The 72,089-nt window shown below is 36.9% G+C and overlaps 4 protein-coding genes and 1 long non-coding RNA gene across 5 annotated transcripts; 4 read left to right on the top strand and 1 right to left on the bottom strand.

Moving 5' to 3' along the window:
* Nucleotides 1-4,965: 4,965 nt before the first annotated feature.
* LOC149682684 (uncharacterized) lies at nt 4,966-6,393 on the top strand. Its single transcript, XM_089834350.1, has one exon. It carries the CDS (start codon nt 4,966-4,968, stop codon nt 6,391-6,393), a length of 1,428 nt encoding a protein of 475 aa, XP_089690476.1.
* Nucleotides 6,394-6,998: 605 nt separating this feature from the next.
* Nucleotides 6,999-7,847, top strand: LOC149682683 (uncharacterized). The gene has a single exon (XM_089834349.1). It carries the CDS (start codon nt 6,999-7,001, stop codon nt 7,845-7,847), a length of 849 nt encoding a protein of 282 aa, XP_089690475.1.
* A 14,633-nt stretch (nt 7,848-22,480) lies between these two features.
* LOC149682682 (uncharacterized) lies at nt 22,481-23,871 on the top strand. Its single transcript, XR_016365512.1, has 2 exons — nt 22,481-23,527; nt 23,721-23,871. It is a non-coding gene; the product is annotated as an uncharacterized LOC149682682 (long non-coding RNA).
* Nucleotides 23,872-34,390: 10,519 nt separating this feature from the next.
* Nucleotides 34,391-35,709, top strand: LOC149682681 (uncharacterized). The gene is made up of 2 exons (XM_089834418.1): nt 34,391-34,642; nt 34,730-35,709. Exons 1-2 carry the CDS (start codon nt 34,574-34,576, stop codon nt 35,003-35,005), a joined length of 345 nt encoding a protein of 114 aa, XP_089690544.1. The 5' UTR covers nt 34,391-34,573; the 3' UTR covers nt 35,006-35,709.
* Nucleotides 35,710-37,714: 2,005 nt separating this feature from the next.
* On the bottom strand, nt 37,715-43,066 carry LOC149682680 (uncharacterized). The gene has a single exon (XM_089834348.1). The coding sequence runs from the start codon at nt 43,064-43,066 to the stop codon at nt 37,715-37,717; it is 5,352 nt and encodes a 1,783-aa protein (XP_089690474.1).
* Between the last annotated feature and the right edge of the window lie 29,023 nt (nt 43,067-72,089).

Raw genomic sequence — 72,089 nt, 5'->3', positions numbered from 1 at the left:
ATTAGCGATAAATAGAAGAAACGAACGGACAAACAAACGGATTAATAAGTACAAACGGATTTATAACTTAAACTTTCGGTAAGAAAATTAAACAAAATCGGAACCTTGAAAATCAACTATAAAAAAAACAAAAAACAAAAATGGATGAACCAACTCGGGCAGCTGAACTAAAAAAGTTAAAAGCTCTAAGAACTCAGGTTCGTACAAATACTACGACAACAATTAGTGCATTAGATAAATTACTAAAAGCGGCGGAAATAAAAGTGGATGATGTTGAGGATCAACTGGAACTTTTGGCTCTAAAAGAGAGCAGCTTAGAAAATTTGGATATGAGAATTCTGGACGTAATGGACCCCAACGATCCGGAACTGGAAAAAGATTGCCTTTCAGTGGAAAAATATAAACAGGACATCGCACAGATTAGAACCAAGGCTAAACGGAAACTACGAGAAGCGGGCGTCTCGAGCGGAGGGTCAAGCGGACAATCAACGGCAAGCGAAGCGGCATCATTGAGCCAACTGGCGGCGAGCATACACCAGGCTTCGCAAGAGGCAAAACTACCTCCCTTGATTCTAGCGAAATACAATGGCGAGGCTGCTGAATTCACCGGCTTCTGGAGCCAATTCGAATCGACAGTGGATTCAAAAACCAACTTATCAAAGGTACAAAAATTCACGTACTTAAAATCGTACTTAGAAGGACCCGCCCTCAGGGCTTTAGAAGGTATGAAGCCCTCTGATGAAAATTATAAAGAGGCGATTAGGATATTACATAATAAGTTTGGTAGAGAAGATTTAATTGTTAATGTTCACATGCGAAACCTTTTGAACCTTGAATCAGTTAAGAGCGCTAGTGATTTAGTAGGTTTAAGAAAACTGTATGACGCGTGCGAAATGAATATCCGTAGTTTAAGATCTTTGGGTCACGATACCGCCGTAAACGGATCTTTTTTGTGTCCGAAAGTGATAGGAAAGGAAATAAGGTTAGAGTATACTAAGTCTCTGGGGTCAAAACCAGCTATGGATGTAAATGCTGTAGTCAGGGTTGTTTGATTTAAATCAGTTTGATTTAAATCACTGATTTAAATCATGATTTAAATCAACAGATTTTTTTAAAAAAATCATTTGATTAAAATCAAGAATATATTTTTACTTTTAAAAAATGTTTTCTAAGATTCCAAGAAGCAGTTTAAGAAACTCGAGAAGAAACTTAACTAGAAAAGACCTAAAATTTAAAATAATCATGGTTTTGGTATATTTCAATGTAAGTTTTTCCCAGTACTCCAGTTTGTCTTGCTGGAAAGGCTAGGAAATGAGATAGCAGTCAAGCTAGTCTTTTTATACAAGCATATGAATTGTAATAATATCCAATAGCTGCTTAAATGTCATGATTATTTTGCTTTTGGTTAATTTTGACTGAAAAGTTTTCATGTTGGTAATTTACTACCTATTAGTTCAATAAAAATCAAAAAAATCAAATAAATCAATTAAAATCAAAAAAATCCGATTTAAATAAAAAAAATCGATTTTTTTGATTTTTTTGAAAAAATCAAAAAAATCAACAACCCTGGCTGTAGTTGAATTTCCAGGTGGAAATAGAGAAACCTGTGAATTATTAGGGGAAATGCATGGTCAAGGACCATCAAAATCGGAATTCGGGTCACAAGACAAATTTAAACCAAGGCTTTCAAATAAATTTGAAAGTCATAAACCTAGACAACACTCGGCCAGTGTATTCGCTACTCAAATCGGACATATAACCTTTTACTGCATATTCTGTGGAGAAGAAGGTTACACTACCACTAACTGCACTAACTTTACGCTCGAAGAAAAAAAGAAAATGGTTTTGGAGAGTAACAGGTGTTACGTATGTCTCCAATACGGTCACTCAGCTAGAAAATGCACGTCGCGCTTCAATTCGTGTAAAATCTGTCAAAATAATCATAACGCTGCGGTCTGTGCAAAAAATGAGGTAAATAAACCTAAAATATCAAAAAATTCGGCAACCACAGTCGTGACGGTCCAAAAATCAGAACCCTCGGAAGAAAATTTAGAAATACGCGCGAATTAGGTCACGTGTGGAGTTGGGAAAACGGTGTTACTCCAAACGGCGCGCGCCTTAGCGAAACATCCAGCCGACGGCAGAGGAGAAATAGTACGCTGTTTGTTAGATTCGGGAAGCCAAGCCAGCTTCGTTCTGGAAGACTTATCAAAAAGGTTAAACCTGCCTGTAGTCGGAAAATGTCCTGTAACCATAAGTAACTTCGGAAATGAAACTCCTTCTACAATCGAAAGAAGATTAGTTAGAATCAGTCTTGAAAACACGGAAATCCCAAGCGAAATAATTGAAATCACAGCCGCGTGGAGGTTCCATTTATCTGTGAAACGGATCCCAGCTCAGATTGAGAAAAAATCAAACGCCATATGAAGAAAAAAGGGCTTCAACTAGCCGATAATTCAAGCTCGGGTACCAACATAGACTTTCTCATCGGAGGTGATTGTTATTGGGAATTCGCCACTGGGCGAGCGGAACACACAAAAAAAATTGAGTGTTTCTTTGGAGTGAAAATGGTGTACTTTTTAAATACACCTATATAACACCTAACATTTTCACATGAATAACAAAAACAGTGTTATATTGGTATTTTAAAGGTGACCATTATCTACGAAAAAACGCTAAGTTAATATAGGTGCAAAATGTATCTGGAATTACTCCTTTTTTTCAAAAAGGGTGTTATAAGGGTAGATCTCAGACTTTAAATTTTATAAACTGGGATTTTTTAGCACAATTCTCTAAATTTTTAATTTCTACTGTATGTAGTTAAACTGTCTCATACAGTACCATACAATAACGCGAGAGAGGCGAGAGACCAATTTCGCATTTTTTCACTGATTTATGATTACTATTAATATTAATATGAAATAGTTTTGTGGACAATTAATATTTAGCGAAATGGAAGTTTCAAAAGAGTGTAATTCAAGAAAACACTTTTTTACAAATTAAAAACACCCAAAATAGAGTTTCGTCACTTTGAGTTTTCCGGACAATTTAAGGTGTAAATTCGGTAATAAAAAATTGTAAAACACCGTTTGAAATTAAACACGGAAATTAAATAATAATACTGCGGGATAGAAAATCAATAACTTGTTTCTTAAATGAAGTCTTCCGTTTCTATAAATTTTTTAATCATGAAGTCAATCCAAAGATTATAAAGTCAAGGAAAATACTTAATTGTTCGTATTTAATTAAATATAACAGCATTTTTTAAAGATGATATTTTCTTAAGAAAATATTTTTATCCCTGAGTAAAACGTAGCTAAGGAATTTGTCATCAGGTGGTATGGTAGCTTTATAAAACCTGCTAAAAGTGTTATGTGACACTTTTAAAAGCGTTACGCGACACTCTTAAAGGCGTTACGCGACACTCTTAAAGGCGTTACGCGACACTCTTAAAGGCGTTACGCGACACTCTTAAAGGCGTTATGCGACACGCTTAAAAGTGTTATTTTAAGCTCGCAAAAGTGCTGAGACACATAAGGAATTGCACAACACACATAAAAGAGTAACAATTATCTTTTAGTACGAAAGACGAGTTGAAAAGGTGTTAAACTACACCTCTGTTGAACAATTTCCATTCTTATTTTCGACACCCATTGTTCAAATAAGTGTGTTTAAATCCTTTCAGCTTAATATCTAAAGAACAGTTTCGAAGTGTACCATATTTGACATTACCCATAAAGTTTTATAATCATTGTTTTGACACATTGCGTCCCGGGTTTAACATTTTTAGTCCCATCAAACAAGGTTTATTTATCGTTAAGTGCTCACGACGCCCACACTCTGCGTACACGGCCCAAAGTATCGGTTATCGGTTGAATTAATAGTTTAGAAAACCCATATAATAACAAAATTTCTTCTGCACTAAAATTTCGTGATTCTGCGGATGTAAATTTGAACTACAGACAAACCTTTCATTAAAAATCCATAAATATCTCAACAATTTACTGGAACATGTTTATTTACCATAATTTAAATATCAATCTATCTTTTTATGCATCATCTTACAATAATAACAAGGGATATGTCATGGATTATGGCTTATTTCACCTTTCCCTTATATTTAGATAAGCCTTCAAATCTTTAGACAATCTTGCAACTCTGTTATTATCAGAGAAATATTTGCAACGAACACTTAAGTGTAGTTATTTTAGGCTATTTACCACTGTTCGAAAACCGCCTAAATTGCGGGAGTTTGGTCAAATGGGACCTTCGAATTATGGTTTCGGTCTGTGTGAAATGTGAACCAATAAAAACGACTTTTAAAGGTGTTAAAACACACTAAATATTTTTGAGTGTACAGTGAAAAGTATAGGTAGCACCTTTATTGAGTGTAACACGATGTGGTAAAGGTGGCAAACTGTATTAAAATCACGCTGTGTAATACAGCCTTCCTACAATATTTCACGCCTTTTCTGCAGTATTTTCCACTTCAGTAGTTCAAATTCACGCCATTTGAAGAATATTGGAAGAACATACAAACACTTAAAGAACACCTTTTAAAAATATTATTTTTAAAAGGTGTAAGAAATAGCTCAATGAGGTGTAATAAATGTGCCAGTGGGAAATATTTTTAAGATGCAGTGTTAAAAATGGTCTATTTAACCCTTTCAGAGGTGTTGTTTAACATCTTTAAATTAAAACGAAAGGTGCTAAATCCCACCTTTTAAGAGTGTAATATTCCTTTTCTGCACTATTTGACACTTCAAGCCAAAATTGACGCCTTTTGAAGAATATTAGAAGAATATAGAGACACTTTGAGAACACGTTTTAAATATATGGTTTTGAAAAGGTGTAAGATAAAGCTTTATAAGGTGTAATAAATGTGTCGGGGGAAAATATTTTTAAGACGCAAAGTGTTGAAAATGGGCCATTTAAAACCTTCAGAGGCGTTATTTAACCACTTTAATGGTGCTGTTTTTGGACCCGTCAAAATTAAGACAAAAGGTGCTAAATCAAACCTTTGATTTTAAGAGTGAACGAATCTCGAAGGCACTCGTAGCGGTGGAAACCACCCTAGGATGGGCGGTTCAAGGACCGGCAAAATTTACAAGTTTTACGGTTGGAAGCTACGCGGTCAACGTGTTAAAGATCGGGATAGACGAAAAAACTATCGCCCGAACTCTGGAATCTTTCTGGACACTCGAGGGCATGGGAATTAACGAAGAAGCAAATGAACCCACGGAAAGTGCAACATTTGTCAAATTTCAAGACGAAATAAAAATAGAAGAAGGTCGCTACAGCGTGACCTTTCCTTGGAATCGGAAGAAAACAGAGCTAGCGGATAATTTAACCATAGCCACAAAGAGGATGGACGGTCTCGTCCGGAAATTTCAGAAAGACCCAGAACTTTACAACGAATACAAAGCTGTAATTGAAGATCAATTAAACCAAGGGATCACAGAAAAAGTGGAAGAGGAAGTCTCCGCCCCAATCGGAACTTATTACGTCCCTCACCAGCCCGTCACGCAAAAGGACAGAGCTACTACGAAATTAAGGGTAGTCCTGGATGCGTCATCTCTTAACGACTGCATGACGTCCGGACCAAATCTGAATCCTGATTTGCTACAATTATTATTAAAATTTCGCTGGCACAAAGTAGCAGTCAGAGCTGATATCGAAAAAGCATTTCTCCAGGTGGCGCTGCAAACTAAAGAAAGAGACTCTGTGAGATTTCTCTGGACAAAAGAAAACGGAAGCGGGACAATCATCGAAAATGATTACCAGATCCTAAGGATGGCTCGCGTCCCCTTTGGAGTGACCGCCAGCCCTTTCCTGCTGGCCGCCACTATTAAAACCCACCTGGGAAAGTACCAAGAAGACCTACCGGAAATATTCGAAGCGTTGAACGAAGGTCTCTACATAGACGATCTAGTCAGCGGCGGAACTGATGTCGAAACAGCTCACGAATTGGCCATCAAAGCCACGAAAATCCTTAAAGATGGAAAAATGAATCTGCGAAAATGGCAGACAAATTCCTTGGAATTGAGAAAAACTTGGATGAAAGAAGCGGAACTACAAGAAAATGTAATCAAATATGACGGCAAAATTGAACCGGAAGAAGAAAAAATACTCGGGTTGATCTGGAACCCAACCACGGACATTTTATCGGTTGACTTATCAAAACTATGCTCGGCGCCAAAGACCATAGCGATTACAAAACGGTCTTTCTTAAGTATGGTCGCACAGATTTTCGACCCCGTGGGCATCCTATCCCCCTTCGTAATACGCGCCAAAGTATTGTTCCAAATTCTTTGGGAGAAAAAATTAGCGTGGGACGAGAAGCTTCCCGAAGATGTAACGCCCCTTTTGGAAATTGGCGCGAAGAATTGGTAGAGCTCAGAAATTTAACAATAGCTCGATGCTATTTTTCTAATATCGAAAACAAAATCGAAAAATTGGAATTACACTGCTTTACGGACGCCAGTCAAAGGGCCTATGCGGCAGTAGTTTATTTACGTTGCGTCACGAAAAATAAAATCGTCACAACGTCCTTCGTTACTTCAAAAACGAGGGTAGCTCCACTGAAAGAAATAACAGTTCCCAAACTGGAACTCATGGCTTGCCTCCTCGGAGTAAGGTTGGTAAACAATGTAAAAACCACCTACAAAGGGGAAAATTTCGAGCTGAAATGTTGGACCGATTCAACGATTGCCTTAAGCTGGCTAAGAAGTCCCTCAAAAACATGCAGACCATTTGTTCAAAATAGAACCATGGAAATACAAAAACTCGAAATTGGTCATGGTGCCCCGGAAGTCAAAATCCGGACGATATTCCTTCACGCGGAGCTACTGCGAAGGAGTTGATGGAAAAACAGGAGTGGTGGGAAGCCCCCCCCCCCATGGCTAAAAGAAGAGCAAACAAAATGGCCTGACAATAAAGAAGGGGAAACTGAGAAACATAATCTCGAAGAGATAGAAAAGGAAAGAAGAAAATTAGTCATGGTTATTGAAGTAAACAAACCATTCGGTATTCACAATATAGTGGATCTTAATGGACACAACTCTATCAACAAAAGCTTTCGGATCGCAGCCTATGTCTATCGATTCATTTCGAATTTAAAACAAGAAAGAAAAATTACGGGACCCATATCGTCGGAAGAATTAACAAGGGTCGAAATTAAATTCATTCAAGACATTCAAAAACAAGACTACGGATTGGAAATTACAACCTTAAAAGAAAACAAAGCGATTCCTAAAACTTCAAAAATAGCCACGCTTGACCCTAAACTAAACGATCAAGGACTTCTTTGCCTCGGCGGACGACTAGAGGAAAGCTCATTTAGCTACGCTACGAAACATCCGATCATAATTAACCGGAACCAAAATTTAGCTAGATTGTTGATGATTCGTAGTCATGAAGAAGTCGCCCACGAAGGGATTCAAGCAACCGTCACTCAAGCTAGGGAGCGGTATTGGGTGATTGCGGGAAGACAGCTGGCCCGTAATGTCGTAAGACATTGTTTCAAATGCAAAAAATACCACGCAAAGCCATTGGACGCCCCTATGGGGTTATTACCCGGAAACCGAATCACGGAATCACCACCGTTTACCGTGATTGGCGTGGACTTCGGAGGACCTCTGATGGTCAAAGTCGGAAAGGACGTAGAAAAAAGTTACGTTTGCCTATTCACGTGTTGCGTAACGCGGGCCGTCCATTTAGAACTTGTGCCCACCCAAAGCACCTACGAGTTCTTAATGGCCTTTCGACGCATGATATCTCGGCGAGGTTCCCAACCTCGGTCTACTCGGACAATGGAAAACGTTTTAAACGGGCAAAAGATGATTTGAAAAAATTATTTGAAAACATTCAAAGCGATGAAGTGAGGCAATTTTTTTTTGCCACAAGAATATTGAATGGAGATTCATAGTGGAACACGCGCCCTGGTGGGGCGGACACTACGAACGTTTAATAAAATCTACCAAAGTGATTTTGCGAAAAATTCTCGGAAAGGCTCTTCTAACTTACGCGGAATTAGAGACAATTCTAACGGAATGCGAGGGAGTAATAAACTCGCGTCCCATCACGTACAAGCTAAACAACGGAAACGAACCAGAGCCCTTGACCCCCGCGCACCTGTTAATCGGCAAACGCGTAACATGTCTCCCGCCCCTAAATCCAAAATTCTTGACTACTCCAAAAAATAAAAATGAATTCGTGAAACGTCTACGTTATAGGATAAATCTAACGGATTGGTTATTCAAAAGATGGAGATTAGAATATTTGTTAGAACTCAGAACGGCACACCATATCAAGTTGGCAAAAACCTGTGCTAAAATAAAAGTAGGGGATGTAATGATAGTGCATGAGGACATGACTCCTAAACACATGTGGAAACTGGGCTTGGTTACAGAAATTATTGAAGGTAGGGATGGAAATGTTCGGGCCTGCATAGTTAAATTAGGTAACGGTAGTAAAATTAGACGGCCCGTTCAACTTTTGTACGCGTTAGAAGTAACTGACAATGATGTATAAAAAGAAAAGATTTTGTGTTATTGTAATTGTTGTCTGTAACATGACCATTTAAACAATTTTTTTTGTAATACTCTCGTATTCCAACGCGGGAGTGTGAAAACTTAATTGAAATTTTGTAAATTTATTGTCAAAAACCTTGTTAATTTTTATTTTTGTACTTTAAATAGTTTTTTAGCCATATCGTAGTATACGATAGGCTCTTAGTTTGACCCGAGCCGTAGTAGTAGTTGTGGCCGGAGTTTTCGCTTCGTTATCGTCAGATTTTGGCTTAAAAGGAACTTTATATTACCACAACCCACCCATAGGGGTTACTGGGCTCGGTTAGAGATTTAATTTCAATTAAAATTTTTTCAGGTCAGACCCGGGATTCGAACCCGGGCCGCTGGCGTGGTAGACGAACATTCTACCCACTCAACCATAGAGACATGATAGAAACCTCGAGTTTTTTATTATTTATTCTTATCTCTAAAATGTCGGGGTGATGTGGGGTGGGGTACCTCTTAATCTGTGGGGGTCGGAAACTTTTGAATTTTTATCTGTGGGGTCGGATACTTATGAATTTGTATGTTTGGGGTTTTTATATTTATTTTCTTTTTATGTATGTGCTAATTAAATAGATAACGATTTTCCCCGTTTCGTTCGGTAGCTATCGTCATTTATGTTATGTTTGACTGGAACGTTTTGGCGGTTAATTCAAATGTGGGTTTAGATAGAGCTAACATAGTGTTAAATGGGCGTTATGCGTTTGATCATTTTAGCATTGCTAAAGGTAATTCGAGGGGATAATCACTAAAATGCGTAATCACTATAACTAAACTTTCTCTTTCAAAAGTTTCTGGGCATAAGTCCTTGTTAGAAATTTATAAGATGCGATAAGTGTGCATCGGCATAAGTCTATGTTGTAAACTCATCGAGGGGATTATCACTAAAAACTATCTGTTCTTCGATTTGCCGGAATATTAGAATTACAGCATAAGTAAATTTATACGGTTATAATTTAATCACTGTTTAGAGTAGGGAATCGAGGGGCTATTCACTCTGATTTTATGCACGGTAAATCATTTAAGCATTGAAAAAGATAGCGCTATTCACTCATTAGGGTAAGGTATAGAGGGGTTATCCACTCATTAGGGTAGGGTATAGAGGGGCTATTCACTCGTACGATATGGCTACTATTACGAGCCCTTGGGCCGTCTTGTTTTTAGTTGTTTGAAAAAAAAGTAAAATCCCCACTTTAAAATACCTATGAGAAAAAGAAAATGTAAACCCCCTTCCCTTTTTTTTTGTTGGTCTACATAGAAGCGGGGAGTTGTATCTCACTGGAAATCTAGAATTTTCCTTGACGTACCGGGAAATGTAAAAGTACCCACTCCCTCTTTACAAAGAAAGTTTTTCGCGCAAAAAAAAGAGTAAAATAGACCGAGGAAGGGTAGATCTCTTTTAAAACGGTTCGGGAAGGTCGCAAAAAATAAGAGACCTTTTTAAATAATAAAATAAAATTGGAGATTCTCAAAACCAAAAAATTGCGTTTAGTTTGATTATTAAACCAAAACCTCGGATCTTAGAGAAATAAGTTTAGTAAAAAATCGGACACCTTAAGATTGATTTTTCAGTCGGTCAATCAGAGGAAAAAACCAAAGTTAAAATTTAAACAAAAAATCGGAAATTTAAGACTCTCCCAAAAGCGGGTTTCGTCACCGTCCAGTTAGTGTGTTATCATCGTTTTTAGCCACATCGTATGATGTACATCTACGCAAGCATTTTGAATTGTGTTTTACGATTGCTCGATATATATTTAAAGCGAGATAGAGTATTATGGTGTTACCTTAATTCGAGGGGAAAATAACTCCCTGAAAAGGTGTACACCAGATTAAATATTACAAAGTATTAAAAAAAAATTGGGATTATTCAACAAAAAGTGGGATTAATAATGACGAAGTAAACTCTTGGCGGTTAATTTAATAATTTGATATTAGGCAAGATTAAATGGGATTACACTTTTAATACGAAGATTCATTAGGATTAATAAGGTTTATGTAAGATTAAATCGGATTAAATTTTCAAGCTGGGATTCACTGGTATTACGCTTTTTGGGAGGGATTAAGGAGTTTATTACGTTTTTAAAGAGGGATTCACAGCGATTCACAGCGATTCACAGGTATCACGCTTTTTGGGAGGGATTCAGGAGTTTATTACGTTTTTAAAGAGGGATTCACAGCGATTCACAGGTATCACGTTTCTAAACAGGGGTTCACCGGTATTACGTTTCTAAACAGGGGTTCACCGGTATTACGTTTCTAAACAGGGGTTCACCGGTATTACGTTTCTAAACAGGGGTTCACCGGTATTACGTTTCTAAACAGGGGTTCACCGGTATTACGTTTTTTTGGGAGGGATTCACCGGTATTACGATTTTTGGGAGGGATTCACCGGTATTACGATTTTTGGGAGGGATTCACCGGTATTACGATTTTTGGGAGGGATTCACTGATATTACGTTTAAGGGGAGATATACGGTTGGTATTATATACCCCAGTTACTTTAATGACCGAAAGGCGAAATTGAAGAAATACATTATTAGTGAAACATAGGCGAGGCTTTATTATACGTTTCAAAATTGACTTAAACCACCTCGGTTTTAATTAAAATTTCGAATTTTTTTATATGACAAAATCGCACAAAATATTTTGTCACAAAACTGTAAAGTGAGAATGGAGTCTGACGAGTGATTTTTTTATCGATTCCTTATCCTTTAAATAGGTCTAATTCAATAGTAATTTTTTTTAAATTTTTGTCAAAGAGTCGCCGATCAATCAGCGAGCAAGCGCGCCACCTAATACCGAGTTCGCTGATTGACCGGCATAATAATTTAAATCCCCTGTGGATCTCCGCTAAGCCTAATTTCCGAGTAAGTTAAATTGAGATAATATTAGCTTGTAAATTTTTTCTACTGAATTAGACCTATTATGTTGTCAGACTTCATTCTCAATTTAAGTAAAAATAATTTTTCTCACTTGAATAACAAGAGGTTTATTTTTAATACTTAAAGTAATAACCTGCTTATTTTATCACAAAATATAGTTATTAGGCACTTCTATTCCAAAGGTTTTTTTTTTAAATTTGGGTACTTGGAGTTGAATCACGACTATTAAACAAAACATTTTTAATAGGACTAGTTCATATCACAAATAAACTTTTTTTACGCTTTGAAAAATAAGGTATACTTTTAAAGAACATATGTATAGGAATGATTTATATGGCAGCTAGGAATTATTTTAAAATCTGGAAACTGTAGCCATTAATGCCTTGGAAGCTGTAGCCATTAATGCCTTGGCTATTTCTTAACGAAATGTAATTTTTGGATTTAATTCCTTAATTTATTAAGATGTTTTAAAATTTCCTGGTTTAGAACTAAGCTGTTTTCTTTCGTGTCTGGATGGGGTATTGATCCCCTGTAGTTCTTTATATTACAAAAACCATGGGAACGAATTTGAGCAGGCTTCAATTTTCCTTCCTTATCCCAACTGTAATAGTTGCATAACACACCGATTCCTCGGCCGCCTCGCATTGGGGGTTTTATTGGTGCAGTGCTGCATGAATACTCTCTCGCTTTTCCTTTTCCAGTGAGGTACGAGAATCCTAAGAATAAACCCACTAGAAACCCCTTTCCTTCCATTCTCTTGAACACTGTCCATTCCCCAATCGTAACCAATTCATTCTTTAGAAATTTTTGGTTTTTATTTTCCTGAATTGGACCAGAGTCTTTGGTTTTCGGTGTGCCTTCACAAACTCTACGCGTACGGTCGTTACTTAGATGGTTATCTGTAGAGGTCAATAACAAACAAAGTGAGGATTTCCTGACAATAATATTTCGTCCGCTTTTTGTTGTTAGTGGGACAAATATACTTTTTCGACCTCGTCCTTCGTTATACTCAAAAGAGTAGTCTTTAAGGTTTGAGCCTCCCACAGCCGAGATTCTAGACAAATCCTCAGAAAGATCCCTGGTTTGTTCAACCTCTTCCTCTAAACCGAGTTCAAAACTTGAAATGGCGCCAGCTCCTGCTTCACTACTAGTAGGATTCTCAATATCAGATTCCGATTCACTTTCACTCTCCAGGTTATTAGTTAATTCAATCTGAGATAATGGAGGCAGTTGACAGTCAAATCGTTTATCTAAAGTCGAATCTAACCCAAGCCGCAAGGCATCGTTCAAAGCACATTCTCTGGCTCGTGCAACTGCGTCATTAATTTCATCTCTTGAAGGAAGCTCATTACCTGACTCCATTCGCTGCCTTTGATTATGTTGCGGAAATCTCAACTGTAGATTTTTGCTTTCGCCTTCACATTGACTTACGATATCGCTCTGTAGTTGGATTCGATTAAGTCTATTCAATAAATCTAACATGCTAAAATTAACGACAGTTGAATACGTGCTCGTTAATGAACTAGTTGCTCTAAAAAAGCTCTCGCACGTCTGACTACTGTACATCCACGGCAAAAAGTACTCTTCCTGGTTACTATCTTTCAGGTTCCCAATGATTCTAATTAACGAATGCGCGTTCATTTCAACACAAGCGTACGTGTTGTAAGTAATGAAGTGGTCTTTGACATTGTAGTCGGGATGATCAATAATCCACGCTCGCCACAGACGTAGAAAAAATACTACGTACCAAATATTAAATACTCTGTCAATCGCTAGCATATCTTTACTTAGAAAGGATTCAAGTAACTTTTTTAATAAAATCAGGTACTGTAGAGTTCCTTCGCTTTCAGGAACTTCTTCAAGAAGATTAAGAACTTTGCTGTCACAAATCTTCTCTACTGCTTTAAAATTCATTTTGTCACGCGGCTCCAAGTCTGATTTAGAGAGACTATGAACGTCTTTCGGGTAACGTTCTAAGATGATATTTAAGTGTGAGATTGAAACCAACTTTTGTCCAATGGGCAGTATACTAGAAAATTTCAATAATTTGAACAGTTACAAACGAGGTATTTGGTTCCGCTTGAAACCATGGTCTGTTGGAATCAGCCTGCAGAAGCTCTCGAGGAGGTAGATTTGAAACTAGACGCATGCTTATTAATAGCCTACTGTCCCCGTCGGATGATATGCCTAAAATTTCAATTCCAAGTTCTGAGGCTCTTTGTTGAATTCTATTCCATCGAGAGAGAACATGATGCGCTTTGAAGCGGTTATCCGTACCGTAAATACATAAACAAAATGATGGTGCACCAGATACCAATGGCTGTGCCATGATGACATAAGCCAGCGCCGCTGGGCAGTTGTTAGAAATATGGTCTTCCATTTCTTTAGCTGAATTGGCCGGAAATTCTAAGGGGATAGGAAATCCCGTTTTTTCATTGGTGCGCAAAACTAAACCAACTATTTGGTTGCTTTTTGGGTCGTACTGTACTCTCCCAGTAATTCTTGTCGTGTCTTCGCTAATCCATACTTTCAATAGAAGGTTTTTCTCAATGAAGAACTCCTTAAGTCCAGTCATTCGAAGCTCTCCCTCGGTAATTTCAGGGCCATTGTCTTTAAGGCACTTTAACACTTTAGTAACAGATGGCAAAGGTAAATTTGATTGAAGAGCCTCGTACAACAAACGACCCCTGATGATAAACACGTAGGTTGAAAACAACTTTAATGGATTGTCATAACGATGACCAGTTTTGCCTCTTTGACAATTTTTCTAGCAGTTTTCATAAGCCCTAAAAGAAAAGGGCCTACACTTTAATCAAGAGCCGATACAGAAGCGTCAATTTCTTTGGTCGGATCGTGAATTCTCGATAGTAGTGTTTCACTTAGTTTACGGTTTTCGTTAATTAAAATCTGAATTTTGTCTAAAATTCGGTAGTAGGATGTAATTCTGTATTTAATTTTCTTCTTCTTCTTTCGAGCCTACTGTATTTGACATGTTTCCACTTGCTCGTTGGAACCTTAATTACATTTTGAGCTAAAATGACGTGGTCGGCTCCGATTCCACGCCATTCCTGGCTTCCCCCGACAATTATATTTTCCCCTCGTGATCTATGTATTTTAGCATTTTTTGATTTTGGATCATCAGCCTCGGCATCATCAACGTCCGTGTTGTTAGCGTTATGTGTCCTTTTCCTGTTTGTATCCAATTCGGTGAATTTCTCCGTTTGCTTTACTTTAAGATGAGATAAAATTGATCCTTGCTTCAGGTCTTGCTTACCAGTTAAAGCGACGCTATTCAAAGATAAATCTGAGAAGGCTAAGTGACTTTTTAAATGTTTAGGAAAGTTAGATATGACCCATCGAAATTTTCCACTTTTATAGAAGTGTTGAGGGAGTTTAATGTTAGTATCGCAAATTAGACAAGTAACGTGAGCTGTAAATTGTATTTGCCCTTGACTGTCTACCGGAGCTAAAGCTTGGACAGTAATTTGAAATTGCGCTACCTTTTTCTTAATTTTCAGAATCATCTTTGAAATGGCCATTTATCCACTGCATAAGTAAGCCTTTAATTACTTCCTGTTGTTCCTGTCCATTATTTTTATCTACTCCCTGTTGCTCCTCTTCGTTCTCTTCATTGCCCGATATATTAATTACTAGGGGTATTTCTTTGCTTGACGATGACACACTCCCTGAACACCCAATAACTTTATTTTTCTTTGTTGAGCAGTTAGGCTTTTTTAATTTCTAAAATATGGAGCCGAATTGGGTAAAGTAGTTTTGTGGTTTAGTCTCAATTAACTGTTTAGCCCTCTCCAGCAACCTTTTATGGCCAGGCAAAATTTGGAATTTATCCTTTTTATTACCATAAAGTCCATAATATTCCTTTGGATCATAATTGTTAGGAGTGATTTAAAATTCCCGGACTGTATTGATCTGTAGAAGCCTAACATGTAGCGACATCTATGTACGATATACGATATTTTGTATTGTTTGTAAAAAGAACATTCCTCAGTGTTCAGAAAATGTTCACTCTTTTGTTTAATGAAATTTTCTGAACACTGAGGAATGTTCTTTTTACAAACAATACAAAATATCGTATATCGTACATAGATGTCGCTACATGTTAGGCTTCTACAGATCAATACAGTCCGGGAATTTTAAATCACTCCTAACACCCCTACTGGATCCCTGATCCCCATTGATTTCAAATGTAACTTCAATCTTGGGCTGGGAATGATCTTAGTCAATTGATCTGCTATGTTGTCTTCCGTTCTCACGTATGTTAGTTTGAGTTTCTCATCTTCTAGAAGTTCTCGTATATAAAACATTTTCAACTCAATATGTTTGGATCTGTCAGATGTTGTGGGATGTACGATATACGATATTTTGTATTGTTTGTAAAAACAACATTCCTCAGTGTTCAGAAAATTTCATTAAACAAAAGAGTGAACATTTTCTCACTCGTACTTTAACCCTTGCGTTATGATTTACTAAGTTAATAATAACAATAATTTGTGCCTAAAAAATCCGCCATTTCCTCTCTAGCAAATCTCTCCATTTCTAAAATATCTTCTGATGTTATGGATCCCATTGAAACAGGATTATCGAATCCCATCATTTTCAATAAGTTCTTTAAATATATATTTAAAATTGGTCTTCGGAAGTGTTGGAGGCCATCTATGAAAAACAACAATTCTTTAGAAACCATCCGCTTGAAGTGGGTTGAAGTCACTAATTCGCGAACATTGGAAATGTTGTAGAAGGAACGGCTTGTTTGTCAAATTTAAAACGAGTAATTTTAAACGAATTTTCCCTACTTTTGAGATAATTTGATAGTTTTCCCAGCTTAACACTATGCAAAAAAATTATAATTTCCCATCTAGTTCATCTCCCAGCCCTACGGCATACCTTCGGTGCCACCAACCGGGCACCAACATCTGTGCCGTACTTGGTAATGGAGGATGAAACCAAGGCTTAACAAATAGTGAATAACACTACGGATTTAAGTCATGGTTTCATTTACTGTTTACTACCAAAAACGGCTGGTAAATATATGCTCGTAAAATTATTATAAAGATGGTAAACATATTAATTAAAAGAATTTAATTTCAATTTACTTACATTCGGATATTATTTAGGTAGCGTAGGCACCGATCGGCACGCTGCTGGCTGGGCAGACTGGCAGCGTTTGCTAAACACCGATTCTTGCCCAATAAGATTTCGCGACTTTTTGAGGGATTCCCTATAGTGTATCTTGTTTTGTAGGTAGGTATTATACTAATTTTTGTGGATTACAGTATATCACTGGGATTATTCTATAAATTCCAAGATTAAATTATATCCGCTAGGATTCACGTTAAACATTGAGATTACGGAAGTATTTTGAGATTATTCGCTATTATTAAATAGTTATAAAAAAAATTATAAAAAAACCGTTTTTACAAACGGAAAAAACCTGATATATACTACATCGTTGATTTTGTGTCGCCACTCACTGTTCTTGTCACGGCTTCTAAGGGACAGATATTATTTATTCTAACCGTTTCATATAACACCACCATTTATTAAAGCGGTAACATTACGTCAAGACAATTAATATCACATGTCATGACAGCATCAACTATTAAAGCGCTAATATTACGTCATGACAATTAATTTCACATGTCACAGCTAAAAACTGTCGATTCTTATCAGGGGCGTCAACTTCATTATCTTAACATATTTTCTTTACTTTTTATTTCGGCTGACATTTTTTGAAGCTAAAAATAAATAATTTTTGCCATAACAACGAAGTTATGGTAAAAATGTCAGCCGAAATAAAAAGTAAAGAAAATGTGTTAAGATAATGAAGTTGACGCCCCTGATAAGAATCGACAGTTTTTAGCTGTGACATGTGAAATTAATTGTCATGACGTAATATTAGCGCTTTAATAGTTGATGCTGTCATGACCTGTGATATTATTTGTCTTGACGTAATGTTACCGCTTTAATAAATGGTGGTGTTATATGAAACGGTTAGAATAAATAATATCTGTCCCTTAGAAGCCGTGACAAGAACAGTGAGTGGCGACACAAAATCAACGATGTAGTATATATCAGGTTTTTTCCGTTTGTAAAAACGGTTTTTTTATAATATGTGTCCCTTCCATGAAAGGCTTGGTCTTACTGATAATAAAACGAATCGGAGAACGACGGAGATACGAGCATTTTAACTCAAAGCAGGCCCGTAGCCACGGGGGGGCACCAGGGGGCAATGCCCCCTCAAAAATATATCCTGCCCCCTCAAATAAGATTTCGGTTTGCCCCTAAATGCCCCCTCAAAATTTTCCAATGCCCCCTTATCAAATTAGGTTTTCATTTTGGTACACAAATATTAAAACTATTTAGAATGTATATCAACATATTTTAGACTTTATTGTCTTTATCTGTGTATATTCCTGATACCGTACTGGAATTTTTTTACTTGATATATCCCTGATTCATTTGTATGTTTTAAATTCACTTTTGATTTGTATCCCTGATGCACTGGAATTTTTAGCCTTTTGTCATTATCCTTGATATATATCGCCGGTTTTGTCATCTAGGACCAAAATATTATGTCGGGGTACAGCGAGGGGTCGGGCGTTTTGGAAAAAGTGTTCGGGATTTCGAAATCCAATTTGATTTCTTCGGATTCCGTTTGATTTCGTCGGATTTCGTTTGATTTCGTCGGATTTCGTTTGATTTCAGAATTCGATAAAATCCAATGAATTTCATCGAATTTTTAGATTTTTCCCATGATTTCTTTGGATTTTGGATTTCGTGAATTTTGTAATGGATTTCACGATTTCTTTACTGATTTTGTTTCTGATATTGTGATTTCGCTTCTGATTTCGTGACTTTTATGTTGATTTCGTGATTTCTTAGTTGATTTTGTGTTTTTTTCCTGATTTTATGATTTCTTTAATGATTTTGTGATTTCGTTGCTGATTTCGGATTTTTTATTTGATTTCAAAATCAGCATTGATTTCGGATTTCTTAAGTTGGATTTCACGCGTAGCGTACGGGAGTTAATGAATGACCGACCCCTCGGGGTACAGACTTACATTTGACGCCTCAACAGCGACTTGCGAAGTTGCGAGGCAAGCTTTTCTTGTCCTACTCGCGTATTTTCACTTTAACGACGAGCTATGTCACTTGAAAGAAAGTGAAACTTAACTTCCCTAGCCTATGAAAAAGATCTGACTAGAAATTAAGATTTAGAATTGTTTATTAACAATTTATTTTTTTAAAACTTTTTTTTAAACTTTTTAAAAAAAGTTTGATTTTCAAATGTTAAAAAAGTGTCAATAATGAAATACCTGTGGAAATAGTTATTGTCTGACATTTTGATATTTATGTTATGTTATTCTACAAAAAAAAAACTCCATTTGCCATGCCCCCTCACAGAAAGATACTGCCCCCTCTGCGTAACTTTTCTGGCTACGGGCCTGACTCAAAGAGAGTCCAAGTCTCAATAAACGAATCGGAGATACGTGCATTTTAACCTCAATGCCTTGGAGTTACGAGAATTTTGAACTCGAGCAAGTCGATAAAAGAGATACGTGCATTCTAACCTCAGTGCCTTGGAGTTACGAGAATTTTGAACTCTAGTACGTCGTTAAAAGATCCCCCACCATGATAAGAGCTAGATAGAGACCACCCTCGAGAAAAACCTACGCTCGAGAATGACCTACGCTCGTGGCTACTTTTAGCAGCACAAGGGTTAAAAACGAATTGTAGTTTATTCGCATGAAGCCGAAGGGTTGCCAATTCTGCACCTCAGAAATACTTACGCTAAGGGGGCTGTTTGCGACACAATGGTTAAAAATGAATTGGCGTTTATTCGCTTGAAGCCATAGGCCTGCCATTTCTGGCGTCAAAATTATCTACTCTCCCGTTCCAAAAATTTGCCCGTAGAAAGGCAGGAAACTCGAACGACCCGTATATATCAGCCAGTCTGTCGACTGACTTAAATAAGCATCCTTCAAATATTTTAAGTTTTATTTGGGATTAACGACATTTTTCATGGATTAAGGGGGATTATTTGCTATTAATTTATGATTATAAAAATAGTAAGTATTCTCAAAATTTTTCTAGGATTCACGAAATATTGTGGTTTTTCTTGGGATTAAAGGCAATTTTCAAGTATTAAGGGAGATTAATACGGTATTAACCTAAATTTTTTGTAATAAGGAGATTATTTTGAAATTGCAGATTTTTCTTGAGATTATTAAAATTATCTTGGATTACTGAATTTTATTCGGAATTACTCAACGAGTGTACACCAGATTAAACAAGTAATTACCCCCTCGCCTTAATTAGAATGGAAGGTTTAATACTCCCTTTAAAATTCCTGTCACCCGTCGACAATAAGGGTTTCACGCTTTCAATTGCGCTCCCTTATTTCGAAATTCAACGAAATCGAGGGAATTTTTAAAAAGCAAAAGAAAGTATATTCCGACGTTATATTTAGAATTGTCTTAAGGAGATGTTTATTATTAGAAATTACGTGTATTTTTCCACAAATAGAGAAGAATTTTAAAAGAAAATACTAACTTGTGGCCCGGGATATTACAATTATAACGTAGGTAAATTTATTGAAGTAAGGATTAAGGGTTAAAATATTTTTAGGGCATCGAGGGCTATTCACTCACATTTTCTGTACTTCTTTTAATGTGCATTTACGGGTATTTCGTTTGACCATTGTTGAAGGATGCTCATCGTGGGAGTACTCACGTTTTCCTGTGTTTGTGTCACACTATTTTAATTATAACAGAATTAAGTAAAAAATTGAAGTAATCATTTTAAAACAGTTAAGGTAGCGCCTCAAATTTTCTGTACGCCTGTCAAGTATGGTACGATGTGGCTACTATTAAAGGGGCTGTCCGACCCCCTCTCCTTTTTTACCCACCCGCTATGTTAAGCTCTATGAGGAAGATCGTCGTTTGTCCCACTGTCCGAACAGCCCCTTTAAGAGCCCAACCCTTGAGTCGCCTTGTTCTTTCCTGCGCCTCCATCAAAGAACCGTTTGCGTATTTTTTTCCCTTTCTTCGTTACTTTTGTAAATTATCTCTTTTGTGAGCTGAGCCATTATTTAAAATTTTTCAAATTATCACGAACGCCCTGAATAAAGCTTATCAATGAATCATACAATGCAACCCCAGTGTTTAATGACGGTCAGTAGCAACAAGAATTCGAAATGAAGTTTCTTTCTCCGAGGACTGCGACTTCTGAAGATGCATTTCCATTGAATTTTCAAGTTTCTTTCCGTCTTTTTCTTTCTTCCTTTATAAAGTTGAGAGTAGACGTCGTCGGGTGCAGTCGCAACAAACTGCACCTCCAAAGTTTTCTGCTTCGATAAGCCTAGGCCTAGGTAGTTCTTTTAAAGTTTTAAACCTTTTAACTTATTTGACCAAGTTTTTACGTATGGATATACCTTAAAACAATCTAAATTTTTTATTGAACAATTGATTTTACATCATGAAGCATTGCCTAACCACCTGCGAATTTAGAGGTGGTGGTGAAAAGCACGGTACCATGATGTTTTGTGGATTCTGTCAGACCTGGCTCTACTTAAGTTGCGTTAAATTAAAAACTGTTGTGGCAAATTCGTTCTGGATTTGTCCCCCGTGCCTTAAAGACCTAATAAAGTTAAAATATATACCAAACCAATAACCAAATTCCAAGAAGACACAAATGCTTGGAAAAGAACCACCGACAACGAAATCAAAACTATACTAGGGGACCTTGCACAAATCAAACAACAATTACAGGAAACGAACCAAGATCTGAAGGAACAGGCGGAAAACCAAAAAACCCTAGCATCTTTGGGAAACCTCGACACGGAAGTTGAAAAGCTAAAGTTGCACATCCTATCAGTAAATATCTCTATGACCGAAAGCATTTCAGCTTTGGAAAACGAAATTAGCCCTGCTAAAGACAAGACCCCAGGAGCGGTTCCTCTTCAATTTAAAGATCTCTTTGGAGATGAGAGTACCCATCCTGTAAGCAGACCTGACGACTGTACAAACCGTGACCAAAATACGCATCAGCACCGAATCCTAGGCGGTCCCAAAGCCCAAGCCTTCCGACCTAGGGGCTAGGGCTTATACTAACCTGGCAAATTCCAAAACACATCAGATGGGAACGCTACCTCAAAACCCAGTACCAGTTAGACCAGTCACAAAAAAACTAACAAGATGACCCCGGCCAGATTACACTTTTCGCGCCCTCTAGTGACTAGAATTAGTATTACTATATTCATTGACCCCGACAAATTTAAAATTTTCAGGTTTTTTTCCATTGTTTATAAAATAGCATTCCGATTATGAATAAAACCAATCTAGTAAGAATTTGGTTTACAGTTTAATTAAATAAGTAATTAACTGTAGTGTTCAAGTCTTGGTGGATTAATTAGGCGAGATATACTAATCAATATCCAAGATTTATTCTACCATATGATTATGGTCATTCGTTACATAAGGTGGCAAGGATGCCGCTTGAGTGCGGATAAAGAAGTGAGGAATGTTCTCTCCCATATCTCATGCTTAGAAAATGGGGGTTACAATCAATCGATATCTGACGATGGGGCGCCATCTAGGTTGTGTTTGGAATAGGCGGGAATTACGAATATAGCAATACTCTCCCGTGAGATTAAAACCCAGTGACTGTATGAGTCTTAAGATAATGTGATATGTGAGGGTTTAACAATAAAATTCGAAGATCATTGGGAACTTGCAATATTGCGCTATGCATTTGTAACAGTTTGGTTGAGCTTAATGAGGTAGATTGTAATTCAGATTTAACTTCGTTTAAGTCACTATTTTATACTGTCCGACTCCTTTATGTGGTTATTCTTATTGTGGTGAAAAGTTTGTTTAAAGTCATTATTTATACTGTCCTTTATGAGGTTATTGTTATTATGGTGAAAAGTTTGTTTAAACTCATTATTTATACTGTCCTTCATGAGGTTATTGTTATTATGGTGAAAACTTGGTTTAGTGCTGTCTCATAGGTTGAGCCTTTCAGGCGCTCGTCTGTTTCGGAGTGGGCGGCGGCGAATTGGTGTCGCGGATGTGGTGGTGGTCCTTGGGACCAGTGACCCTCGCATTAATTATTATTTTACCGGTCCCACTATAAATGAAATTCCTAAAATGGTGAGAATAAAAAGCACGTAAAGACACAAAAGTAAAGAAGCTGAAAATTCTAATTGAATTTGAATTTTTTACTGTAGGAAAAAGTAGCATATAACAATCTATAACAGTTAACTTTTATTTCTTATCACAATTTTTCAACTAGTTGCCACTAAATATCAATCAACATGTCTAATGATATTTGAAGTTCTTAATCCTTTTCTGAACTATCCTTATTCCTTATTGCATTTTACATAAATTCGGTGGCAATATCTTCTCTCGCTATCAGTAAGCCAGATCAAAATCTTGTAATGTGACCATACACTACTGAGAAATACGACTTCTGACAACTAGTACTGGCTATGGTCTAGACTGTCGACTACAAGAGACTCATTCTAGAGTATAGACGCTAGACAAGATCAATAGTCAATAAAATACAAAACTTTTGTAGGGAAGTTGTAGCCAAGGAGTACTAACTACCTAGGAGTAGAATTGGTAGAAAATGTGTTGAGCTAGAAAAATTCTGATAAGGAACCCCGAATTTATAAACTGGTCCCACCGTCTATTTTTTCCAAAAACCATAATTAATAAAGTGCTCCCTGATACCACTGACCCCAACTTTTGGAATAAATAAACTGGTCCGAGCAATTAATAAACTGGTTTGGGACTTGTAAACCTGTCTTATTTCCTACCCTGTAGTGACGAGCCAATGTAAACAATAAAGATGGCCGCGAGCTACACGACGCTCAGGAGGTTTAAGCCTCGGTCTTTAAAGTATCGGGGAGTCGGGGACTCGGGGTCCGAGTAACGGGAGTTTCTGAAGCGTTTGCAAATCTTATTTAAATTTATATTTTTATTATTATGTAACCGATTTATATTACTGAACGAATTGTACCTTATACTGTAGCAGACCACCCTAAAAGTTAGGCCAAGGTTTTTCAACTGTTGCTGATATTTAACTAGTTATGCCACCGCATGGATATTTTAAAATCCTTTCCTAACATTAGAATTAAAGCTTCAATACCTTGATTTAACTTTTCATTTATAGTCCTTATTTAATTTAAGGATGATGTCAGTTTGTAAGTCTCGTTAATTTAATTCCCCCTTTCCCACAGAGAGGGTCTGAAAATTTAAATCACTTGGCAGAGACTGGAGATCTTCAACATTCAGTGACAGACTCTGAATCTCAATGGGCATTTAAAAAACTGTATAAATTTAAATTGAAATTCCAAATTATAATTAAATACTTTTTGTTTGATACGTTGATATTAACGTAGTCAATCCTTGAATACTCTATTAGTACTATCAACACCATCGTTAAATTTATTACTTAAATAATATAATTTTTTTAAATATAATAATCAAATTAGCGACTTATAATTAGTTAACTTTAAATGAGTATGTTTCATTGATTAAAATTACATTTCTAAAAATTGTTAGGTTGATAGCACTTTCATGTTTCATGTAGAAATTTCATATTTCCGTGGATGGAGAGATGAACACGTTGATTCCGTTTGTCGTTGATTGAAATTAGATTCATTTTGATCATAAATTTCATTTTATATGTTGAGTTGTTGATTTTATGAGATTGTTGATTTTATTTTTATAATTATCACTTACGTATTTATTCTCCAAAAACCTCAACTGTATCACGCACATCAACGATTACAATCTTAAGGACCAGCGAAACTGGAAGGGTTTCTTTTTCAAGGCTCCTAAAAGCAAAATCTCCGAAATATTATTATCTGCCCATTGGCCTCAGGGCATAAGTTGTACATTAGCGCGAAAAGACCAAAATAAAGACTCTCCGCTCGAACCTATAAGAGGCTCCGACATCGTGGAAGATGGAGAAATCTGTGCTGCACCTGACCTGGTTGTTATGTATATCGGACGGTTAGCTGAAACAAATAACTGTCAAACAGTCAAGATGCACCTTGAAGAAAAGGCTATCAACGCCACCGAAATCACAGGCCTATCAGTATCAGAAAATAAGGGCTCTAAGTCCTTCAAGATCAACATCCTGAGAGCTGACTTAAGGGCCTTTCTATCCCCAGAAAATTGGCCGAAAAAGGTGATGGTGGATTTTTACAAGCAGCCGAAGACCATGGAGATGATCTCTAATAACGACATAAGTAGGGAGAAAGCCTCTCCCCAGTGACTGGGGAGCAGTATAAAGTGCCTTTAGACAAATGTTCGCTCATTATCAGCAAACCATCATGAATTAACCACAGCGTGCCACTTATTAGACATCTCAATAATAATGCTAACAGAAACCCATCTGGATTCTCTAATACCAGATGAAGGCATCTTCCCAACTGGATTCAAAGTTTTTAGGAAGGATCGAAATGCTCATGGAGGTGGTGTAGCTATCGCAATACGCGATTCCCTTGAGGCAGATGTATCAAGTATTGCCCCCGGAAAGGTGGAGGCACTAACAATACAGATTAAATCTGGCAATAATTCGATTCTCCTTTCATGCGTCTACAGACCACCCCACAATGACGCGGAGTACATGGAGCAGCTTAACCATTACATTAGCTCAATTTGAGCAAGCCATCAACGTTCACGGCTTATTATTGGAGGCGATTTTAATTGCCCTGACATAAACTGGGAGAAAAATACGTCAACTTCGACGCTACAATTGACCCTCCTTCAAAACTTACTAGAAGAAGGATTCACCCAGCTTGTAAAAGTACCTACGAGACTTTGCCCCTCAGGTGGAAATATATTGGACTTAGTTCTCACAACCAACCCTGTTGACATCTCTGACGTGAGCGTGTTGCCTGGGATTAGTGACCACGAAATCCTTACCTTTAATATTCACATCTCGTTAGATATACCAAAAATTAGAAATCCTGTATCTCGAATAATTTACCACAAAGCCGACTTCAATGCTATGGCTCTTTTTTTAAATGAAAAGTTAGCCGGTGCTTTCCTTGGTCCTGATACCTCAGTTGAAAGGGTCTGGGAGATTATGAAGAAAACCATTCTTGAATCCATTGATAAATTCTCTCCAAAACGGCTCATAACGGTACGAAGCCATGTACCATGGATAAATAGAAGACTGATAAAGCAGTCAAAGAAACTTAAGCGCCAATATACCCAAGCAAGAAAACTCAAAACTCCTGATAAATGGGAGCTTTTTCGCACCACCCGAAGGGAATACAAAAGACTACTGAAATCAAGTAGAACATCTTACTATAAAAACCTCCTGACACAAGATCCAGGCCGACGAAAGTTCTTCGAACTACTTCAACCAAATAAATCTACCCGCTCTAGCGTTCTGCCCCTACCTGGACATATGCCTGGCTCCTTAGCTCCTGCTAAAGACAGAGCAGAAATGCTAGGGTCCCATTTTGCCTCAGTGCACATCCAAGATGGCTCAAATCCTGTACCATTGTTACCAAAGAGAGCTCCTCCTATGGAGCCAATTGAAATATGTGACGCTGGAGTTCTTCACCTCTTACTGGGGAGTGTTGTCTAGGTTTATGACTTTCAAATTTATTTGAAAGCCTTGGTTTAAATTTGTCTTGTGACCCGAATTCCGATTTTGATGGTCCTTGACCATGCATTTCCCCTAATAATTCACAGGTTTCTCTATTTCCACCTGGAAATTCAACTACAGCCAGGGTTGTTGATTTTTTTGATTTTTTCAAAAAAATCAAAAAAATCGATTTTTTTTATTTAAATCGGATTTTTTTGATTTTAATTGATTTATTTGATTTTTTTTATTTTTATTGAACTAATAGGTAGTAAATTACCAACATGAAAACTTTTCAGTCAAAATTAACCAAAAGCAAAATAATTATGACATTTAAGCAGCTATTGGATATTATTACAATTCATATGCTTGTATAAAAAGACTAGCTTGACTGCTATCTCATTTCCTAGCCTTTCCAGCAAGACAAACTGGAGTACTGGGAAAAACTTACATTGAAATATACCAAAACCATGATTATTTTAAATTTTAGGTCTTTTCTAGTTAAGTTTCTTCTCGAGTTTCTTAAACTGCTTCTTGGAATCTTAGAAAACATTTTTTAAAAATAAAAATATATTCTTGATTTTAATCAAATGATTTTTTTAAAAAAATCTGTTGATTTAAATCATGATTTAAATCAGTGATTTAAATCAAACTGATTTAAATCAAACAACCCTGGATGGTATACCTATCCCAACAGTTAGGACCTTGAAATATCTTGGTTTTATCATAGATTCAAACCTCTCTTGGAATGAGCAGATAGCCCAACAAATCTCTAGGGCGACTGGTACCCTGGGAGCCTTAAAGCGTCAACTAAATGGCTGTGACAAATCTGTTAAAGTCATTGCCTATAAAGCGTTAATACGCCCTCAACTGGAATATGCATCCGCAGTTTGGGACCCTTATACTACCAAATCTATTCACGACTTGGAAATGGTGCAGAGACAGGCTGCCCGTTTCACACATGGAATTCCCCAATATGACCGGTACACATCTATAACCCAGCTGATTGAAAAGTTGGATTTGCAGCCTCTAAAGACCAGGCGAGAAAATCATCGCCTACGGATTTTTTCGGAAATCGTCTTTAAATCTTCCCCAGCATTGTCAGCTCTGCGCTTGACTCCTGCCCCACGCAGTGTCTCTGTAGCGGGCGAAATCAAAAACCTATATCAGGATATTACCAGTCTTTCCTACAGCGCACCACCCGAGACTGGAATAAACGGAAGCTTCCAGACCAAGTCTTCCAATGTCGGGAGAAAACCATAAATTATCTAAGAAATCAGTAAACCAGCAAATCCTGGTGTGATGGGCGACTGCGTCTTTTGCCGGGAAAATAAACTTGAAACTTGAAACTTGCCACGTATATGTTTATAAGTGGCCATAATGTTTTTGAGTAACGGGTTTTTCAACATTAGGCTGCCGTTACATCTAAGTCTCACCTGGCTTTTCCATGGTGTCAGTGACGTTATGTTTCGAGAGCGAGAGAGAGAGGGGGGGGGAATATATTTTTGGTTTTTCATTTTATCAATTTTTGAAAACTAGGTGATTACGGGCCCCTCTGATATCCGGGCCCTAGGCAATTGCCCTACTTGCCTAGTGGTTAATCCGGCCCTGGGTTCAATGAATTCGATAAGCCCGAGTTTTGGGGAACCGAATATTAGCATTAAGTTCTACGGAAGGAGGTATGTTTTTGATCTTATCTTCTGTCCCAGAGTGGAATATAGACCGAGTGGGGAAATGTAAAGCTCCGCCCATAGACATGCTTGAAATTACATTCAACAGCAGCACGTAGATGGTGGGAAAATCTACTCTTTGTCGCGAAATTTAAAGGCTTCGTTTTTAGAACATTGGTGTTACTACAGACATTTTTAGTTAAAATTTTAGTAAAAACTTAAAAAGGTGAATATTCCTGTTATCATATAGATTTTGAAATCTATTTTCCCCCATGTTACACATTGTTTATTACGAAACCATAAAGGTGAATGTTTATTATGTTTAACATTATTAAATTTATCATCATGGGAATATGGGTTGTACTTTGGGTTTAAATGTATTATTTCTTATTCTTAAATAACTGTGAGTTGTAATTTTGTAAATGCACATTACCGAGTTGTAGAAACCCAGAATTGGAAATTTTTAGCCACATCGTAGTATACGATGAGGCTCTTAGTTTGACCCGAGCCGTAGTTGTGGCCGGGTTTGTCGCATTCGTTATCGTTAGATTTTAGCTTAAAAGGAACTCGATAGTACCTCAACCCACCCATAGGGGTAACTGAGCTCGGTTAGAGATTTTAGGTTAATTAAAATTTTTCTTGGTCTCATCCTGGATTCGAACCCGGGTCGCTCGCGCATCAATAAGACACTTTACCACCGTATAATGAGGGCTTGCTAGAAATATCGAGTTTTCTTCCTTTATTTTATCTCTAAAAGGTCGGGAATGAGTGAGGACCCTATTTATTTGTGGGGTCGGATACTTCTGAATTTGTGTCTTTTGGTCTTTACATTTCTATTATGTATGTGCTAATTAAGTAGATAACGATATGGCTACTATTATGGCCCAGCCCTTGGGCCATCTTGTTTTATTTTACTAACCAAATAATCCCAACGTTAAGAAACAATGGTTTAAATTTTTCGGTAGACCGAGCAATGATGCCTTAAAAGGAAAGTACCGGCACTTGCGTCTTGTTTCATCAATGTAATTCTACAGGGCCGGTAGGCCCTTGTAGATATGACTTGATACCCTTCCGTAATGTTAAAGAAAAAGTCACACCTTTTAGGGTTAGCGTCCCATAGAAAAAGCATTAAAAAATTTTCGTTTTTTTAAGGCAATTTTCATAGGGCATACGGAAAAAGTATAGCGAAGTTATTGGTAGGATTGCACTTTACGTGACCCACCCAACTAACAATGGTTTCTAATTAATTGGGCCCTGAGGAGTCCGAAAAAAATAGTTAAAAAATTATTTGGCCGCCGCAAGTTGGTCAAAAACGTTTTTGAAAATTTTAAAATCCATGCACTTACCGCCATTGAAGTCGCTATCCCCTTAACGCATTCTGCACTCAATCTTGCAAAATAATCCGAGGGTGACTGTGAAAAATTGACGTACTCGCGCCGGAGTTATAGCTATGGAATTTTTTAAGCTTACGGAAACCGTCAAATTTTTTTGGGAATTTGATAAATGTGAAGGACGATATTTTGGAAAAGGTGTCAAATTATTCGGGAATTTGAAAATGTGAATGACGATATTTTGGAAAAGGTGTCAAATTATTTGGAAATTTGATAAATGTGAATGACGATATTTTGGAAAAGGTGTCAAATTATTTGGGAATTTGATAAATATGAAGGACAATATTTTGGAAAAGGTGTCATATTATTCGGGAATTTGACAAATGTGAAGGACGATATTTTGGAAAAGGTGTCATATTATTCGGGAATTTGATAAATGTGAAGGACAATATTTTGGAAAAGGTGTCAAATTATTCCTAAATTTGATAAATGTGAAGGACGATATTTTGAAAAAGGTGTCAAATTATTTGGGAATTTGATAGATATGAAGGACGAAATTTTGGAAAAGGTGTCATATTATTCGGGAATTTGACAAATGTGAAGGGCGATATTTTGGAATATGTGTCAATATTCGGGAATTTGATAAATGTGAAGGACGATATTTTGGAAAAGCCGCCAAATTATCCCTGGGTTTGATAAAAGTGAAGGACAAAATTTTGGAAAAGGCGTCAAATTATTCCTGAGTTTGGTAAATGTGAAGGACGATATTTTGGAAAAGGCATCAAATTATTCCTGAATTTGGTAAATGTAAAGGACGATATTTTTGAAAAGGTGTTTACATTTATCAAATTGCCGAAAAATAGGCACTCTTTCCAAAATATAGTTGCAATGACTTCCAAAATATTGATGTTGACGTTTGTTAATTGACCAATAGCTTGTCGCCTTTTCCAAAATATAGTTGAAATAAATTGACGCCTTTTCCAAAATATAGTTGAAATAAATTGACGCCTTTTCCAAAATATAGTTGAAATAAATTGACGCCTTTTCCAAAATATAGTTGAAATAAATTGACGCCTTTTCCAAAATATAGTTGAAATAAATTGACGCCTTTTCCAAAATATAGTTGAAATAAATTGACGCCTTTTCCAAAATATAGTTGAAATAAATTGACGCCTTTTCCAAAATATAGTTGAAATAAATTAACGCCTTTTCCAAAATATAGCTGAAATAAATTGAAGCCTTTTCCAATATATTGATGTTGACATTTGCTAACGGCCCAATAATTTGTCGCCTTTTCCGAAATATTGTTGAAATAAATTGACGCCTTTTCAAAAATATTGATGTCGACATTTGGTACTTTCTCAATAATTTGTCGCCTTTTCCAAAATATTGATGTTGACATATGGTACTTTCTCAATAATTTGTCGCCTTTCCCAAAGTATAGTTGCAAAAAAACTAGACTCCTTTTCAGAAATATTGATGTTGACATTTGCTAATTTCCCTATAATTTAACACCTTTTCTAAAACATAGTTGCAATAGCTCTACGCCTTTTATTTCAAATTTTTTTCCAAAAAAAACAAATTTACCAAGGATTTTTAATTGACCAATAGTTTGTCGCCTTTTCCAAAATATTGTTGAAATAAATTGGCGCCTTTTCTAAAATATAGTTGTACTCCCATTCACATTTGACAAATATCCCAAGGATTTGACACATTTTACAAAATAATGTTGAGTGAATTAAAAAAAAATCCCCGAATAATTTGACGGCTTTTTCCAAAATTTACCGTTATCAATTATCCAATCCCAAAAAATTCAACGATTTTCCCAAAACATTTCAGTTTTTCTCGCATTTATATTTCCGTCCTTTTATCAGAAATAAACGGTTTCCGTAAGCTTAAAAAATTCCATAGCTATAACTCCGGCGCGAGTACGTCAATTTTTCACAGTCACCCTCGGATTATTTTGCAAGATTGAGTGCAGAATGCGTTAAGGGGATAGCGACTTCAATGGCGGTAAGTGCATGGATTTTAAAATTTTCAAAAATTTTTTTGACCAACTTGCGGCGGCCAAATAATTTTTTAACTATTTTTTTCGGACTCCTCATTGTCCAATTAACTAGAAACCATTGTTAGTTGGATGGGTCACGTAAAGTGCAATCCTACCTTATTTGTTCCGTTCATTTTAATGAGGAAGATTATGAGCGTAATCTCAAAGCAGAATTGTTAAACTATCAACCAAAAAAACATGGAAAGCTATTAAAGAAAACTGCAATTCCCACCCAAAACCTAGGTATTGAGGTTTTAATCTGTGATTCAAGAAATGAAAGGCAAGCACATCGAATTAGAGTTGTAAGTTTATGAAAAAATCCCGCTGTTTTAAATTGTAATAGCAATACCACTGATCAGATTCATGCAGATTATTTAGTTTTAAATCATTCCGATAAAGAAAATAGTCAAAAGGATGTTTATCTTTTAAATAATATCTTAACAACTGCCGAGATTGAAACTGACCTCCCTGATTTGATACCAAATGATGTCCTAGTCAATGACAGTTTGGGAATTAATACAACAACTAAACCCTTATGTTCACTGAAAGCAAGCAAAATTTTTAATGCAACGATTGATTCCCAAAAGTATGATAGTGATTTTAAGAAATGTGAAGAAAGTGGATTAGAATACTTCGGTGGGTGGGTTGCTAAAAAACATTATAAAGCCAACCCAGAATTAGATTTAGTAGACAAAAATAAACTAGATCACGATTATCAAATTCCCTCTTGGGCAAATTTCTTATCATACGGAGGTTTAGTCATTCCCTCAAGTGCCTTTATGGAAAAAATCAAAATTTATGAGGACATGCACATTAAACAAACATTTCATTTCATTTCATTTCATCTTTAAAAATATATTACCCAACATTTCTTTGTCTAACGAAGAAAATATTGTTCAAAATATCAGTCAAAAAATATTTGAAATTGAAAATAAATACCCTTTAATAATTGTTAAAACACTCAATTAAGATTACAAATGCAGAAGACAAGGATGGAAACAGAAAAGGTGCCAAAAAATGGCTAAAATAGTTAATTAGTAATTTGTGATATTTTTGAATAATTTCAAAACTTAGCTTTTGGATGAACCTACCTATGAATTGTTTGTGAAATGATTTTAGGCTTGATGGTTCTTTGTGAAAAAAAAATTAAGTGATATTTTTAAATCGTTTCCTAAAATGTTCCTTGTATTTAAAATGTTCCTAAAATGTTCCTTGTATTTAAAATGTTCCTAAAATGTTCCTTGTATTTAAAATGTTCCTAAAGTACAGTACAAATTGTTTCAATAAAAATAGTTTAAATGTTTTGATAACTTCAGTTTTAAATTTAATAAACAAGTTATTTAAAATTATTTAATATTTATTTTATTTTATTTATTTAAAAATTCCGCGCTTCTATAAAGTAGCGAATAACCTATTCCATAGAGCTATTTCAGAGGGGGTATTGGCTACGTCACCAATGCTATTGCCCATAGAGAAAACCCTCATAAAATGTCCGCCGCCCTACACTCAAAGGCAGGCCCAATTTTCGTAGCAGACGAAATTTTTCCCCCACTGAAATAGCTCTATAGCGCGTAGTAAATATCTCGGGCGCTCGCGGAGGTCGGATTCTGACGTCACGCGCGAGGAAAAAAAAACGCGAATTCGGAATTGAGCGTTGGCACCCCTTGGGCTTCACCGCTCTACGTCTATGCCTTGACCTAATATTGTAGCAGTCGACAGGGTCACGAGGCAGAACTTATCTTTTATTTTACGGTACTAAAAGTGCCACCAAGCGAGAAAACACGGCGAACTAAATTAGTTAAAAAAAATATTCTCGCTCTTCTTAAGCTCTGGAACATACTTTCAAATACAGAAATAGGCATAGGCTATTTCCTATTTATTAGTGCGATAGACTATTTTATTAGATCCATCCTTTTCAAAATTTTGATGTTGATCAGTTTGATAAGTTCCTTCATACATTGTTTCGAATCCAGTTTTACACCATACGGAATTTAACACATAAAGTTGAAGTTCATCGTAAAATGTATTGGACAATTATATTAATCAAAATTGAAAGTTTATACACGATTGAGGTTTGACTACGAAAATTCTCCCAGCATATTAAAACATGTGCAAGACGAGAAGGTTGTGTAAAGTACGTCGAAGTAACTGCAAAATGGTAAAAGCTCTTATTCGGCTCTTATTGAAAGGCGTGCAAGACGAAAGAGCAGTGCAAACCATATTAAAACTTTAGTATAGTCGTAAGATGGTAGTTTTAAGGAAGCTTTATATTCTATATGTTGTAATTTGTGCAAACCATGATAAAACTTAAGTTAAAATGTTGGTAGGTTTAAAAATACATGACTATGTTTCTATTCTATATGTTGTACTATGAGGTAAAGTTGCAAACGAGAAACGTCTGCAAGACGAAAAACCTGTGAAACCATGATAAACTGTAATAAATGCTTAGATAGTAGTTTTTAAAAAATATAACGTGAGCTGTTTATTCGATATGTGCTATTTTGAGCAGGGTTTGCGGAAAACCATAAGGGGTGCAAGACCAAAAAAACCTGTGCAGACCTATTAAAATAAGAAAAATGGTTAGATACTAGTTTTAAAATTAAAGGTGAAGCTTTTTACTCGATATGTGCTATTTTGAGCAGGGTTTGCGGAAAATCACAAAGGTGTGCAAGACGAAAAACCTGTGCAAACCTTTTAAAATTTAAGAAAAATGGTTAGATAGTGGTTTCAAAATTAAAAGGGGAGCTTTTTAAAAGTATATGTGCTATTTTGAGCAGGGTTTGCGGAAAAATATTAAGGTGTGCAAGGTTTGCATATATAGTTGTGAAAAGTAGTATGGGGTAGGGTAGGGTAACGACTTCTCGAAACGTGCGCAAGTTTTGCATATAAAGTTATGCAAAGCAATATGGGGTAGGGTGGCGTGTTCTTGAACGGTGTGCAAGGTTTGCAATGTGACAGGTGTGCAAACAAGTAGTGAGAATGAGGATCAGAGGATGGTGTGAAAGGTTTGCTTAATTGGTTTGCTTATAAGTTGTGCAAAGTAGTATGGGGTAAGGGGGTGTGTTCTTTAAAGGTGTGCAAGGTTTGCGTAATTAGTTTGCATACGCCAGGTATGCAAACTAGTAGGGAGAAGGAGGATGGTGTGCAAGGTTTGCTTAATAAGTTTGCTTATAAAGTTGTGCAAAGTAGTATGGGGTGGGGTGGGGTGTTGTTGAAAGGTGTGCAAGGTTTGCGTAATCAGTTTGCAGGCGCCAGGTGTGCAAACTAGTAGGAGTTTTGAAAGTTGTGCAAGGTTTGCAAAATCAGTTTGCTGGGGCCAGGTGTGCAAACTAGTAGAATTTTTGAAAAGTGTGCAAGGTTTGCATAATCAGTTTGCAGGCGCCAGGCGTGCAAACTAAAATTAGACTCAACCATTTTAGCCTTGGAAAACATTATAGAGATGGGAAAACCTGATGAAGCCGCTGAATGTCGATGCTACATTTCACAACTGCTGAATTTCGATAATTTGGTAATGATTGTAATTCTAGATGAAGTACTTGAGACCACCAATTCTTTATCACATTACCTACAAAGCTCTAAGTTATTGTATCCACAGGCAGTAGCGCTCAGTAAAGCTACAATTGCTACACTGGAGGGAATGAGAGAACCCTCTAAATTTGACTTAATGTGGGACGAAGCAGCAGAGCTAGCTACAAAAATTTTCTTATCAGTCCCCGATCCAAATAGCGCATCCAATCCCAAAACCAGTCTTCTAGGGATAGCCGCCAGATCAAAGCGAAAAGTTACTCCAAACAAAAGACTTAAGGACAGTGTGGTTTATCAAACACAGGTTCAAGAGAAAGCAATGTTGTTTCAATCAAACAAAAACTAAGGATGGAATTTTTTGAGGTACTCGATAAATTTATTTCGGTAATGAAGAAAAGGTTGATTGAAACTTCAGATTTGTTAAAACAACTCTCAGCTTCGGATCCCAAAGACTCTAATTTTTTAAACCCAGATGACATAATTTCGTTTTGCAAAATCCGCGATACATTTGAATTTAACTTCGGGTCTTTAAAATGCCAAATTGAGGTTGCCAAAAACCTACTAAACTCTGACACTTTCGAAAATGCACTAGATTGCTATAATCTCCTGAACATGAAAAGCGGTTTTGAAGATTTGATAAAATACTTTAGTATAGTTCTGTGTATTCCAGTATCCAGTGCTACGAGTGAGCGGAGTTTCAGTGCTCTAAACCGAATAAAAACATTTTTAAGAACAACGATGGCAGAAAATAGGCTATGTAATCTTGCTCTCGTATCGATAAATCGGGATTTAAGCAGTAAACTTAGAAACAACACAATGTTAGTAGTAGACGAATTTGCTAAAAGTAAAAGGATGGAAAATTTTTGTTTATAATAAAAACATTTATTTTCACTCTTTTCTGAAACAGAACTATACAATAAAATTTCTCGAACTTTTTCTTTGAATAAAATTACGATATTTAATAAGAAGGGATTGGAAAGTTGGAAAACCCTACTAAGGGCCCTAAAATAGCGGCGAATGACAAACATCATGGAAACCCATTACATTTCCGCCCTAAGCGATTATGAGAACTACTATTTAAACCAGGCTGGTTTCGGATACATGCCTGTCTATCGGGGTGTTCCTGTGCAAAGAGGATATGGATTACGGAACATAGTGGCTTTGGCCTTTCGGAGCGCCATGCCCCTTTTCAAACGTGTTGCTCAGTTTCTTGGAAGAAATTTCTCGTTACCGGAGTGAAAGTCGTGACGGATGTTGCTAGTAGTATTCCAATTAAAAAGTTCTCTAGTGACTAGATCGAAGAGCGCCGGCAAAGAAATCTTGTTGTCAGCTGCAGATGTGGTTAGGGAGATGAGAGGATACGGAATTAAAAAGAAGCATAGGGTGCATCGCAAAGTCACTAGGGTTAAAGCTAAGATTAAGAGGAAAACATCGTGTCGTTCTTATTCCGATTTGTTTTCATAAAGCCCAAGAATATGGCGCTGATGCAACTTAACTCTAGTGGCTGCGTCAATTTTGAATAGGATATTTTCCAAGTCCTGTTAACGCAAACGGGAATTATCAGCCGTGAATGGGTCGAATACTTTCCCATTTCCAGCATCAGCAACAATTCAAACTTAGTTTTCTGCATTAGAGGGAATTCCGAATCTTACACGGATTTGTCCTGAACTCTGCTACATTCCGAATCTTACACGGATTTGTCCTAAACTCTGCTACATTTTCAAGCGGATGTGAAAATGGACAATGGATCTTCCTCAAAAGCACCCGTGATTTCCGCGGATGGTACAGTTACTAAGCCGGCGGATAATCTAGCCCCCGTTAATTTGTTTTTGCTTAGTCTCTTTCCCGAAGTGCATTTATTTTTAAACGAGAAGTTGGTTACCCCTTCCGCTCAAAATTACCCGTACAAAAGTATGATTCAAGCTATGTTAACGTTGGGAGACTCTGCTTAAAATAGTCATCTGACAAGCTCATTATTTTATCGCTACCTTTTGAACTTTGTGAATTTAAAATTTCTTTTTGGAAAGCCCAATACCGAATTTTGTTTGCATTCTGACGTAAAATGTAAATTGAACATTAAAGCTGCATAGTTTGATTTGGTAACTTTTCAATCACTTTTAAGTCTCTTTTAAATCTGAATGTGTGTCTTCTTACATTCTCACTAAAATAAAATTATCCACACTCTAAGTCTTATCATTTATGAGTCCCATATAATCCTATAAATTTATGAATCCGGTCCTATAAAATTCTATAATTTTTGCAAAAAGAATCCTATTTTTCCTATTAAAAAATTCTCAAAAAGAGTTGGTGCCCTGACTTACGGGCAACAATGACTCAAAAAAGACTAAAACGTGTCCAGAGAGGATTGATAAAAATTTCATGTGCAAAAGGTTTTCAACACCTATCGGACACCAGTTTTTGAATTCACCGTTTCACTTGTCACTGCAATTAAAATACTATGTTTGAATCTTGTTCAATATATTTTTCGACATTTTTCTTATCTTTGGGAAGGGGGAGCACCCAAATCCATATTTAGACTGTAAATGTACCCCCTAAATTCGATACGTTCCTACGCGCCTGGCGCGTTCGCATCATCGGTTCGCTTGTTAGTGAAGTTTATTAAGAAAAAGAAACTATGGTTAATAAAACGCAAATTTATTTAATAAAAAAGACTAAATTAACTTGAAATAAACGCGAGTTACAAATTTTCCTCTCGCGACTCCTCGACCCGTACCTTGTGGAAACCTCTATTGAACTGTCCTTTTTGGCGCCTATTTTCTCCGAATTTTCTTTATCTCCCACGATGTCGAGCCCCTCTTGTAAAAACCCATGAGTCACTAAGTTGACCGGGTCTTTCTTAAAAGTCCCAAAAAATTCCAAAACAAGATGAACAAAACCACAACTACTTCACAATTCGTTACACTCCCGGGCCATGAGCATGCTCATCAAAATTCAAAAGAAATTAAACATTTATGATAAGATTGAAATGAAATTACACAAACTCAAATTTCCAAACAGAAATTATAAAATGACATTAATTTTAACATTAAACATGTTATTCGTTAACCTCCAATAAACACAATAATTTCACTGCGCGTCTTATCACTGTTCCCGATGGTAACTTAAGGGAGCACGATCTAATGTGTCCATCGCGACCGATATGCGTTTCTTCGACTCTAGCGATTCTCCAAAGTTGTCTGGGGACCTTTTCGTCCGTGATTATGACTACGTCACCCGATTTTAATTCACGACCCGTTTTTACCCGCGTTATTTGGTGAGCGGTCTTTAGTTCCAATAAATACTCGTGCCTCCAGCGGTTCCATAATCGATTTAATACCGTTTGTTGATAGGTCCAACGTTTTCTAAGTTCATTCGCGTTAGAATCTTTTAAAGTTCTGGGATATGGGATAGCCGTGATTCGACGGCCAATCAAAAAATGTCCAGGTGTTAGAGGTGCTGGATCCGTCGATTCGCTATTGAGATAAGTCAGCGGCCTACTGTTAATAGTAGCTTCCGCTTCTGATAGGACCGTGGCCATTTCTTCGAAATTAAGAAAAGCGTTGCCCAAAGTCTTGCGCAAAGCGCTTTTAATAGATTTGACGAGTCTTTCGTAAAAACCACCGTACCACGGAGCGCGTTCAATTATGAATTTCCAGTGGATCCCTCTGGAACCAAGAAATTCACCTATCTTCTTTTCGTCTAGTTTCTTCCAGACCGCAACCAGCTCTCTGTCCGCCTTTTGAAATGTCTTGGCATTGTCTGAATATATGGTACTAATCAGACCTCTTCTAGAGATGAATCGCCGTAATGCCAAAAGAAAACATTCTGTGGACAGACTCGAAACGAGTTCTAAATGCACGGCTCTAGTAGTGCCACACGTAAATAGGGCAATGTAGGATTTGTCCTTCTCGCCATTGGTTGCTTTTATATAAATAGGGCCTGCAAAGTCCACTCCAGTTACCACAAATGGAGCGGCTTCCGTTATCCTGTCTTTAGGGAGTGGTGCCCAGGGTACCTCCGCTGGCTTCACTCTCCATTTTTTACAAGTGAGACATTCGTTTAAAACCTTTTTTGTAACTTGTCGGGCCTTTGGAATCCAAAACCGCTCTCGTATTTGAGTCAAAGTTGTTGCGGTTCCTGAGTGCATCACTTCGCGATGCGCTGACATGATAAGCATTTTTGTGATTCGATGGTCGGTTGGAAGAAGTATAGGGTGTTTGGTCTCGTACGTAAAATCCGACTCTTGAAGTCGGCCTCCAATTCTTATGACACCGTCGGAGTCAAGAAAGGGTTTCAAAGTGAAGATTGTTGATTTGGTACTAAGTTCTTCTTTATTTCTAAGCGAGACCCATTCTTCACGGAAATAATCCTTTTGTGCTAATTTTATCCAATAGACAAGTGCTTCATTTAATTCTTCCGCTTTCAAGTACGAACCCTTGTCCGTAGTCTTCAAGGCTCTTAAGGTAAAACGTTTTACCCAAGCTGTCACGCGAAGTAGCCTCCAAATCTCTTCTATATCATTGATATTTATTACTGGCTCTAACTTCTCTTCGATTCCAACCGCGTTTTGAGCAGTACTTGTTTGTATTATTCTACGTTCTTCTTTAACCGTTTCCAATTTTGGTTCCTCCTCGCTTTTAATCCAAAATTCTTTTGATTGTCGAAGCCAGGTTGGGCCTTGCCACCAAGCTTCATTAGCCTTAAGCTTTTCAACTCCTTGACCTCGGCTTAAATAATCTGCCGGGTTTTCCTTCCCTGGACAGTGATTCCAGGCTATAGGGTCGGACAATGTTTGAATTTCCGATACTCTATTGGAAACGAAAGGTTTCCAATGTTCAGGTGACCCTTTAATCCAGTGGATGGCGATTGTAGAATCACTCCAATAATAAATGTCAGCCTCTTGGACGGGAAAATGAGCTTTAACGCGTGTGGCTAAGCGCGCGCCTAGGAGTGCTCCTAAAAGCTCAAGCCTTGGGACGGTAACCTTCTTTACTGGAGCCACCCTCGTCTTGGATGAGACTAGGGATACGACGATCTTTCCTGTGACAGTAACGTATCTAACGTAGAGAGCCGCTCCATAGGCTCGTTCACTCGCATCAGAAAAACTATGCAGTTGGGTGTGTGAAATTTCTTCTTGGCATTGTGAGCGATAAAACCTTGGAATCTTTATTTCGCTCAGAAATTTCAGTTCTGAACACCAATCTCGCCATTCCTTAGAGAGTTCTTGCGGTAAAGGCTCGTCCCACTTGACCCCGGTTTGCCAAATTCGTTGGTATAATATTTTAATCCTGATGACAAAAGGGGCTACCAGACCCAATGGATCGAAAAGTCTGGCCGAAGTTTTTATAACGCTACGTTTACTGTCGTCCAAAATCGAGACTGCTGTCATCATTTCTTCCACGTCGTAAGAGAATTCGTCCAGTTTAGGGTCCCATGATAATCCTAATACTTTCTTCGTAGAATTTTCTTCCGAGGGACATACATTGAATCCACCTTTCATTAGCATCTCTCGTAAAGGTTCAGAATTTGTTTCAAATTTTCTCAAATTCATATTCGCTTCTTTGAATATTAGCTTGGCTTCTTGGGCGAATTTAAAAGCCTTTTCTTCATTTTCGTCGCCAGTGGTTACGTCATCCACGTACGTTTCGTTTTCTATCTTTTGTACCGTTGTCGGGTATCGCTCTCGGTATTTGTTTGCGTGATGTCTTACCGTCGCCGCCAAGAGAAAAGGGCTTGCCGATGCTCCAAAAAGAACACGCGTGAATCTGAAGGTTATAACTTTCGGTGTATCTTCAAAATTTATGGGTTCTTGGAACCATAAAAACCGTACTGCGTTTCTGTCTTCTGGATGGAGCCTTATTTGAAGGAAGGCCTTCTCAACGTCAGCCGTAATTACTACCGAGTGCGATCTAAATTTTACTAGCGTTTCGAAAATGTCTGGATTCAAGTGAGGTCCCGTGTGTAAGCAGTCATTTAATGACGACTTTCCTTTCTCGTGTGACGAAGCGTCACAGACTATTCGGACCTTGGTTGTACTGCGTTCTCTGTTTACTACCGGCTGGTGTGGCAAATAATAAACAGGTCCTTCCGTTTCTTCTATCTCCCCTTCCACAGCTTCGATTATGCCCTCCTTTAAATAGTCTTCTATTATTCTTCTGTACTCTTCTAGAAGGTAGTTATCGTCTTTAAGTCGTCGGGAGAGACTCAAGAGTCTTCTTTTCGCGTTTAAGTAGTTCAGAGATAAATCTTCCGGAATCTTATTCCATGGAAGCCTGACAGTGTAGCGTCCATCTTCAAACTTTACGGTGTTTTCAAACGACGCTTTAGCTTTTTCCTCCGAGGGTTTTATTTTAATTGGCGAGTCGATGATTCCAAGGGATTCCAAGTCGAAAAACTTGCGCAATTCTCTTGAAATTTCTTCTGATTCCCCAACCTCCGTATGAATCAGATTAAGCGCGCTGACTGTATTCATTCCCTGACCTCCTCCTTGATTAGAAACTTCTAAAGGTCCTTGAACGACCCATCCGAAAATACTTTCTAAGGCCGTGAGACCATCTTCGTTAAGTTTTTCAATTCTTCCCGTTATAACTCTCCAATAGTAGTCGGATCCGATTAAAAGAGAAATGCCGTTATCTTCTGTTGAGTTATGGTTTGTGTAATCCGCCATTTGTAGCTTTTTGTTCTCCAGGGTTCTTCGTATATCTTCACCTGGTACAGTGAAGACCGCCGTGTTGATAGCCGGAGATTCTAAAGCTATGACCTCTACCCACTGATTCGGGTCCGTCAAGCTTTTAACTGTAAGTTTGACTTTCCTACACGTGACTCTCTTTCCTTGATTACTACCAAAAGTATGTAGCTCTAATTCAATTTCTCCGACAACTGGTAGTTGAAGTCTCCTTGATAAAGTTTCTAATATAAAGGTCCTATGACTTCCGCTATCAATTAATAGCCTAATCCTTTCGGTTTTCGAGCTCGATTCGGCCTTTGCTCTAGCAGTTTGCAATAGAATAGCAGAGGGCCATACCCCATTGTTAGAACCCACAGCATTGCTGGCCGTAGCGTTAGCTGGGACGGTTCCCGGCGGGAGGGGTGTTTCACCTCTACTCTCTCCTTCGTTCGCTTTACCCTCGCACAAGGCAACGTGGTGCCTCCTATCGCATTTTTCACATTTCACCCTTACTTTACAGAATTTCGCCAGGTGGCGACCGGTGGCGCAAACGTAGCAGTGTCCCGTTTTCTTCAAAATACTCTTTCTCTCTTCTACAGAGCTTATGGGACAGTTTTCGCTTAGGTGATTTGTGCCTTTGCAGAACATGCAAGTTGGGTTGGAACTTGTACTAAGGCTAGCAGCGGAAAACTGGTTTTGTACGCGGCTTTCGTTTCTGGGTGGTCCAGATCGCCTCCAATTCGAGTTTCCCGCGTTGTTAAATTTTATCCTATACCCGGGCGCATCTTGTTTTTGCGCGGTTACTCCGCTGTCTTTCGCTTTGGTACTTCTAAAAGCTCTAGCCCTCTCCCTACTTTCTACCTCCTTTCTTACAAATTCCAAGAGTTGTTCTAGGTTTGCATTACTATCGTCTTCGTGTCTTCTAGTATATTCTAAATTTATATCTTCTGGCAATTTATCCAACAACATAGGGCATAAGATGAGTCCGTAATCTTGATCTGCCGTAACTCCATAAGATTGGAGACTTTTTACTTCAATTTCGCATTCATCAAAAAATCTTCTTAGCTTTACTACATCTTTGGAACTTTCTATAGGGTCTAAATGCCTTAAGTTGTTTATATGAGCCCTAATTTGCACGTCCTTTCTCCCGAAACGATTTTTTAGTAAGGTAATTGCGTTATTATAATTCGCTTCGCTAAAATCTAATCCTCGAAACATGTTCTTAACGTCGCCTTCCAAATAGGATTTTAAATACGAAAACTTGTGTATGAAGCTTATTCCGCAATTATTATGAATCATTGGTTCAAATAAGTTCCAGAAATTTGACCAATTTTCAAGCTCACCATTAAATTTTGGTATTTCCAGTTTTGGTAAACTGGCCATTATACTGTTCAAGCCGGTACCAATGCTCGTATGAGTAGGTGTTGTGGTCAAGGTTGGCGCCCCTCCACTTGTTTGATTTGATATAGATATTACAGGCAAGGAATTTTGTGTATTTACCAGATTCTGATGAAATGAACTCCCTCCCATGTTGGGAGATATAATTGTTGACGTAGAGTTGGTATTCGCCGTTCGATTAAACGCGTTTAAAGTTGCCGCCGATAGTAAATTATCCGATTGTTTTAGGGCTTCTTCTATTTTATAAGTCCAGATTAACACGGTCTCTTGAAAATCGTCCGAATTAAGAATATCATCTTCCAATTTATTCATTGGAATATATTCATGAAGCGTGGTGTCCATGTCTAATAAGGTGTCTCATTTTTCCTTTAATTGTTTTAACCAGACTTGCAGTTTTTGCTTGTCCGGACCTTCTGTCGTTCTGAGTTCATTTTCCACTTTATTACTAATTTTAGTAACCTGTCCTCGGGCTGCGGATCTTTTCTTGAATAGCCGTTTAATTTCAACGTCCTCCTGTTCGAAGTCTTCTGCGTCCACCATAGTACTGTTTAATTTCTTTTGTCTTAACCACAAAAGCCTCCTTTTAACTATTTCGCGCCTTTTTTATACCTAAAGCGAAATAACTAATTTAATCTAAAGGCCTTCCCGGGTTTCGGCACCATGAAGTTTATTAAGAAAAAGAAACTATGGTTAATAAAACGCAAATTTATTTAATAAAAAAGACTAAATTAACTTGAAATAAACGCGAGTTACAAATTTTCCTCTCGCGACTCCTCGACCCGTACCTTGTGGAAACCTCTATTGAACTGTCCTTTTTGGCGCCTATTTTCTCCGAATTTTCTTTATCTCCCACGATGTCGAGCCCCTCTTGTAAAAACCCATGAGTCACTAAGTTGACCGGGTCTTTCTTAAAAGTCCCAAAAAATTCCAAAACAAGATGAACAAAACCACAACTACTTCACAATTCGTTACAGTTAGCAACATCGCTTTATTGTCCAAACTGGGTTTTCGCTACTTTGCGTCCTCATATCGCAAAGATGCAAATTTGTTGCGACTAGGCCAAGAATTCCGCACCTTCGCGAGAAAAGCACCAATCACAGACGAGAGGAAGGGTGGGGTGTGGAGGGTGCCGATTAGTATCGTTTTTATCACTTTTTCACAGCGTGCAGCTGAGACGAGTCATTATTAATAAATATGGACAACTTCGATGGTGCAATGATTTCTCAAATTAGGAAAAGCAAAATATTTGCGTGTATCTGAACAGTAGGGCAAATATTTTTCATGTACTGTTACGAAGATGTGAATAAACGAAGACGCGAACACGCGAGTGCGAGCTCAATGTGGACAAAGCTTTAAGGATTTTAACGATGAGTTTTTTTAATTAAATGAGGATTTCAAGAACATCTGCGGCATTTTTAATTTAATATGGGCGTGCTAACGTTTTAATCAAACTTTAACCTCGTTCAAACGCGAAAATAACACCAAGGAGAGCGCGGAGGTCCGAGGTTGCGCCTCTTCCTTGAGATACGACTATACCAAATTCTCCCGTTTGGTGGCGTACGAGCGTTATTATCGGAAAGAATGACATAATCAACTACAAATCTGATTGGCTGATACCATTTTAAACACCTCTCGCGCACTTGAGCGTCTCGAAATGCATGTCAAGCGAAGGCAGGAAAATATGGCAGTCCGACACTTTCCTCTATTTATTTTTGCTATAACCGTTGATAATGGTTAGAGGTGTTCTACTCCTCTTTTAAACACCTTATACTATTTACTTTTAAGTGTATTTAACTTTCGGCTCACCCTGAACCGTTAGGGCCTCCTCAAAAAGGACACGAAATAAAAGACGAAAATGCTCGATATTACTATTCTTACAGGGTGTTGTAAAAATTTAATTCCTTTCACTCTTCAAAACAAAACATCAGTATCCCTATGCAAAGGCTTAGGGTTTAAGGGGGAGTAAACATCATCTTTTCTTGAAATTATTATAGCATTCGTTTTCAATACTGAATTGCGAGCTACACTAACTTCTAAATCGTCGACTTGTGTTACAGTTAGAGAAATTTCCGCTTTGAAAACGTCGTTAACGTCAAACAGTTCCAAGTTCTCGCACTTTCCATCCATTTCCGAGCCGAAACTGATGCAGACGACAGCTTAAAAGGTCACGATCTCGACGCTGTCCTACACATTCGCAAAACCAATGAGACACGAGGAAGGAGGAGCAGGCGGTTTGAAAGTTTTTGGCGCTTCCCCTCACAATCAATCAAATACTTGTGTGGGGTCTATGGCCTCTTAAAGATTCCAAGTAGTAAATCTATGTATTCCTGACTGCATTAATAACATGGTACAAATCAGGAGCGTAGTTTTCTATTTAAACGAGATTTTATATTTAATCCAAAAATTCCAATAAGAGAGATAGCAAACAAATTTGGGGGTTATTGAAATCATAGAAAAATTTACAAGTATACCACAGTTTAAATTTATTCACGTGTAACATTAAATTCACAATCTCCATATTTTTAAATCTTAGGCACTATTCACAGCACGAACCGGAGCGCACGAACACTAGTATAAAACTACCGTTTGTTAGTTAAGATTGTTTTTCTCCTACATTATTCGGATCCCCCTTCCAATGTTCTAAATTTGTTAAGACGAATGCTTCTAAATATTTAAATTTTATGTTTCATGCATTAAATATTGCCAAGATTTGATTCTCATTTGACAAAAATAACATCAAACGCGGACATTTTGTTTCAGAAAGACCCCCGTGGATGCTAAATTCTCTCTCACCACCACTGACTCTCTCACCACCACTGACTGCAAACTCAACATCAATTTCAAATAAGCATTTGCGAGGTTGGACTTAAATTGAACAACCACCCGACCTATTAAACGCCAACACAATAAATGAATTATAATTAATAGGAACATGAATAAACTCGTGGCACATCTGCTACATTATAAAGTATAGGGAGTGTTATACTCAAAGAACATTTTTACAAACTTGTGATATCATTATAACAAATTATATGCAAAAAATTTACAGTACCGCAAAGATTTGATCCCAGTAACTGAACGGTACAACAGGACTTCGCAAACGCAAAATTATATGTGTGCTTTTATATAATTGAATGGAGTATTTACAATTAAATATTTACTAGCTATCTTTAATTAAAGTACAATTACAATACCCTGAAGTAGCCTTAGTTTTCGGGACCACTGACAACACAAACATAAGATAACTCACAGATGCCCCAGCAATACCAAACAGAAAATTCTTATCGATTGTCAAACATTTTAAAAAGGTAAATTTAAGACAACCAGTAGCCACTATCTGTTTTATATAATTATCACGTCTTTCGTAGTCTATTGAATAATTAAAATTTGTCAACCTTCTATTACACTCTTGAATTAAACTAAAATTGGCTTCGCACATTTGTGACAAATTTACCAAAAGAACGGCAGTCGAAAATAGAGTCGAGGTAAAGTTCATCATAAATATAAATTGAAACAAACTAGAAAGATAGTTTGATTCTTCGAAAAAAATAGTGAAATTAAGACAGAAATTAACCACTGCTTCTCCTAACCAAAGACAAACTAATACACTTATACTAGAATTTAAATCTTGAATCTTTGAGAATATATCATTATGATCCGATAAAAAACTTCTCTTTCTTAAACACGTTTTTAAATTAACCACTCGAAATCGCAGTGTATTTGCAGTGAATGCAACCACCGCTTGGTGCATAACTTTAATCATTTGTAGAGTTTGAAATAAAATGCCGTACATTACCATAACCACGTAATTTATATAAGCATGAAAATTTGGTTCACCCAAATACCGTGTTAAATATTGTACAGTTTTATAATCGAGCGACAATATTGCTATTGAGGGAAGTACGATCAGTACAGCGTTAATTAGGAGTATGGCAATAACGCATAAATTAAGTTCCTTGTTGATGCCGTATGCTTCTGATGATTGCAAACACGTTTTCAGTACATTGTTACCGAACAAATTCAAAACTATCGGTAAAATCGACGATAGTACTTGAGTTGGAAATAATATGTCGTAAACGAAACCCATGCTCAATGGTGATTTTACGAACCTAAATATTGATACATAAACTTGAAATAATAGAAAAGAGGCGCATACAATTGTCGTAGCTATTAATCGAAATTTAGCTTTTTCATCACTGGTTTCCGTTGTTAATCCTAGTAATTCCAGACATTTTAGGATAAATTTTAAAACACGTAATTTTTGAGACGTTCTCATTGTTACACACGTAATTTTTGAGACGTTCTCATTGTTACCAACGTGACTGAACTAGTTGCGGGCTACTTCTATATACTAGCCAGTTCGGTTATAAATTGACAAGGTTAAATGTCAATACAATGAAATACTTTTCAATACTATGTCAACTTAATCGACAACACATGGGTGTTTTCCCACGTTTTGAAAGTCCCAATAAAGTTATTGAAGCAGAAACATAAGTTAAAAATAATGAAATGGGTTCCCATTGTTTTCATTACTGATTATTTTTCCATCTATATTATTTAAGGAAACTTTTATGGTTCCTAACATTAAACCTTAAATGAAAGGCCTGGTATAACGAAGATATCGAAATCAATGAAAAAAATAAACTTTAACTAATTTCGATCATAACCAATTTATAGGGCTTAAAATAGAAGAGTATACAGTTGCGCCATGTTTTAAGTCACATCTAAAACACACACAGCGTGATTGCTGATTGGCCCAAATGGCTAGTGAATTGGAAAGCTTGATTTCTCTATTGCAGGCGATGACAGTAGATCATTACGTTCAGGCTTTAACATACTTGTGTTACTGACGGCTCTAAAACCATGTTAAAATGTAAACTTATTCGTGATTTGAAGTTCCTTAAAATACATGGAGCTAACAAGGAAATGTACATCTCACTCGCGAAAGGATATTAAGGGGGAAGTCTAGCGATTTGAAGTACGCAGATAAGCCACTAGAGGCAGCACTTTAAATTTTTGTTTTGCCTAATCGAAAATACAGATGGCTCGAAAAATCGTCTCTTGAGAAGGGCGGTTTGGGGGAGGTGCGAAAAATATCATGTCTAAATAGACTTCATGGGGACAGTCTAAGCAGCTAATGCAGGCGAAACTATTTCTATGGTACCAAAATAATAAAGGCTATAACTGTCGAACCCTTCCTAGAAAAAGCAGGGAAGGTTAATCCCTAACAGGACAAAGAAGATGGGGGTGGGGGTTTGAGAAATAGTTGGTATCTATCAAACCATATATGAATAGCTACAAAATTCACCCACCTTCGAGAAAGGATACACAAGGCATCATCACAAGAATAGCCTATTCAAAGAAAAAAATCTCCCCCCCCCCCCATTCAATGGAAGGACGGTGTAGAGAAAGATAATATGACGGTAAAATTTGGGGAGCATGGAGTTATACAAGGGCGTGAACGAATGATTGACAGGAAGGCCTAGAACTCGGCCAGGGTTGAGATAAGGTTTATATCAAAAGCCAACTCATACATAGTGGTGTCACCTTTAGAAAACCTGAAAAGCTGGCTTCGGATTACAAATTTCGCATTTAATTTAAATCTATTTAAGCCAGAGTCACCAAAGCAAATCATTCGCTACAAAGCCTCGGTACGGACCGCTGGCAATTGGAATTTTGCAATTCGAGTGTTTAGAACTGGAGATTCCAGTTCAGGGAGTTCTTTATTTTAAATTAAAATTAACGAATAGTAATTATATTTTCAAAACTATATCAATCGCTACTATAGACATTAAATTTATTTTTAAAACAAACCGCGATGTTCTATCTTATTTAGTTATCTTGTATTTAGTTCAAGAAAATTTGCCTTTATTACTTCAAAACGCTAGACTTCCCCCTTAAGAATATTTACGACAAGGCCTTCGCTGAGATTGACTAATGTGCCGAATATCTGACTGATCAGCTGAAAATAGTAGAATTCCTATACTATATGCCAAACATCTTACATTATTTTCAAGATACACTGTTCAGAATTCCGTAATTCTTCAATATAGACAGATGTTTATAACATTTTCAGTTCGACAATCGGTAAAATTGTCAAAATGGTTCATGCAGTTTTAGGATATGGTAGGATTTTATAGTTAATCCATTTGTACACAAAAATGGCGCAATTGTACAATTCAATTCTAGGGTAGATTAATTGGATATTAATCGTAATTAGGGAAAGTTAATTCTTATCATCGGTTTGGATTTTAGTCCTTTTCTCTATGGCCCAATGTAAAGTATCATGACCTTTTCCTTCGAGTGGCGATAATCGCATTCAATCACGAGAGCTCCAAATAGGCCTATTTACTTAATCTTCGGTGTTCGTGTAAAGCGAACTCATGACAAAAACGGTAACATATTTATTAGAACTGTTAATGAACGAGCGAAAAAAATTGACTAATAGTTTATAGGCTTTATACCTAATGATTAAGTTCTCAATTTATTAGAGTTGATTGGTTTTCATTTTCACGACATCTATTGACGGACACTCGTAACAATTCACAAAATGACACCTAAGCCCTCGCGGCCGCCGAGTAAAATTGAATTGTCGATGTTGGCTGCATAATATTAAAAAATTCATATAAAATAACATTAACGATAGTTTTGCACCATTTTGATTTCGATGAATGCATTTCGAATTCCACACCGAAATGCACTGTCAATTGTATATGAAAATTCCCAATGTTCTCTTCAGACGAATGAAAAAGTGACAAATCACCTATAAAAACTTTTGATATTACTGTTAAAAATCAATATAAACTTTTTAAAGAAAAGGAATCGCAGAAAAAATTATGATTTATATTTGTACTCATCACTTAACCATTCATTTCTGTAAGTTTCTATGCTACATGGCGCCACAAAATATAAATGAAAAAAATCAATACAAAAAAACTACAACGTGAAATCATTTTGCGCTTTTATCCGAAAGATGGGGGTTAAAGATATATAACCAAATTTTTTATTGATCAAGATTACAACCAATCAATTTCCTATAGTCAGTCTCTCTGTGCCTATCAGACTAAACCGATCATTTTCAAGTAAAATTTATATGTTTATATGGTCAAAATGTATATTTTCCATCATATCAAGTTCAATACTATCCAATTGTACGATAGTGCCAATCCTTGATTTTACTACTGTGTCCGCATTACCCATCCCTATGCGCCATTCCAACAAACCGATCCATAAAGAAAATATTTCTACTTTATACACTTTCAACAAATCGTTTCGGATACAGCTGTCCATCAAATTAAACTAAAAGATGAAAGTTATCGCAATGTAACGATGTAGTTCTCAATATCACATTTTCGAGTACCAACTCTAGGGACTAAAAACTAATGTAATTTTCGGAATGATGGTTGGTTATGGTTTTAGGGCCGTCTTAAGACGTCATGGGGCCCAGGGCTAATTATTTTAGCAACATGAAAAAATAAATATTCAGTTGTAAAAGACTCGAGACAGCCTATTTTATTAAAAAGGCAATTTCATGTCGGCAAAAATATACAAATTCCAGGAAAAGGGTCCATACAGTAGCGATAAACTTAAAATATTTACTTTCTAGTCTTTTCATGAGTTCTGATTCTCTTTGATTGTCACGCTCTTCTGGCTCATCGTGGGATACATTACGCTTTTGGTGTAAATGAGAATCCGATGATGTTGTCCCCAGTTTTGTTGATAAAAATTAAGTTAAATTCGTTATTTTCGAAGAATTTTCTATCTCCTCAAGCGCCTTTTTTTCTCTTTGTATCTTAACTTTGAAATTTGCGACTCATAGTTTTTACTCGTCTGAAACCCACTGGCCCTTGCGACGATTAAGGATATTTTGAAGTTTGAAAAATATAGGTCTGAAAAATCCATGCGTGCTCAAACTAAAACCGACTCATTTAAGAGAGCAAAGTTCATAACTCCAGTTTGCCCTATCACTCACATTTACATCGCTGAATAGCGTTTGAGGGACAATGCGTCACGTTATCAGTTAGCGTTAAGAAAGGTAAACAAGAAAAGTCGATTAGTGTGGTTTATTGAAAATTCAAAATGAGTGTATAAATAATATAATTTGGTAATCAGATTGTACTTGTTGTATGTTGTATATTATGTATATATTTTGTATGTAAATATTTTTACGAATCGGGCCTAATGCGCTCGCGCAAATATTCATGTTTTGAAGAATTACATTCCCGTTTTAAAGAGTTATTTCAGGAGTTCATAATAACGGGGAAGTACGAAACTGGTTAAAAAGCCCATAACAACAAAGTTTCGCCGTAAAGCTCAGCGGATTTATACACCGCTTAGCTCCCAAAGAAATAGTTACCCCAATTTTTAGAGCCCACGCGCATTAACTTCCACAATTCCGCTTTAGCACTATTTTTATCTTGTGATTTTGGGAGCAAAAATAGCTCGCGTCTGTGTCGGTGGAAATTAAGCCTTGGCTAAGAAGTTTATCGATGATTTCTAGTTTTGTACAAAACATTTAAACGATCGTCATTAATGTTTTGTTGTGATGTGTGTGAGTGAGAATTCCGTGGTTAAATTAAAACGGTATGAACAAATTTATTCCCAGTATCTTTAATATAAGAATTCCATCGTGTTTCTACGTCCACCATAGTCGGCATTTTTCTTAACGACGGAGATCCCAGCCAACGGAAGTTTTGGAACGAAAACCAAGGAGCATAAATACCACTACAAAGTACTGTAAGTTGTATGTCCATCAACAGGCTAGTCCTTTCTATGCGCAATGACAAAATCTTGTTGTTCGCGATTTTTACCATTAGCTCTATGGCCAGTTTCGTACTTCCCCCCGAAGAGGGGTTATTATGAACTCCTGGTTATTTTCATTAATTTCTATAGTAAAAATATCTTTAACTGTCCTGCTAGAGGGGATGTGAGTAATCAGGACAAATAAAACAGAAACTTTGAACGAAGGGACCGGTTTCCACGACAATAAAACTCTAAAAACTTGTTAGCATCGATATCGGAGAGCATTAGGGTTTTCTATCTATTTTAGGGCGAGATGGCATTGCGAGCTGGACCAAAACGTGCGCGAAAATGAAAATTTCAAATTTCAAGCTAGGGAAAATAAGCATTTCAATTTCCTTAAGTCAAGCTAACAACGCTCTCGGGTGAGGGAATTCCGCAACATAAGTTGTCAAACGAAAAATGAAAATCGGCGCCACGCACAGTCCTTGAGTAATGTAGGCAATATATAAAGTATCAGATTAAGTAAAGTAGAGTGAAAAGACAGTTTAGATTGAAAGACATTGAGTTGATTGGATTTAATAAACCGTTTTAATTCGGCTAACCTCTAAAGCAAAATTGGGTAGTAGATGGAAAAGGGGCGTTCAAATTCACTTGACGGTATCGGGTTTCAAAGTCACTCGACGGTATCGCAGATGATTCTTTCGTAAAATTCTATCTCCAATTCTTTTACTGATAAGATAGTCTATTGACTTTCCAAAGTTCAGGAACATGTGATATTGTTATAATACATTGATAACTGAGAGTCTTATATACCACAACATTACAGTAATGGCGGCAGACGTGGTACGCTTTGATTCAAACCTTAATATTAACTAATGTCCAATTCAAATCATAACCGTATTGGTTTATAACGGTGTAACGTATCTTATTTCATACATCTGTTGAGCAAAATGGTTAATTCTAATTATATCAATTTAAATATTCAAGAAGAGGTGGTCAATAAAACACCCCAAAATTATTTATTTACATCCTTATCAGTACCATAAGTAAATTTTGGCGGGAAATTAAAAAAAAATAAACGCTTGTTTACATTCAAGTTCGCTGACAGATAAACATAATTACTACATCTCCCAATGCTAAGTCTGTTACACTGCGAATATTCTATTTAAATCTGTATGCCTACCCCCGAAGCTGATATTTTCAAATCTTGCGCCAAATAAATAAAGTGGAAATGCATGCGAGCGGACTTCCTTTCGTCTAATTTAAATATTTAAGAAAAACTGGAAATTCAAAAACGCTTTCTTCAAAACATTGACACGAAATTTGAAATTGTTAAGCCTTTGCGTGGGTAATTTAAATCTCGGGTACTAAACAAAACCAAACCTAACCTATTCTATCGTGCTTGAAAGTGTTGTTAAATGAAAAAAAAGTCGTTGAAATGGCTGAGAAAAAGATTGTTGAATGTGCTTATATATGACTAAAAAGTGGCTGAAAGTGTCGTTAAATGTCTAAAACATTAATGAAAATGTCGTTAAATGACTAACACATTAATGGAATCGTTTTTAAATGACTGAAACATTTATTAAAATGTCTTTAAATGACTAAACATGATAGAAAATGACGTTAAATTACTGAAAAGCGGTTGGAGGTGTTGTTAAATGGATAAAATTTGGTTGAAAGGACCGCCTAGTAAAACGTGCACCGGCGAATAACAAAAACACGCTTGCGGCGGCCCCCTCCTAGCCTTGAGGTTTAGAGCCTTGACCTTTTTATCCGTGAGCTGTGTCATTTCTAAGTCTAGCGAAACAACGTGTATCCGTCGTTTCAAATAAGCAAACACTGGATTTACATGTGCTCAAGATTAAAAAGAACCTAGAAATTAAATTTCGTGAAAACCCCGGCCGACGTTGCGAATAGGCTTAAAATTAACACCACCGCTATAATTAAAATATTTTTTGTTCATTTCACAACACTAATCGCAATATCTGGATACGTGAAATTAGGCGTTGCGGAGAAATCTAGGAAGTAACCACCTATCAAGAATGGAAGCAGAACCGTTTATCGATAAATATCACAACCTTCCACCATAGCGGGGAGAAATTTTCATAGTAAACCATAAGCGATAACGAAACTTGATCTTAAACACTAATTTATTGTATCCGTAAAAGCCTATACTTCTACCATTACTTAAACTTAAACTAGAATATACGGCATCACTATTATCGGATTGTGTGTGCTCAAAGCGATGCGGATAATTTTAAATTGCAACGTGGTCGATAGTGGTACCGAGAAACCTCCTGGAGTGGGGAGTTGTTAATTTTAATACTGTTCGCAACGTGGACCGGGGATTTCTCGAAATTTAATCTGAGATACTTTTTTATGGTGAAAAAATATAAAATGTTTTCAACATATCTTGGGTTTTCGGAAATTTAACCCCATTGAAAACCAAACCTAACCTATTCTACTCCAAATACACTGTGAATAAGGTTCTGTATCTCCCAAGCGTGCCAGGGTTATGACTTAATGGTTTGATATTCCATTTTGTTTAGAAGAATGTGTGAAACATTGGTAAATTTTAAGTAAAATGAATGGCGTAAATTTCATCTGCATTGTTAGTCATTCCACGTTTTATTGAAATTTGTTTATTTGACATCGTTTTAACGACATTTAAAGAAGCTTGAACGTAGTTTTTAAGAGTTTTGCTGATACTTTTAATTGAGCTGTAGCCATATCATGTCATTTTCAATCGCTTTTAAGTTTCTTAAGAACTAAATCAATCGCATTTCAGTCAATTGACAACATGTTCTCTTACACAAATCCCCATAAATTAATTGGAAACCAAACCGCGATAATATAAAAGCGGAAATTAATGTTAAACGTATGGTGTTTTAACGATTTTCTGTTATTTAGCTTGAGCAATCAAATCACCCGTTTTACACCCTGCACCTGCCACCTTGAACATTCGTTTTTCCTAAACCTTTAAAGTGGGTTGATGAATTTATCTATAGTCTACATCGTACCAAACAAAAATATTGTAAAATCAGAAATTTACAGGTTGTTAATGTATCTTGGTTAAGAGTAGGGCGTCTCTTCTAGGAATTCATTGTCAAGCCTTAGGGTTTGCACCATAACATCTTATAGAAATTTAGGTTATTGGGCTTTGAAATAGAAGTCAAGAGTCTAAACTATGTAAATGTTTTTTAAATACGCCTAATCTCTGACATCATGATAAATGCGGCTGTGCTGTGTTAAGCTGTAGATATGGAATGTTTGTAAATAACAATAAAAACATCCGATTTAAAATAGTTTAAAAAAAATGTATGCATACACATTAAGGACGGTGCAAAACGTTCATTTTTAATCAAAACAATTGAAACACATCATTCGTTGTCCTCTACCCACTCCCGACATGGACAAATAATTTTAATGACGCGCTGATACTGCCCGCATTCAGCGCAATGGTTCCGGGCGTCCAATAAGTGCCGAGACTCGGCGGTGGTTGGAATCCTCAGGATGGTTTTCCTCTGGACCAAGGTTCGTAAAGAGAAAGCACTATATAGGTTGCCTCAATCCGCGCATTTCGCCTTCGATATTTCCCGTAATTTCATTGGCTAATAAAACGACTCTCTCACTGACGTCGTACGTGGAGATCTGCAGACGACGTAATGGTTTTCACGCCATAGTTCATCTGTATTTCTTTCGAATGGGGTTTTTCTTTCCCCGGCGCTTTCGAAATTGGAACCACGACTTTAGGCAAAGGTTAGTAATAATTATAAATACAGATTAGAGATGACATGATATGAATAAGCCTGCTCTGATAGAAGTTTCTATTTGTTATGACCAAGGCTTATTATAGAATTTCTATCCAGAATCGCGATTTATCATTTATGCTTATTTCCCATGTTTCTTGCTAGTTGATATTGTAACTTAAATAAGGAACTTCTTTTTAGGACAGAAAATCATTTAACATGCGTTATGGTGGAGTAACGTGTGCCGTGACAATAAATTTCGAGTAACTTCTAAATCTGATGGCAAGAAACAAATTAGTTACTTCACATTTCCAAAGGACCAAAAAGTTAGAAGAATATGGACACGTAAATGTGATAATCCAACGGTTAATACTACATACGGACGAATATGTTCTGAACATTTCCAAAATAACGATTTTGAAAGAGATCTTAAATCGGAATTGTTGGGAATTAAAACCAAAAAAAGGTTAATTCCAGGTGCTGTTCCTTCTTTGAAGCTACCGTTTCAAGATTCAGTTTGTGTAAAACGTTCAGAAGAGAGAGAGAATCAAGAGTTAGATGTAGAGAACGAAAAAAAATTGTTACCGAATTATTGGAAAGTTCAAAGTCGTTAGACTCTGGTGTAAACTGTGATATTTCTACTGAGTCAAATGTTGATAGCAATGCTGTTAATGAGAATGTTCCTACAAATGAGATCTGTGATAAATCTGATAATTTACCTCAAACTAGTACTAAAGATGCTTTACAACGAAATTTATTCAAGGCAGTAAAGAATGACGATGAAAATATTACTAATGCACCGCTTAAATCAGGACTGTTTAGAAAATTTCTTTTCTCAATTGCGGACACGTGGTGGTCTTGACGACCACCCGACACCACTAAACGCTTTAGCACGGGTTAAAATGATTATTTTGGGTAAGAACCCAGGAATTCTCCAAAAAAACTGCAATACAGAGTCAAAGGCCAACGATGAGTATTTTGTTACAAAACTATTTTCTCAAGCAGACCTAAAATTCGACGATGCCCAAGAGGTTAGCTGTATGTTAAATGATGAAATTGAACATCCAACCACCTCTATTAGTACATATGAAAACCCATTAAAGTCAACTACCCGTCACAATTTAAATATAACCACCAATTTGAATTCGCCGGTACGTTTTTTTCCACCAACAACCAGTACACCAAAATCATGCACCACTCAGCTTTCACTAAGAAAGTCACCACCCAAAATCAACCAAGAAAACCAAGAAATGGAGGTTGATAAATCGCTATATGATTTCAATCAACATGAAGAAGGGGGTCTTGAATATTTAGCGGGTTGGGTCGGAAAGAAATTTATTTCTAAATACCCTAACTTAAATTTAGTGTCAAAATGCAGAAGCAGACTTGAGCATGGTTACGGAGTTCCATCGTGGGTCTCTCAACTGTCGTATGGTGGAATAATTGTACCATCGACTGAATTCGTAAATGATGTTAAACGTTTTGAAACCATTTTTCTCAACCATCATTATAATAATAATACTAATCTACAACCTACACTGTCAAATGAAGTTGGAATCGTCCGCAATGTTACTGATAAGATTTGTCTAGTATTCACATTATACCCTAGGGATCTTGTTCATACATTTGTAAAAATGCGCACTTTCATAAGAATGAAATTTTTAAATCAGCTAGTCATTGAGCCAAATCAAGATAAAAAAACAGCTAAAAAAACATTAAAATTTGTTACCTAAGAAAAACAAAGATACCTGATTTTTTGAAAATAAATTATTGTCGTTGTGACATATTCAAATGATACCTGATTTTTTGAAAATAAATTTTTCTCGTTGTGATAAATTCAAATGATACCTGATTTTTTTGAAAATAAATTTATCTCGTTGTGATAAATTCAAATGATACCTGATTTTTTGAAAATAAATTTATCTCGTTGTGATAAATTCAAATGATACCTGAATTTATCTCGTTGTGATAAATTCAAATGATACCTGAATTTATCTCGTTGTGATAAATTCAAATGATACCTGATTTTTTTGAAAATAAAAGTATTAAATAATTCCTATTTAATATGCTTCCATATTGAAATCAAATATATATTAGTAATTAAAAAAAACCAATTAAAAACAATCTAAATTCCGAAGGTAAAAGATTCCCGCTGTAACTTTTGAATAATATCTCAACTTGTGACGTCACACGTTTTATAAAGCAGACGACGCTTCAAGCCATCCCAAAACTTTTCTCAAACCATAGAGGGATCGAGACCCCCTTGCCTCTGGACAAGGACGGCCCTCCGAAATCTTTCACATTCCGGTGAAATGCAATAGTGGTTAAGTTTTCCGCAATCGGGGGACTCCTTTAACTCGCCCTCGCAATAGGGGCACTCCGATTCCCCACTAACGGGTACAGTGCCGAATCCCAATTTCTCCATCTCTTCCTTGAGTGTATCCTTGTTGAAATCGAAAGAAAGATATCGTATATAAAATACCCAGAGAATAAAATATAATATTGAGAGAGAAAGATCTAGTACCACGTGCAGGAGTTTTTATACATGATAAACCGGAGACCTTTGATAAGCCCGATAAGATTTCTAGTCTCAATGAAGACATCGATAAGCCCGATAAGATTTCTAGTTTCGATGAAGACATCGATAAGTTTGGAAATAGCGTGAGTGATATCGGTTATCGGTTCTGGTTTACCCCCGCCATGTGGAAATATATTGATAAACAGTTCTAGTTTCGGTTCTAGTTTACTACCACCACGTGGAAAGATATCTTATCGATAAATGGTTCTAGTTTAGGTTCAGCTATCTGGAAATTTTCCTACCACGTGGAAACATATCTTATCGATAGAAGATTCCTTATTTCTTATCGGTTCTTGTTTATCGCCGGCAACGTGTCTATTCACGTATCTAGATATTTCAAACCACCACCACGTGTAAACCAGTCTTAGCATTTTAATTCTCCTCCGGAATGGTTTTAAAGATACAACTCGTCTTAAATACATTTTCAACCATATTATATTGATATAAATCTTTCACGTTTAGACAATCGAGGTCAGACGTAGTTATAGAAAGTCCGCGATATAATTATAGCCCTTATTGGATAATATGTGGTGATGGACCCCGTAAAACATTAATAAAATGTGCGAAATTTACATTTTTAGTCATTTCGAGGATGCGAACCTTCTAATTCACAAATAATTAGGCCTAATTTAAACTAACCTATTTAATTATTCATTATAAATGATAAGACTTAAATATTTTTCAAGTTTTATTCATAAAGCAAGTTTTGAATAACATATTACATTTGAAGCAATTCTTTTACAAAATTCCATACTTAAAAATGTTGAATTATTAAACAATTGGATAATTACATGGATATCTAAATTATTAACAGCATTTTCGTAATGTAAATTCACACGTTCAATCCAGTCCATAGTCGTGCACTCGTGTTGTAGCTGAGATCCGTGGGATATGATACAACCGTTGCAGGCATCCTTTATGTACTTGGTCAGTTGTTGTTTGACAATCTCGTCGACCACCGAGGACACGCGCTTAGCGGCGTTTAGAAATGTTACCACTTGATCGTGCTTCTCCAAAAGTTTCCCTCAAAGGACGGCTCCAATTGCAAACCCAATCCTGGTCGGGTAGAGTGTTCCGTAGTTTACACCACTTCCCACCCTCATCTCACGAATGTTGAGTACTTTCCAATCCTTGTACATATTCAGTTCGATACGTTTCAGGTTCGACCCATCAAAGAACGAAGACGACGGTGTAGCACCATCATTCAAGAAATAGTTGGTTACTTGTTCCCGCATTCCGTAGAGTTGATAATATTCAGCCTCCGTCAGCGTGATGCCGGTTGAACTGTCCGTTAAGCCTAGTCTAACTTTACAGTCGGGAGTAACCGAGACGGACTTCGTGGATGATATTTCGAAGATATTGGTGGTGTCCCTAATTAGAGAAAAACAGATTAATTAAAATCCACACGCATATAATTTAAACCTGTCTCTAGAAATATTCTAAATGTATAAGTCATGTGCTATATATATTTAATTAAGGATAGAATTTTAGACTCCGGAGAGTGTACTTACATTAGCGTAGAGTTTCCTGCGGGGGAAGAGAGAGAGAGAGTCCTGCTGGTACTTTAGTTGCTGGAGAGAGCTGGGTTAGCCGTAGAATGATCTTATCATCGTGTGCCTGAGTTTTTATGGCCCATAAACCCAAAGACCTTTTATAAGTCCAATAACACTCGATGAAGACATGGATAAGTTTGGAAATAGCACGATATCGGTTATGGTTTTTCCCCACCACGTGGAAAGATATCGATAAACAGTTCTTGTTTCCGTTATCGGTTCTGGTTTACCCCCACCACGCGGAAAGATATCTTATCGATAAATAGTTCTAGTTTCGGTTCTGGTTTACTATGCTATCTAGAAATTTTCCTACCACGTGGAAACATATCTTATCGCCACGTGCAGGACTTTTTATACTTGAGAAACCTTTGATAAGCCCGATAAGATTTCCAAGACATCGATAAGTTTGGAAATAGCACGATATCGGTTATAGTTTTTCCTCACCACGTGGAAAGATATCGATAAACAGTTCTTGTTTCCGTTATCGGTTCTGGCTTACCCCCGCCGCGTGGAAAGATATCTTATCGATAAATAATATTGCAGGTTACGGGTAATCACACGTATACCGTAGTAACTCTCTTCCTTATCTAATTCTATCATATTTAATGCCCTGGAAAGCATACTGAATACTAACTATTGAGAAAAAGACACTGTACAAGGCTTAGAAAATTCAAATTTCCCGCCAAAAATGCTAAACATACTGAAAAAATCATTATGTAAATAAGAAACGTCAACTTGGATATTAAGTGCAGGCGTAGAGATTTACATGGAGTGTTCGTAGTGCGTTAGGCTTAGGATAGGTTAGGTTTGGTTTGGTACTTCCTACCCGAGATTTAAATAGTTCAACGGGGTTTACTCAAAGGCTTAACGGTTTCAAATTACCAGTCAAAGTTTTGGCACAACATAATTTTCTATCATTTTATGGTAACTTAACGACATTTCACTCATTATTTTAGTCATTTAACGAGGCTTTGAACCACTTTTTAGTCAATTAATCAACACTTTCAACCACTTTTCAGTAATTTAACGACACTGTCGCTCATTATTTTAGTCATTTAACGAGGCTTTGAACCACTTTTTAGTCATTTAGTCAACACTTTCAACCACTTTTCAGTAATTTAACGACACTGTCGCTCATGTATTAGTCATTTAACGACACTTTCAATCACATTTTAGTTATGTATCAACAAGTTCAACCATATTTTTCTCAACCCTTTCAACGACTTTTTATTCATTTAACAACACTTTCACGCACGATTTAGTCATTTAACAACACTTTCAACCAAATTTTATCCATTTAACAACACCTCCAACCGCTTTTCAGTAATTTAACGTCATTTTCTATCATGTTTAGTCATTTAAAGACATTTTAATAAATGTTTCAGTCATTTAAAAACGATTCCATTAATGTGTTAGTCATTTAACGACATTTTCATTAATGTTTTAGACATTTAACGACACTTTCAGCCACTTTTTAGTCATATATAAGCACATTCAACAATCTTTTTCTCAGCCATTTCAACGACTTTTTTTTCATTTAACAACACTTTCAAGCACGATAGAATAGGCTAGGTTTGGTTTTGTTTAGTACCCGAGATTTAAATTACCCACGCAAAGGCTTAACAATTTCAAATTTCGTGTCAATGTTTTGAGGAAAGCGTTTTTGAATTTCCAGTTTTTCTTAAATATTTAAATTAGACGACAGGAAGTCCGCTCGCATGCATTTCCACTTTATTTATTTGGCGCAAGATTTGAAAATATCAGCTTCGGGGGTAGGCATACAGATTTAAATAGAATATTCCAGAAGAAAAAGGGGAAGTGGGTAGCTTGGGCAACTTCGCGAGGCGTCCCGTTTACGGATTTTTCGCGCCATTTCCCTCCCCGTGGGGGTGAAGAGAGATAGGAATTTTACGCGCATTAACACACGAGTGACGTGATTCTGTGGACAGTACGGTCCTACGCCTTCCAACTGACTAGAGGCGTCTGCTAGAGGCAGTGAGGCACTCAGGCAGAATGGCAGAGGCTGGAATCGAGTGGTAAGTACTAAATTCATAACTTATTTTAAAATATGTCTTTATTTTTAAATACAATGGTATTTCTAAGTTCCAGGGAAAAAATTAACTTGTCCGAAGTTTTAAACTGTGATAGGGAAGAGTTCAAAGTAATAAAGTTGTATCCAAGTTGTTGTAGTTTGATTTTTAACATTGGGATTGGTTTGGGTAGATCTTACTTTTCCTTTCAACACAGCCTGAGTTTTCTTATCGGTAGTTTCCTTGTACGTTAAATCACACTGCGTACTCTTAACGACATTCATTTTATTAAACAACCGAATTTTCGTCCTTAATTAAACCAATATCCGCATTAACCCGTTGCCTGACGTAACCCTAACTCAAGCACAGCAGAAATATAAGCAGACTACACAAGTTAGTTCCACAGTTCGCTACATGGTGACGTTCGCAATGAAATCTGGTACTATTTTATGCTTCGCGCCGATTGGCCAGATTCAAATTTTAAGGGTGGTAGGGAAATCGACCATTGTAAGTGAGAATCACTGGACGACTTGTATGGCTCAAGGCTACGGCTACCCACTTCCCCTATTTTCTTCTGAATATTCGCAGTGTAACAGGCTTAGCATTGGGAGATGTAGTAATTATGTTTATCTGTCAGTGAACTTGAATGTAAACAAGCGTGATTTTTTTTAATTTCCCGCCAAAATTTACTTATGGTACTGATAAGGATGTAAATAAATAATTTTGGGGTGTTTTATTGACCACCTCTTCTTGAATATTTAAATTGATATGATTAGAATTAACCATTTTGCTCAACAGATGTATGAAAAAAGATACGTTACACCGTTATAAACCAATACGGTTATGATTTGAATTGGACATTAATTAATATTAAGGTTTGAATCAAAGCGTACCACGTCTGCCGCCATTACTGTAATGTTGTGGTATATAAGACTCTCAGTTATCAATGTATTATAACAATATCACATGTTCCTGAACTTTGAAAAGTCAATAGACTATCTTATCAGTAAAAGAATTGGAGATCAGAATTTTACGAAAAAATCATCTGCGATACCGTCGAGTGACTTTGAAACCCGATACCGTCATACCGTCAAGTGAATTTGAACGCCCCTTTTCCATCTACTTTGGGTGACATGTTACTCATCAGACATATTCTTTGATGTTACGAACGGGAACTAATGTTTTGATTTTTCAGTCGGTCGGAACACTAAAAAAAAATTTAGCTCTCCTAAATTAAAGTCAACGGAATAAGAGAATAGAACGATGTCATGGATGTGGCTTGGGCTAGGTATACTTTTCTCTCTGTAAACCTATGCGAATTCATCTGAGAAGGGTGGTTGTAGCCATGGAACCTAGTGTAGGCCATAAACCTCTTTAGAAAGGGGGTCCGCAGAGATTTTGGTTAAAAGATTTGTTCACAACTTAATATTCCCTCGAAGCGTGACGGTAATAGTTACGTATTTCCTACTTCTTGAACAAGAAATTTGGAGCCCTTAATTCACGCGGGCCCTGGGCTCGGGTCAAACTAAGAGCCTCATCGTATACTACGATGTGGCTAAAAAGACACTCGCGGTAACTACAGTGTCGAATATTTTTCTTCACCACCGTCCTTCAAACGCCCTTTTTTTCTCCCCCTTCTCGGAAAGGATAGAGTACATTTTGGGACGGAGTCCAACGAACTCTCGTATAGGAATTCCATCCATCTCGTCTTTCATTTTTCCTATGACTTTTTTGTTAGTGTTATTGAAAAGGGGGTGATTCACGGGATATCCCGAGAAATCGAAGAGGTGGGAAGAGTTTTGAAAGTCTTTGTATACATACTTAGTCTGGATATCGTATGTCAGGCTGTCAGTGTCCGTGAAAAGAAGTCGGGCTTCGATTTCATACGTGTTGCGTACACAGAAAAAACGATGTTTAGATTCTAAACGTTTTCCTAAACGGGAAAATGCAACGCCTTGTTAAACACGAGCCCAGCCTATACGCGTTTAGTTCTGAAATTTTTATTTTTCAAACGCGTATAGTTTGAAAATATTTACGTTTCAAACGCGCATAGATTGAAAAAGTATCTGTTTCAAACGCGTTTGGATTGAAAAAGTATCTGTTTCAAACGCGTTTGGATTGAAAAAGTATCTGTTTTAAACGCGTTTAGATTGAAAACGTTTATGTTTCAAACGCGTTTAGATTGAAAACGTTTATGTTTCAAACGCGTTTAGATTGAAAACGATTATGTTTCAAACGCGTTTAGATTGAAAACGATTATGTTTCAAACGCGTTTAGATTGAAAACATTTATGTTTGAAACGCGTTTGGATTGAAAACGTTTATGTTTGAAACGCGTTAAGATTGAAAACGTTTATGTTTGAAACGCGTTTGGATTGAAAACGTTTATGTTTGAAACGCGTTAAGATTGAAAACGTTTATGTTTCAAACGCGTTAAGATTGAAAACGTTTATGTTTCAAACGCGTTTAGATTGAAAACGTTTATGTTTCAAACGCGTTTAGATTGAAAACGTTTATGTTTCAAACGCGTTCAGATTGAAAACGTTTACGTCTAACCCGAGGCAGTTTTCCAACGTTAATATACAGATGTTGTATAGCTTAAGTAATATATAAACAACTATTTCAAATAATAATATAAAACATATTCTTGGAATATCAAAATAAAACGGATCTTTATAGCTACAAAACTACCAAAGGCATCGTAATTACGAAAAGTATATCTATATATTACTTTTAAATTATGAAAAAAGAAAATATTAAGGTTTTGTAGGATCTCTTTACACGAGGCGAACTGCTAACGAGTTGCACCAGTTTAACAAGTTGGAAAAACCAAAATATTACCTCTCCGAGTCAAGAGGTGGAATACTACTACAAACTTATTAACCTAGATATAGAATTATTTCTCTTTTTTGAAGTAAAAATTTACGAATTATTAAAGCAGTATTCCAAGCATAGCGAATATACAGTAAAGCAGATGGCATTTACATCCAATAAAGATATGTCTTGGACACATTTAAATCAGTAAATGGGAAAAAAAAGAAAATGAAGTGTAGAGATTTTGGAGAGATATAACCTTTATGTGTTTGAAAAGGCCCAACTGTCTACGCCTCAACTGTTAACCCTATATTCTTATAGTTACATTCACAACTGTTTAGCAGTTTAAACACTACTGTCTCGTTTCACCTTAACGATTTTCTTAGTTTGCCAACATGAGTGTTAACGTTAAAAATCACCAAATATGACTTTTGGTTAGACGCACTGAAAGTGAATGCGCACCATAATAAGAATGAAAACTTCTAAGCCATAACCCGATAACGATTAGCCCTTTCACTGATCTAATTGCCACCATGAGGCATTCTTCTATTATTAAATCTAAACCTGATTATTTAAACGTGTAGTTAACTTTCGGCTCACTCTGAACCGTTAATGTCCCTTCATTACAGACACGAAAATAAAAACCCACAATTTACTTCACCTCAGGTCTCAATTATTTACTCTCCGATTCACTAAAATTATTGCGGATAATTCTTGATTTACCCGATTGAGTCCAGGCCTAAGCTTCCTTCTTGAAACCTTTATAGCAAGGATTATTCTATATACAGATGTAGTATAGCTAAAGTAATATATAAACAGCAATTTCAAATAATAATATTAAAACATTTCCTTGGAATATCAAAATGAAACAGAGCTTTAAAGCTAGAAAAGTACTAAATGCATCGTAGTTACGAAAAATATTTCCACATATTCACTTTATATTATGGGAGAAGTGAATATTAAGGTTCTGTAGGATTTCTTTACACATCAAAGCAAAGCGAACTGCTAACGCAGCGCGCTAGTGTAACAACGGACGGACACACACAGACCAAACTCTTTTTAACTCTTTCCGTATTAATTTTGAATTGAGAAACAACATTATCTTAAATATTAAATTAAATATAATTAATATTTAATATTTTCTTCGTTGGTTGTTTGCCTTATTGAGCGTTACATCGTTTTAAAAAAGAACAATTAAACATTCTTGAAAAACTTGACTAATATTGACGTTTGAAGTGAAGCATACGCCTGTTGCTTCGCCTTACTCAAATAGGTAGTATATAAAGGATTCGAATCGCAGCTGTTGATAGGAACATCGCAACTCCGTGAACCTTTGGAGGAAGACCCCGCCATTGGAAGGCTAGACGTTTCTCGTAACCCTAGCCGATCGCCGCGTACAAATATAACTACCCTGGTAATGGTAAAACAGTCAACGTGGTCGTCCCTTAGCAAAAACGTTAAACTGACCGGTCCCAGGTGCCTAGAAAGGCTTAAAAAAGTGTTAACATATTCTATACACTCATTTGCAATTTTAGAATCATCTTGATTTTTAATAGAAAACCCCATTTTGATGTTTCTACGATGGTCCGCCAAGATAACAAATAATATATTTTGATCGGTTATAATTACTAAACCTCTGATCTAAACTAAAGGTCCGTCCACAATAGAGGTATTTTTCAGTTTCGCTCGCGCGCGCGCTTCGTACGCCAGTTACGCGCCTCGTTCACACACAAAATATTTGCATCGCACGCGAGATCGCTCTGTACGCAGCGCCAAGAAAATTTGTTTCAAATTTCAAACATTTTCGCGTCGTACGCGCCTACACAACCAATCAGGAGAGGAATGAATCACGTGATCTTTTACAGATGGCGTCGATCGGTGATACACACCGCAAACAGTTTTTAGAAATGAATAATATCGTGATATTTCTCTACTTTTAATAAATCGTAGAAATAAAATGAAAAATAAAAATAGAAGAAGAATATAGGTTTTGGGAAGTATTCGCTGACCGTGAGAAAGACGGAGATTTACATAATTTAGTCCGAAATTAAGGATGTACACAACAGAATGCATAAAGCTGTTAAAGGCAAAGAAGCAAACTAGACTTCGATGTTGCGGAAATTCCTATTGGTTGAAACAAACAGGCGTGGCGCTTGCGCTCGTTACAATAGAAAATAAATTTCGTGTGTGTGGACGAGATGCGAGCCGTGCGAAATATCTGTAATGTGGATGGACCTTTACAGTTCACAACAAAAATGGCACTGAAACATTTGGGAAGGCAATTTTAGCGTGAGTCAAACCGCTTAATGAGCAACACTTTTCTAAAATTAGAATTCATAACTCAAATTTAAACCCAGTTATATTATAAACCTAACTAATAAAAAAAAGAAAATTTTATTTACTTAAATATGGGCGAAGTTCTAATATGGCTTTTTTGTGAGTAAATTCTGACTTTTGACGCGTCAAGCACCAGCGAATGAATGTACCCTATTCACAAATTTCTGAACCTTGGCCTCTCGGCATGAGAAGGGGTTAAAACCGATTCACCAAATAAAATATTAATTATTCTTCCTCAGATGCTCGAGTTAACTACATGACGTCAATATGTTTATATCCTTTACACCTAGAGTAGGTTTTGAACACGTTTAAACCCTGGCGTTTCGGTTTATGCCCACTTTACGATAAGTTTAGATTTTAAACGTGTTTTTAAAGGCTTTCAATGCGCTTTTGTGTTTAGTTTTTATATGTTTGGCTATTACACCCATTGGTACTAGTTGGTGTTTAGTTTTCGCACGTCAAATCTAGGGGTTTAGATTTTCAACATGTTTAAATCAAATGGATGTGCTCAAAATCTATACGTTGTTTTTTCTGTGTATGTACTCGTAATGAAACTCGTACATTGCTAGTTTGGAAAGGTCCGAAATGGTGAAGCCTGTGTAAATGGGTCTATTTAAGGTAAGCAACTTCTTCATTTCAATACCGACAAGCTCATTGTGGAAAATCGTGTATTTCTTAAATGAAATAGATGACGCTTTTTTGATAGCCCGCTCAATACGATTACGGAGATTTTCCATAGTCTTGCCTGTGATCGGAAAATAATTTTGTTAGAACTTATTAAAATTGATACTCAGTACTTTAAACGACCAAAAGTGCTGTTATTTAAAAGTTTGAAAAATTCTTTTTCAAAATTGTTTTTGGCAAGCTTACTTTTCTCCGTATTAAACTCTACGAACGGGCGAAGCCCTGGGCTTTGGGTGAAGGATAGCATCTTATGAACTTTGGTTAATTTAAGACCTTTTGAAACGTAGTATTTCAGATTGCGATTGTGTACTACTTATCGTTACTTGCTGAAAAGAGAAGACACATGCTTGGGCAGAGTGTCTTTCACGACCAGGTTTAATTTTTTAAGCATGAGGTTATAATAAGATGAGAATAAGTCTGTAGTTATAAGTCGAGATTCAGGCGCTAGGGGATAGCAATTATTGTCGATATGTAGCTCTTCGGGGTATTCTAAATCCACTTCTAATATAAAGCCATAGGTTGAGTCGTCGGATAAAGGTAGAACGATTTTATTGGCGTAGTCTAAAAGGTCTTCAACAGGTACCCAAGCAAAGTTACTCGTTGGGAGAGAATCCACCATAGCATACCCATACAGATTGTTCATATCAAGATACATGATGTAGTTGGAAGGTTTCGAAGAGTCATAGGTTTGGGGATATATAGGTTGTTAGCTTTGGCATAGCGATGACTAATCATAGACACATCCCCTCTTATTCCACGCTCAATAAAAATATGCATGTCTATGTCGAGAAGATATTCAAGCTTGACTTTGGTCATGCGCAGTACTCATTCCCAGGCGAAACGGGGCCCAGTATATGCGTGAGCACAATCCAGAGCGTAGTATTCCACACACATGAAGCGGAAACTTTCAAATACGTCAGCGAGCTGTAATGTATCTGCTTGAACGTACAAATCGTGGAGTTCCCCTATTGAGCAAATGACGTGAGAGACAAAAATAAATTTCATAAGATACCATCGTAATACCTATGTTCTTGATGTTAATATTATCCCACACTTGACGGACAGATTCGATAGATGCTCATCTGTCAGTTTGTTAAAAAAGGCCTCTTTTGGGGGAGTATGGTTTCTTCAAAATTCTCTACGCAACTCATATAGTCGTATGGTTAACAGGTATATAAGGAACTTGATGAGCAGGATAAAATGCACTCAGTATGGGGAATTTATCAGGTCCACCCATGGCCAAATTAGTGATTAGGGTTTAGAGACTGGCTGGCATTAAGCGGAAAGAATCAATAAAACGAAGGCGGCCTAAAGTGAAACTAATATATGTTTCAGTGTTTGCCGGAATACAGGAAATGTTATTTTCTTTAATCAATCCAATTCTCTGCATAATAAGATGAGCATCGTAGCTAAAATACAGATTGTTTCTGATAAGCATGTCACAGGTTGTTTCTGATAAGCATGTCACAGGTTGTTTCTGATAAGCATGTCACAGGTTGTTTCTGATAAGCATGTCACAGGTTGTTTCTGATAAGCATGTCACAGGTTGTTTCTGATAAGCATGTCACAGGTTGTTTCTGATAAGCATGTCACAGGTTGTTTCTGATAAGCATGTCATAAATTAAAGGGTGTGTTCTTTGGGTCAAACTGAGTGAAAAGTGTCAAAGAACTTGGGGTTTACAACGCTTAGTTTCGGAGGTACGGCCCCCCAAACATTGACCCCCAAAACGTGAAAAATATCACGAATGTGGAGTAAGACATATCAGCTTGCTCATCTTGTTCAGACAATTCCAATACCCTCCCATCTTAGAATTCTAATGAGCCATTTTCTAGCAGAAGTGTATTATTAACGGTAGAAGTGTGCCTAGGACTGGTGAATAAAAGTTGGTTCAAAGTGACAAACTAAGAAGAGTGTCCAGTTAATGTATCATTTATTCGTACTTGTACAAAGCTAGCAGCAGTTTTAGAGGTATTGTTCAAAATGCCCACCATTAGCAATAATGCAAACATGTGCCCGTCATTGAACAATTCTTGGACATGTTGAAACATGCCCGGTGTGTTTCGGATTGTTTCACACCCTTCAAGTATTCATTGTCGCAAGTCGTCCACATCACGGACTTCACTCTTGTACACCAAGTCCTTGAGATGACCCTAAAGGTAGAAATCACACGGATTCAAATCGGGAGATCTTGCCGGCCACGCAACTGGTCCTCCTCGTCCAATCCACCTCAAAGGAAATGTAGCGTCGAGATGTTCTCGAACCATACGGCTGAAGTGTGGTGCCGCCCCGCCGTGCATAAACCACATGTCACGTAGCAATTCTAACGGTATGTCCTCAAGTAGTTGCGGTAAAGTATCTCTTAAAAACTCGAGATATGCCTCGCCATTTAGTCTGGGTGGTAGAAAATGAGGCCCTTATAAATGTGAGCCGACAATTCCGCACCACACATTTAAACAAGCTCAGGTTCTAATAAACTAAAAGAGAGTTTGAACAATTTTTTACCTTACTAGAGAATATTAAAACAATGGAAATTTGGCTTACTATGCTTGCCGCTGTTTTGGCCTTTATTATGAAAATATGGTTCAAGTAAGAACATTTTTTTCTAAAGTTTTTAAAGGGTGGTTTTTTCAACTCTGGGAGCGAACTGTAGAGTTCAGCGCTAAAATTTAATGATTTAATATTTTAGACAAAGGAGAAAAACTCTGAGCTCCTTCAAGGATATGGGAATAGCGGGGCCTGAGCCTCATCTTATACTTGGAAATCTCAAGGAAATCATAAAATTGCTAAAAAATTAAACGATCTAGAACTTTAAGTAAATTAAGACACATCTAATTCAGCTTCTAATTGAAGGACATTTTCTGGTGCCATGAGAGTTTGGAGAAAGAAATATGGAAAAATATTTGGGTACGAAACTATAATTCCAACTGCAACTTGGAATGCCTAACATACACACTTACAAGGATCCTGAATGATTGTGACCTGAGACTTTAGGGTCAACTGGGTTTAATGTTAGGTTTGGGCACCCAAAAGGCTTCTGCGTATAAGGGCTCCCAATGGGTAAAGTATACGGGTAATACTAATTTTACACGGCTCACGTGGCCCCCATATAGTTGATCTCCCTAAGGTATTATTAAAATATCGTTCAACTAAAAAACATTTCTGAAACACAATCGTGTATCCCCTTAATTTCTAATAACGTCAAATTTCAAATAATATGAATGGAACTAAATTGTGCACCCTACTAAAGTATAATTTTTAAGAACCATACGAATCAAATAATGTATCTAAAACAAAATCCTGTATCCCCTAAACGAGAAAGCACTGTGACCGCAAACCGTCCCCTCTATTTTACGAAACCGAACCTAAACATCCAGCATAATCTGAGGCATCACGCCCACACAGTGCACTTAAAATATCATCTTGTTTCCTTCACTCGAAAAGCTCGCGAAATTTAAACTTCCTTTCTTTCCTCTCTCTCCACTCCGAGCAGGACGCGCCATCTCCCTCTTCCCCCTCTTACTAATATACCAGGCAGGCAGTTCTCTCTCTACGTCGCGTTTTCATTCGTTTCTCTCCGAGCTTCTCTCTCTCCAAATCGTGTACGCGTCCGGCACAGGGACAGGCGCTTGGGTCCTTTCTAAAATTTTACAGGATTTAAAATTCCACGTAAAATTATAAAGAAATAAGATTTGCATCGCGGCAAGCAGTTTTCGGTTCCTCCCTAAGATGTTCTCCATCCGGTATCTTATTAGGAAAATACACTAATACCAAGTAATTAAGTATAAGCACAGGGTCGTCCGAAAGGTTAGTCACTTGAATAATCAGGTGTACAAAACCGCAGATATCGATTACTTGATTTCTAGAATTCTCAGAAAATCAATAGTAATTAAAATCATTCTTGTGAGTACTCAAAGATAATCATAAATCTCCGATAATCACCGGTAATCAAATAAAATATTCAGAAAATCAGAAATAATTACATTATTTACTAGTAATCTTTTGTAATCACCTCGGTAATCGTGTTAATTGTTAATTGTCGTTGATTCAGGCGTGTAATTAATGATTATTATTAAGATTTGCGGTTATAGAAAAGGATAAAAAGAGTTACGTTTATTGATCGTTCTTTACATGTTCACGCGTAAAACCCGAATGCCTCTCTCTCGCCGTTTACTGGCTAACCTCGTGTTTCGTTATTGATCGGCGATAGCTATGCTATCGCCATCTATGTTTCGAATGTTTTGGCGCCTCATTCAAATATGCGTTTAGATAGATAGATAGAGCTAACATTCGGCTATTCCTGACTACCTGATAATCTCCTGATTATGCGCGTGGAAAATAAAACGTGAAACAAAAAAAAATTGCTATACAAGAAAATGAGATCGCAGCGAAAAAAAAATTTAAGTTACACAAACATTAAAAGTTAAGTCCCAAACATTAAAAGTTAGTCAAAATAATACATTGAACGGTATTTGTACTGAAAAGAGATCGTTTCGTTTTGAAATTAATTTGTTTGCATATAAATTAACTATCACACTTTTAGTTCGTAATGTAGTCTTTTAAGTAACTTGGCCTTTGCTTGGTTCGTTTGCTACGTCTTGCTTCAGTTGCGTCGTCGTCGTCGTCGTCCAAGGCATCGTTTGAGTCGTCAGGGTGCGCTTGACTGGAAGTCGTGGCTGGTCCAGTTAGACTATCGTCTACGACGTCTGAATCTGTCTCATTCTCGTGGTCGGACTCGTCCAGGGTCTCGTCAGAATTGTCAATGATTGAGAAACGTTTCAATTTATCGACGGGTGCTGTGTTCCGGTAAAATCGATTGGTTCTTTGATTTTCTGGAAGGTCTTCAATTAGGTACCGATCGTATTTAAGTTGCTTTGATAC

Source organism: Phalangium opilio, unplaced genomic scaffold (genome assembly GCF_054372755.1).
Source record: "Phalangium opilio isolate 3A_F unplaced genomic scaffold, DU_Popi_V2 ptg000038l_1, whole genome shotgun sequence".
NCBI classification, from domain to species: Eukaryota; Metazoa; Arthropoda; class Arachnida; order Opiliones; family Phalangiidae; genus Phalangium; species Phalangium opilio.
The sequence above is the reverse complement of the archived record's forward strand: the minus strand, read 5'-3'. Positions and strand labels throughout refer to the sequence as shown.

Bases quoted from the DNA above. Each gene is read 5' to 3' on its own strand.
- LOC149682684 (XM_089834350.1), top strand. From the start codon at position 4,966: ATGGTGCTGTTTTTGGACCCGTCAAAATTAAGACAAAAGGTGCTAAAT.
- LOC149682683 (XM_089834349.1), top strand. From the start codon at position 6,999: ATGGTTATTGAAGTAAACAAACCATTCGGTATTCACAATATAGTGGAT.
- LOC149682681 (XM_089834418.1), top strand. From the start codon at position 34,574: ATGGGAAAACCTGATGAAGCCGCTGAATGTCGATGCTACATTTCACAA. The intron at 34,643-34,729 runs GTAATGATTGTA...TTGTATCCACAG, and splicing joins TGCTGAATTTCGATAATTTG to GCAGTAGCGCTCAGTAAAGC.
- LOC149682680 (XM_089834348.1), bottom strand. From the start codon at position 43,066: ATGGACACCACGCTTCATGAATATATTCCAATGAATAAATTGGAAGAT.